This window comes from Typopeltis vanoorti, chromosome 21, assembly GCF_054136105.1.
Source record: "Typopeltis vanoorti isolate ZY-2024b chromosome 21, IOZ_Tvanoo_1.0, whole genome shotgun sequence".
In the NCBI taxonomy this organism is placed as follows: Eukaryota; Metazoa; Arthropoda; class Arachnida; order Uropygi; family Thelyphonidae; genus Typopeltis; species Typopeltis vanoorti.
The window spans coordinates 22,832-94,920 of NC_143569.1; the positions used below are offsets into that span (position 1 = coordinate 22,832).

At 35.3% G+C, this 72,089-nt stretch overlaps 1 protein-coding gene across 1 annotated transcript; it reads right to left on the bottom strand.

The window, feature by feature from the left end:
• Window positions 1–22,523: 22,523 nt before the first annotated feature.
• LOC150094594 (BTB/POZ domain-containing protein 6-like) lies at window positions 22,524–58,326 on the bottom strand. Its single transcript, XM_090411596.1, has 4 exons — window positions 58,106–58,326; window positions 52,989–53,041; window positions 38,528–38,753; window positions 22,524–23,133 (listed from the first exon to the last, which is right to left on the bottom strand). The coding sequence occupies exons 1-4, from the start codon at window positions 58,324–58,326 to the stop codon at window positions 22,524–22,526; spliced, it is 1,110 nt and encodes a 369-aa protein (XP_090267722.1).
• Window positions 58,327–72,089: the final 13,763 nt, after the last annotated feature.

The window sequence follows — 72,089 nt, forward strand, 5'->3', positions numbered from 1 at the left end:
TCTCTTTTTGCATTATTTTTTTATTATTAATGTGTATGATGGATCCAGTACAGTCCACAAGTTCTATTGTTACACGTTTCAGTAGCTCTTGCAAAAGAATATTGAATAATGTGCTGACATTCTGCGAAAAAGAATCGTCAGAAGGCCGTCTTCTTGTTCCCCTTTCTCAAGTCATAAAACGTGCAAGTGCTGGCGTATCGGGGTCGACTGTTAAAAGAATTCGTAGGGAATCAAAAGGTGAAGGTAAGCCAAAATTTAAATCTCCTAAAAAAAAAAAAGCGCCAGAGAAAGAAAACCATCGAAACCGTAACTTTGAATGATTTTGATGTAGACAGAAGAACTCTTCACGAATTTTACGTAGTGGAGAAAAGAGTGCCAACTGTTCCGAAATTGATTCCTGTGCTTAAAGAAAAAATTAATTTTCCTTGGAAAAGAGAAACTTTAAGGAAAATACTTCATGAAATCGGATTTTGTTTTAAAAAGTCACAGAATAAAAGGAAACTTATCATGGAGCGAAGTGACATTGTTTTATGTAGAACGCAGTATTTGCACGTATTAACACTCTACGTACATTTTTCCAACCGTTATACAAGCAAAATAGTTACACTTTAAAAACAGCAATGTTCGTAAAAGAAAAACTAAATTTTCCGACATGTAATAATAAACAAACTCAGTTTGTTTATTATTACATCCCAGAAGACAGACTGATTACCCTATTATCGGAATGAATTCTCCTTTTTCTGACATGCGCAGAAGTGTCGAGGGACCTCAAATCGGTGGGCGAACTATACCCATCCATTTAAGTCACATAGCATTCCATTGTTAATGACTGACTGACGTGAATGCAGCTTTTCTGCACCGATGTTTTTGTCTGAACTGTCCTGTAATTGACCTGAGAAATGAAGTCGTCAGTAAGGTTTGATTATGTCACTCATGAACCTTCTCATGTTTTCCTCACCAACCAAAACTTGTGGCTCTCTCTCTCTCTCTCTCTCTCTCTCTATGGTCATTGTTTTCATATCTCTGAGACTCGGACTCGATTTTGCAAAAAATTCCAGGTTCATCAGTCTGAATATCTGATTAGGTTTAATGAATCGTTCAAAGCAAGCGGGAATTTCTACAGGCATACGCTCTCCACTTTGACATTGTGACTGTTAATGAAGAGGCGTATGGAGATAGAAAAACAGAGTATATTCAATGTAGGATATCAAATCCAACTGCTAATAATAACCTATGTATGGCACGTTAAGTTGTTGTTCGGCTGTCTTCCTACTGTGATGATATTAAAACTTATTGTCCGGTCCACGAGAACGTAAAAACCAAGCAAACTAAGTGGGCTCTTAATTTACATGGATTAGCTGGAATTTCCTAGACCAGTGTTGTCTTGCTGAGGCAGAAGCTTTCAGAGAATAATGCCCTCTGATTATCAGCTCATTATCTTTTCTGCTGAAATGGATTTCAGAGTGATATCTCAGAGTGATTTCAGAGTGAAGGAAAATATGTTTGCTGCACAGAAATGATCACTATGGTTTCTTTCGCACAGTCACTGCTTTGTATTCAAATTGTTACTTTTGTGCACATTGATTTCATACATTTTTCAATACTTCTAAACATTACTTCATACTGTCCATTTTGCTGCTCCTGCTGTCACTCCACTGCCAATTATAATAGGCGAAATTGTCTTTTATGTAAAGAATGCAGTAGGTACTTTCCTGACATCGAATGTTTCAGGCACATAGAAAACAAAGTTGTGTGCATTACCACCATTGCAGGCACTGTTTTTGCTCACTTATCACACTAAACAAGAGCACAGTTGCCATCCCCCAAATTACTACCAGTATTGCAAAATTGTTCATCCAATTGAGAAATCTTCTGTTTTGTACCAAAATCTTTATTTTAACAAGTGAAAAATAATTTTCAATGGTTTACATCACCCATCACCAAGGGAAAGTGCCCATGCATAATATTGATAATATTGATAAATCAGAAAAAAGGCTTCTTCCTAGTCGAACTGAATGGATCTTAGGGTTGTTTTTTGTTTATCTGAAGAACATGTGTTATGGATACAAATTGCATCGATTTTCTTAATGAACTGTTTCCTTCTGAAGAAACTTATTGGCTATCATCAGAAGGGTGCAAAATTCCACCCAAATACATGGAGTTGAGGGTGACTGCTCATAACTTTAAACGTTTTTATGGCTACCTCATCCCTGAGTAATTGTTTGCTCATCATTTTCAACCTTCTGTTGTTTGTGATTTGGTTGGCCTGGCTGGACTAGTGGTTAGCATATGCACTCTCCAGCCAAAAGGCTACAAGTTCGAATCCGGATGTGGGCATGGATGTTTTTGATCATCTGTAAAAAATACTAGTGCTGGTGGACTGTGGATGATGTTTGTGTAGTTGTGGTTCATTGTAGTTGGTGGAGACAGAGAGCTGTAGAGTACAAGCCCTCCCTCCATGAGGCTTTTGGGCTCCCTGGAGGTGTCATGTAATAATAATAATAATAGTTATTATGATGGGTCCGAAATTTTGATCATATTTCACAATAGCCTGAACATAATATTTCTTGACAGCTGCAGTTATCTTGCATTTCTGTTAAGGAAACTTTGATGTTTATTTGGACTAGAAGATGTAAAAAGATTTAATTTCCTTATAAATTTATGACTTAAGAGACTTTAGATTATCAGAGCTTAATCCCTAAAGAGTCATATTTTCAGCCAGAAGATTTTGGAGAAAATAATTTTATATAATTCTGTTCTTGGTATGATGAGCGCCATCATTCAGAATACTGTGTGAGATTGGAACTTATGGAATACACTAAAGATGATGTTAAGGTATTGCAACAAGCTTGCAATACATTTCCTACTCTATTTCAAGAAATTTCTAGAATAGACCCTCTTAACCAAAATATTACAACAGTGGATGTGTTTAGCCATGCTTGCCTTACAAACCTTCTACCTGAAAATTCAAAGGCTATGTTACCAAATGTGTGATACATGGAGCAAACACGCAAAGTAGAAAAACCACAGCCTGCCTTGGTTGGAACACAAGAACAAGGTTACTGTCAGGCATGTTTGCTTGATCGGGTTAAAATTTAGAATACATCCTTATTTTGTATATGGTGTAGTTGAAAACACTATCTATGAATTTTAAGGGCAGTTTTACCATGGCTGTCAAAAATGTTACAGACCAACACATATGAGCCTTGGAAAGATATGACTGATTCCCCTCTTCGAAGTTACAAAAGACCATGAATTGTGTCTTAGAGTGCAAGGCTACAGTGTAATCTCGATATGGTAATGTCAATATAATCTTACTGGAAAGCGATCCAATCACAAATTCCTTCATTTTTGCAATGGATTTCGTACCAGCCAAGTGAACTGGAGGGGAGAAGAATAGATTGTATGAAGCTAGCACCCAGGAAGGAGGAATAATAAAAATATTTGGACTTTTGTGAGTTGGTACCCCACAGTATGCAAAAGAGAAAATCGAGCCCTTCATACTGTGATTTTATAAGATTTTTTGGAGTATAAACCTAACCTGTCATGCTGTTGTGGAAGCAACTTTTGGCATGTATGTATACGTCTACCATTAACGCTCCATGATAAATTAGTGTTCCCCCCTCTGTGGTGCATGTGCCGTTGAAACATATAACCCTCTCCCCATGTTCACATGCTGACAGATAATTCCTGGGATGTGGTATGCACTAACTCAATCAAACTGTACTGAAAGGTTATAAGATTTCTAAAGATTTTCAAGGTATGTCATGTCGTGGACAAATTTAAAGGATCAGATAAACTGGGTGATATGTTAGAAAAAAGAAGGTATTCAGTTAGATCCAAGCCAAATACAATAGAATGCAGCAAAATGTTGTCTGGATAAACTATGTTAAATCTACTATAATTTCTAATAATCAAGAGGATATTAAATCCAGCATTATATCAAAGCCGAATACAGAAACTATAAAAGTTTCACATGAAATTTGACTGGAGAGCTTGCTGGAATACATTCGACAGCGTTTGCAAGTTGCCCTAGCCGGACCTAATAGGTGACGACGACCGCTATCAAGAATCCGTATATTTGCCTCCGATTGGTCCATTTTTATAAGGTTTCAGTGAAAATTACTATGATAAAGAGCCAAGAAGCTATTTTTCCAGCAGCGTAAATTAAGTTAAGGGGGATAATAAATCCCTTATTATTTTAAAGCCAGATACGAAACTCGGAGATCGAAATCTAAGAGTTGTATAAAAATAGCAGTCGTCGTTACCTATTATGTCCGGCTAGGGCAACTTGTTAAGGTCGACGAATGTATTCTCGTAAGCTCTGTTGTCAAATTTCATAAGAAACTTTTATAGTTTCTATATTCAGCTATATTTTGTATATTGAAATAATGCTGAATTTAATATCCACTTAATTTTTATAAATCTTGCATCGTTGGCTCTTTATTTTTAGTTAAAACTATAATTTTTTCCTATGAACATCTAATAGAATTATTTTTTGATAATTCTAAAATTATCCAATATGCCCGTTCTGTAAGTGAGAAGCATTTAATGGCGCCTTTCCTACCAGAAATCGGTACAGAGCGCGATTATAGATTGGGAAATGCTACGGGTGATTACAGTTATATCAATTGTTAGACAACTTGGGGAAAGTGTGATTTTTACATGTAAACCCTGGATTTTTAGCTAGCACCTCATCTGATGAGGCATTACTCATCTCTCACTTTGCAGAAATGCAGCTCCATGAGAGTCTTCCCGTTGCGGAATTAAAACAATTGCCTACTGTCAGGTTAGATTTCAATTCATTCATATGTTCACTGGACATCCAGATATGTCGTATGGTCACTCTGATGTTCAGTGATGTGTCACACCAGGCCTTGCCATGTAGTGCCTTCATGAACACTAATCTTCCTGTTGTAGGCTTTTTTGGATGCTTGAACTCTCTGAAGATCATCACTCCACACATACCATCCATCCATCCATCTTACTGACAGTATACCCCTTCCTCTTTTTACAGGAACTTCAAAAGGTAACCTTTATTCTTCATTACTTTAAAAAGTAACTTCTATTCTTCTTCTATTCCTGTTCTGAGAAAAGTAATCGGAGGTTCAGATTTCAATACCTACACTTCACTTCTATAGAGTGTGACAGTGTAGTGTTTCTTGCTAATCTGATCAAATCTAACATCTGACCGAGTCTGAAGTTCTTTTTAGCGAAAACTAAGAAGTCGTTTTTGGGATCTCGACAGTCACAGAGTGTACTGGATTTTACTTGCTTTATTCAAGGAGCATCCTTTATGCATAGTCTCTGGAAGTGAATACAAGGAATTATAATGTTCGTGTACTTTTTCCGCGATTTCACGATTTCGCGATTTCATATAAGAAATGTTGTATCCATCATTACGAAGTTTGGTGCACACAATTTCAGTAACACGAGAAAACAAAATTAAACCATCATGAGTTTCTATGACAACCAAAGAGCATTATCTAAAGTTTGTGCTAAATATACTTTACTCACACCCTCAATTTTTAGAGAAAACTTACATTTAACACCCTCTTAAGATACATAAAATACTATTGTAGAATGTATTTGTTTTAATTTTTCAAAACTTGTCTAGGTAATCCTAATAATTTCTCTGAATCAAATTCACTAGCAAAACTGCACGACTCCTCGATTGTAGTAATTCTTTGATTTTTCCACATATTGGTTTCTTTCTCTCTCTATCTCACAGGTGATGAAATTGTAGAAGACGATGAATCATCACATGTTGTAAAATTATGCTTTATAGGGTTTGGGCTTATAATTAGCGAAATAATAATTAAAATACCAGATGTAATGGGAGTATCACACAATTACAAAGTTGGGCAGATCTCCCAACAGCTGTGAGCTTTTGTTACCCATCATCCCATCACATGTAAAATGGTAAATGAGATATCTGAAATGAAAGTGATTAAAACAATATTGGTTTTCTTTAATAAAAATAAAAACATTTCATTCAAATTCAGAAAACTGAAAAATTTACGAAACTAAATGATACACCAAAACATGTACAAACGACACGATTTCCGTCTGCAATAAAATATCTGCCCTAAATTACAACATAAAAACGAAAGCACGACTTTCTCTATGATGTGATCTGCATGGGTAAAAATATACAATAAAAGAGATGTGTGGAGGCGGTAGGCATGTTCTCTTCCTCGGTACAGTTGCAGTTAGCTTGGAAAGAAACTTTAACCAGACAATATTGGATAAAACATCTTCCTTCCCTCTCAACAAAAACATGCCGAAACATAAACAAACGTGAGAGGGTTCGTGAGTGATATTTCTAAGGTCTATTACTGATCAGTTCAGACAAAAACAGTAGTGCAAGAAGGTCGTGTTATATCAGCCATTAGAGAAAGTTTACGGAAATCATCTTCTGAGTAGTGATTTTTGATGAAGAAGAAAAACTCTAAAGTATGCATTCTTTTGAGGATTTGTGCAAACGAAAACCCTATATGTGGCTTTAAAACACTGGATGCCAGATGTTATCCTCCAACAAAGTTTAACAGAAGTTACCTTGTCTCGTGAATATTAGAATATTATTTGCCAAAAATGGATAGATATATATATATATATATAACTACTTACAACCTGGAATTGCTCACAAACATTATGTGGATGAAACTTTGGTTGGGAAATGTAACAAAAGTATCTTCTCCATTGAAGCGGCACAACGTAAGGATTCAAAAATCTTTACCATGAGCAATGATGAAATAACTCAATTTTCTTTAAAGTTGCAGCTCATAACTTATCTATGTACTTCTAGGAAGTGAAAAGACTTAAGCATTCATTCAGTTTCACAAAGAAAAAGCCTTTTTGCTGATTTATTGGTATCATACCCAGTCAGTTTATTTCACATAGCTGTTGGAAAAGAATACAGCAATAACATATTCAAAAATATAGTGTAGTAAGGTCCATTAATTCTGATAGATGGCGCTGGAATATGATTAACTGATGACGAACATCGCGCAAGTTTTATTAATTTGATTATCACTCTACTAACTCTCATTTTCCTCATTATGATATTAGAACAGCCAAAGCTATATAACATTGTGATAGATTGTGCTGTTGTTCAGTAACATGAGAAAACAAAAACCATCATGAGTTTCTATGACAACCAAAGAGCATCGACTAAAGTTTGTGCTAAAGATACTTTACTCACACCCTCAATTTTTAGAGGAAAACTTACATTTAACACCCTCTTGAGATACAGAAAACCCTATTGTAGGATGTATTTGTTTTAATTTTTCAAAACTTGTCTAGTTAATCCTAATAATTTCTCTGAATCAAATTCACTAACAAAACTGCACGACTACTCGATTGTAGTAATTCTTTGATTTTTCCATCGGGTAGCATTGTGAACTAAATATGTGAAAGTTTTGTATGCATTGTGTAAAACTAGCCCTCGTTGCGACAAAGTGTCGTTTTTTTTTTCAGTTAACATGAAATAACGACCAAATCTGGGAAATAGGGTGGATGTTCCAACAATTCACATTAAGTAGGTTGTAAATTTTAGTTATTTTCGACTTTTCACAAAAAAAGAGCACATCATGGGTATTCAAGCATTTTTATTAGATAGCTCAACTTTTCATGTAGCAGTTGAAACAGATTATGGCGGTACAATATATATATATATATATATATATATATATATATACAGGGTGTTCGGGATAAATTTGACAGTTTCGTAAGGAAAAAGAAAATCTTCTTTGTATCTATTAAATTTAATGAATTGACAAAAAAACATTACAGGCAGAGTTAATTACAATACTATCAACAAGATTTACTCAAAATAACCACCATTAGCATCGATCACAGCTTCAATTCTGCTTCGGAACCTCGAACAAGCTGATGCTACAGTCTCCCTGGGAAGGGCCGCAAAAACTGTTTTAATTTTATCCATTAACTGGGCTTTTGTATTACTGGAAGTGCGATTGGTGTCTTTTTCAACTGCGCCCCATACAAAATAATCCATGGGGTTAAGGTCTGGGGAGTTTGGAGGCCAAACATTTGGACTGGTGAAGTCGTAGAAATTTTCAGACAACCATTTTTGACTTTTCCCAGAGGTGTGGCAAGGGGCCGAATCCTGCTGCCATACATACGGCCTACCATTGGCTACCCTTGTTATCCAGGGCTTGACTACAGTTAGCAACTCCACGAACAAAGCCCGAATTCCAATGCCAGGGTTCTTCAACACCTGTTCCTGCAGATTTGCGAGGAATTCTGCTGTACGAACGCAATCAGATCGTCTGCTAGGGATCTTTCTTCTTGCTACATCCTCGTAGTCACCATTGCAAGTCTCTAGTTCATGCCTGATTGTTTTTACTGTATTCAGGGAGCATTAGGCAGCAGTCGTAATATCCTTATTTTGATGGCGGGCACGAATCATCATGATACAAGTTATTCTCTTCCATGATTCAGGTGGGTTCCAGCTATCCATCCTTTCTGACATCTTGTATATGAATGAAGAAGGGTCCAAACTTTTAAATGAAGAGAAGTGTGTGTTAATACATGTAACTTACGGAAAAATATAATTAATTATAAATATGTCAAATTTATCCCGAACACCCTGTATATATATATATACGAGGGTGGTCTGAAAAGTTCTCGGCCTAACATTGAAAAAACGAATTTATAATTTCGAAATTATTTTTATTTTTCAACATGATCTCCCTTAAAACTAATACATTTATTACAGCTACAAGGACTGGATAATGGATGCTCCAGCGCCATTATCCAGTCCTTGTAGTGGTTCTCAGTAAGATCTGCAAAGTACCCCTCTACAGTACAATCACCTCTTTATTCGAAGAAAAACGCTTACCAACGCGGAAGAGTTTTAGTTTTGGAAAGAGATAAAAGTCAGAGGGAGCCAAATCAGGGGAATAGGGTGGATGTTCCAACAATTCATGTTGCAGATCTAGTGGCGTAGCTAGAGCTGTTGCCGCCCGGTGCGGTCCTTGAGTTTGCAGCCCCTCTCAATACACACCAAAAATACTACAAATCAAAACGACATATAGGGAAATAAATTAAAACTTTAATTTCAACATTCTAAAATATTGGTTTTCTTGCTTTTCTGTTAGCAAAATAGTAGATGACATTGGCGAAGTCTATTTCGTAATAATGTAGGTAATTCTTAATCAATTTTAAATTAGAAAAACTCCTCTCACAACTAGCAACACTTACAGTAATTGTGAGGAAAATTCTCAGTTGTGGTACAATATTTGGGAATGAGTTCTCGAGACTGTATTTTAGAATTAACTGCAAAAGTTCAAAAATATACAAAGTGCCTCCCGGGACATACTGCCCACTCCGAACCCCCTAGCTCCGCTACTGTGCGGATCCCTTCATTTTCCAATTGCCAAAACACCTTTGTGGGCTGGTACATTGTCCTGAAGAAAGATGATTTGTTTCTTCCGCAAACCTGGTCTTTTCTCACGAATTTTTTCGTCTAGTCTGGTGAAAAGATCGGAGTAATGTTCCCCGGTTATTGTTTTAGCCTTTTCAAGATAATTAATAAACGAAATCCCTTTAGCATCCCAAAACACCAATGCCATGACCTTTCCTAGTGATGGAATCGACTTTGTCTTCTTTGGCGCTGAACAACCAGCTTCAAAGAAGACAACGTTTTGACTGCTGTTTGAATTCTGGTGTGTAATGATGAATCCAAGGCTCATCCATAGTAAAACATCGACGCACAAAATCAGTTTTATTCTTGTTAAAACGCTCCAAGCAGTGTTCAGAGATTTTCATGCGAGTGCGTTTTTGATCGGCTGTGAGCAAGGGCGGGAACCAAATTGCGCAAAGCTTTTCATTTGGAATTCTTCATGCAAGATATATCCTACACGTTCTTTTGAAATGCCTACAGTCTCAGCAATTTCACGCAATTTGACTTGCCTGTCATCCAATACCGTATCATCCAATACACTAGAAATCATTGCACTTGAGCAATGATTTCTAGTGTTGTTACACTTTCTGAACGTCCATTACGTGGATCATCTTCAAGGCGGTACGGACACATTTAAACTCGTCAGCTCATTTCTTAATTGTTGCGAACGAAGGAAAAGCGTGCTCGTAAACTTATATGAACTTCGAATGAATTTCTATTGGTGTTAAACTTTCTTTTACAAAGAATTTTATAACCGCACGATTCTCAATTTGATGCATTTCAAGGGATAAAGACAACATGTTTGCTTCAGGCAGCTGTATAAAACAAACTACTTGACAGAATGACTTACAATTTCACATGAATGCTTATGACAGATGTACCAACTTAGAAAAAAAATCTTGCCGATACTGTTGCCGTCTATGTTCGAGGCTGAGAACTTTTCAAACTACCCTCTTATATTCGTGATTTTAATCTTGTAACATTAATGCACGTAGATGGCTCTGATTTATGATTAATTGAGGAACATCTTCCATTACAAAACATTAGTAAAGCACTCCTCATATAAAGCACTCCGCAGTTCCCATTATAGAAAAAACCACTGCGCAGACGACAAGTATTTCTGCAGTTACGTCGAGTCTGAGTAGTATTGTAAGACATATTTTGAATAATTCTCTGGATGAATACAAAGAATGCCTTGTTTGATTTGCTTCGAAAGGAACAGAAACTTCTCCCTTGTTTTGTCTTATTGACGAGTATGACTGTCTATTGTCATCCAGGTCTTACCTAAGTAAGTCTCTACTGTATTGAAAACGAAGACGATCTTTCAGCAATACAGTTAACCATTTAGAAAAAAGCATCTAAAGATAATTTCTAATCTAATGTACTCATTTAAGTTAAGGGATATTGCATCCCATATTGTTTCTTAGCCGAATAAAAAACTCAAAGAGTTTCATGCCGAATATAGAAACTACAGGGTGGCCATAAATTAACTTTCCCTCTTTGGAGGTACCTGTAGCTAAAACTAATACACGGAATTTGACATTTTATATTGAGACTTTCGAAGGCATGGGGAGATGAATTCCGCGAAAAAAGATTTAGTACCAAAAGTCGCCGATAGGGGAAATTTTGACGCTGACGGAGCCGAAAGCAGTAAAATATTTGCAATAAACGGAGATAAAAAGGATTATGCAAATTTTACTGTGCGTACGTGAGAGCATCTCCACCAATTCCACTTAAAAAGGGATTGGGAACGTTCAGGCAGTTATTCGAATAACTGACAAACTGTGCTCAATATGCCTCCTACCTTGCCTCAGCATTGCTTCATGTATGTGTAAATTTGTAAATGTGTAAAAATCGTGTATGTGGTCCAGGGGACCCTTATTCTAATGAAAGAAAAGATTAATTCCTCTGAGTTTAATCACTACATTCATTTTAGTGTCTCTTCAAGTTGTTGTTTTAGTTTAATTATTATTATTATTATTATCATTGTAACGCTCCACATATCCAGCTGGAATGAATGATGCGGTTGTCGCTTACACAGTTGAAATGTTATTATTCCATTTTATCTGCCTTTAATGTAATTATCCGCTTGTTTTCGGCTCCGTCAGTGTCAACATTTCCCCTATCGGCGACTTTTGGTACTAAATCTTTTTTTCCGCGGAAATCATCTCCCCATGTCTTCAAAAGTCTCAATATAAAATTTGGTCTCATTCCGTTTATTGGTTTTAGCTACAGATGCCTCCAAAGAGGGGAAGTTATTTTATGGCCACCCTGTATATAAAGTTCGGCGATTCCAAGCGTAATCAAATACCTGGAAAGCAGCACCTGATCCATTTAGGTAGTGTAAACTGAGGCAACTCATACAAAGGGTGGGGCAAGCTCCAATCACTATTCTTGGTATTTACCCATAATGTGAACTTAGCTCCTAGGAGCTGTATTACTGTTCTACATTATGAGAGGTCACTCACCACCCAGACCGGTTTCAACCTTTTTTGAGGCCTCATCAGTGAGTAGGTAGACCTAGTTAATACCAAGTTTGTAGCTAACACAACTTACATCCCTTCTAAGAGAATTGCCAAGAAAGTGTCTTAATAATTTATTAATTATATAAAGAGCCAAAGGCTTCAATTCGGCGACATGAACTTATATAAGTTAAGCTTGACTTAAATAAGTTCATGTCGCCGAATTGAAGCCTTTGGCTCTTCATATAATTAATAATGTACTCATATTTTTTACACCGAGTAATCAAAAATAATCTTGTGTTGGTTGGTGATCTCCAATAAACATAACAGTTATAATCCATAGAGGATTATAACTGTTATGTTCTGAGGAAGTGTCGTGTAAAATATTATACTCAAAGAATGATTACAGTCATGGACACGCACGGAGGCATCTGTTTTCGAGATGAAAGCATAAGAAGTCGAAATCAGAATTGTGAAAGCAGTATGGATTCTCGCAGTTCCCATTAAACATAGCAGAATTGATTAATCTTCACACTATTATTATAGGAATTTTTCCCATAAATAATCGTCGCGAGTAGCATTCGTTGGTCCTTTGCTTATTGAAAATATTTTCACTTCTGAACCTACCAAAGGATGTTCGGCTGTTTGCTTTTTAGCAAAACATCAGCATGTGCCAAGATAATGCCTCTACAACGACGATTTTGTAGTTTGGATTAGCTTCAGAAGAAATTAAGGCAATTTCTGTTTTTGCTCTTATAAGTTGCAACTTTTGTAAACTTGATTATTTAAATATCTTGCTTTGCTAAACAAGTTTGAGATGAAAACGCCCAATCATTTCTATTGTGGAAATTTTTTCCCCGAGTTTTTCTCTTTGTTGCAATCCAGACGTCATAGTTTTTGTGCCACTCTGTTGAAAAGTTACATCAGATGGGTCGTCATCTTTGCTTCAGATCCATAGTTCAATAAAGTTTCCAAAAAGGCACGATATCCATAACAATTATTACTGGAATAATTAGGAATTAGGAACTAATTTCTAATAAAAATAAACCCCATTCCGAAAATAGAGTGAAGAAATAAGTTGACAGTAGCAAATTTGGTCTTCTTGGTCAGAGACGACCCATCAGCATTCATAATCAACACACAAACGCAAAAGTGATTTCGACAAATCCAGGTAATATTTTCCACTACTTACAAAATTTCTAACGGCCCAGTTTCGAGATTCGAAAGAGGATGATATACCGCATCAAACTTTTCTCTTGTGAAGAGTCAGCTGGAGTACATACAAATTATCAAGCTATGAATCCACATATCCTAAATAGATTTTCTAATATACTATATTAAGGAACATTTTGCTGTTTTCTTCGAATAATGTCTCTTCTTTTTGTAAGGTCACTTTATGACAGATCCCATTTGTTTTCCCAAATATTCATTCTATTGGTTTAGTAAATCTACACGGGCCTCCAGCGAATCCATCAACAACGTTGTCTATTATTTGACTCCCTGTTTTTATTGTTTGATTTGAAAGAACACGTGCAGCAAATCTTAAGAAAGCAGTTATTAACCTTCTTTTCCTCCTCCATTCTTGAAATTGAAACCTCTGAAAACATTCTGATTTAATCCTAATCCTACTTGATTCCTACAGCATTCTAAGTGGTTCATTCTCTTTTATTGAAGTTACCATTTTCCAGAACGAAATTAGAGCGGCTCCCAAAATCTGATACTAAAATTTCTACAATCTGAAAATTTTTCATAGACCCCAGCAAGTAATTTACTGTATCTTGTTCTATATTTTAGAAATGATACCACTTCCGTCACAAGTAGAAGGAATTATTCTAAGTAGAGGTGTGTACACATCCCCTATGACATTCTTGGAAAACAAATTGCAATAACAATAAATTCTTAAACTCCCTTCCCAATGGCAGTGATGTACATTTCTTTGACTTCTCTAGAAAGCTATAGGCCAATTTTTTGATTACAGTATCCTGGCAATGCCGGAACCACTTTGAAAACGAAAACTGGTTTTTTATGAGGAATATACATTTTATCCATTTCATCTACTCCCTTTATAAACCTAACTGGAGCTTTTCCAAAATATTCAACAAACCGATGGGAGTGGGATAATTTCCTGGTGAAACGGAAAGCATTTCTGTGCCAATGCCTGCATTTTTCGTTATATTACATATCTAAAAACGTGTACTGTATGCACTTTTAAGTTCAGATATAGCATTTTGCATTGTGATTGTTCCTGGTTCTTCCAAGTTGATATAAGATGTTCCAAAAGGGGACGTTGGGCTTTCCAACAATTATGAAAGTTCAGGTGAAACTTTTATTTGATAGCCAGCTTTTGTATCCATGATTTCATTTCCTCTTCACTTTCTTTTTTTTATCATAGGGCAAACAACACGTAGGCTTTATCATCATTACGAAACACGTTGTTGTTTTGGTGCCTTGGCAGTTGTTAGCTTTAGTTATAGTAGTAAACCTATCAAATAAACAGTCGATAATCTCGTCTTAATCTAAACTGAAACAAAATTTCAAGTTTATTGAGAGACTCATCTATATTTCCGAAAACAGCAAGGACTTAAATTTCAGCTAAACCTAATTCCCATTCACTTGAACCAACATCGACAGCATGCTGTAGTCTTCCAGAATAATTCCATATTTTGTTCTCTGGGAACATATCCATAAAAGCTGTACGAAACCAGATTAGATACTCCATCCAGCAGAATATTCGGATATCAAAACGTTTTTCAGCAGAAGAATGTTCCTACACTCTGTTACCATGCTTTAATGAACTGTAGAGTTTTTCACCATGCATTTTCATCCTCTTCTATAAACTCACTGACATGGTTGCTCCAAATTTCCAACACTTCAACAAGATGTAACATGATAGAGGCAACAGCTAAATGGATAATTGCATCTCCATCACCACAATGAGCGGATCTCTCTCTCTCTCTCTCTGTATGTGTGTGTGTGTGTGTTGCTTAAAATAGGGATAAATAACATAACGTTGAACTTCCAGTAAAGCTTCTTTTACGGATCCTGTATTTAGAGATATCATTTCTAAATGATATCTCTAAATACGTTCACCTGAAGAAGCCCTCCTCGGACGTCGAGGTCGGGTACCCCTGTCGGTATGGTTTCATCACCAGTGCTACATCTCTGTTTTTCCAAGTACTTCACATCTGAAGTCAAATATACCACTAGACGATATTCTCAACAGTTTGTCAAGACCAGATACGCGTCTCCGAAAGTTCTCAGCACAAATGACCAGCAGCCATGTCTATCCTCATTAGATAAAGTGAATATTTCAGGGGGTCACACGATTTAACATTCTTGAGCACCTACGTTTCGTTTAGGAGAGGATCGATCAATTATCGTGTGCTGCACACACTTCTCTATACTAATCCGATTTGAAAATGAACAGTTATTACCATCAGGGAAACGACCTCATTTTCCGGAGACAAAACGCAAATAATCATAATATAGTTCGCCCACCGTTTGTAGGTCCCTGCTTCGCGTCTTTCCAAGAATAGTCGATTCATGCTGAAGGGGAGAAAGAAATGAAGGACGTATGAATTGGTCGCCAACTACCGAAATCACGTGCTTTATAGGTAAAATTTTCCAACTGTTATACAAGCAACATAGTTAACTACAATAATCATAAAAGAGAAGTTAATTTTCCTACCGGTAATAATAAACAATCATCCCACAATACGGACTGATTACCCTGTTATCGGAATGGATTCTCCTTTTTCTAAGATGCGCAGAAGTGTCGAAGGATCTCTAATAGGTGGGCGAACTACAATTCCACCCACTAACGCCTGCACGTACCCAACTCGGTTCTGGATAAGATCGCTATTTCACTAATAGATCCAGAATACCACTTCGAACTCTTCGTTTTAGTACTTTGTCAATATCGTAAAATTCTGGTCTGACAATCGTTTGCATTTCATCAGCATAAAATCATCCAGAATTTCTTTTCTACTAGTGTCTCGGAGCCGATAGTTCACAGGAGTGGTAAGTAACACGTTCTTCTTAACAGATATTTTCTCGGTCCATGAAAATGTTGCTTCCTTATGAATTTTTTATTTTATTTATTTATATTTTTTTTTGTTTGGAGATACGCACAATTAAACAGTACCCGACGCAGTTCTTATTTCTGTCCATTTAACCATTCGTATATTTTATCCTCGTCCCCGTGATTCACTTTTTCAGGAGCCATCCTGATAGATCTTGGTTTAGATAAATTACACTGTATCTTTATATAAATTATACATTAAGCTCAGGTAGCACATCAGCATATCGACAGGTATTTTTATAAGTGAAATAAAGCCACATGCGGCCTCGTAAAGTGCAGTGAAATCATTTTACTATGGATGCTTCGGTGTCACATTTATTCCCCGTTTTTCAAGTAAAGCATGCACATGTTTATTTCAACATTCTTTTCCTCTATCCACCTGCATCTGTATAGTATCATCTGCAGCCTGTACGATCTTGGGGATAGCCTGTAATACTTAAAAACCCCGTTGGTTTTGAGAGGATGGGGGTTCATCCTTTATGGAAAAATAAATCAATCTTAGTTAATGAATATTTAAAACGATTATATATCTAGCAATAGCACTTAACTCCAGCAAATCACATTGATATTGGTGAGAAATTCCAATTACATTTTGGTTTCCACGTCTAAACCGACGTTTCATAGGTTTATGAAATATATAGAGAGAGTGACCTTCCAAGCAACGTTTATATCTCTGATATTATGCTGAGAAGCTCCTCGTAAAGATGTTATGCTTCGATACCCTGATGGGTTCGACAAATAGAAATATATTTTTCTTAAATCATCAACCACTGACATCTTAACATCAAATAAACATAGATAAACACTGATTAAGACTAAATACATTTTATTAGACAACCATTTACATGAATGACAATGACGAACGCAAACAGCTCCGCTGAGAAATCATCATCACCACTTGGTGTGAAGTCCTATATAAATATCCTATATAAAAAACATTATATATCTGCAACGTGCATTCAGTACCATCTTTACTAAATAGCAATTCACATTCCACTATCACTGAAACGTAGAATATCTTTTCATAAATGATGATGATAATACTTCCAAGAACTGACCATCCGTCAGAGAACAAGATTTCAAAACCGTCTTTACAGAAACATTATTGTAACTGTACGCAAGAACCTTTGACATGAGACAAAACATATTAGCATTTGCTTCCAAAACATAAAGATGTCGGGAAATACTACTTGACCGCTCGATGATCGAAAAAAAAATACATCTGAATCTCACTGTATCACTCTGTCACCTCTAAAAAAAATGACCAAGATTTCCATCCACTCTCACGGTGAAGGGGAACAGAGAAAATTCTCATCTTCCTTTTTTTACTGCAGATATCACTTGATTTCTGGAAGTGATATCTAGTCCCAGGTCGACCTACATATTAAAAACACTCGGTCACGTGCCGTTCTTCCAACTGGTGGAATAGCTGATGTAACAACCAACTAAGGAACTTCCTCCCAACCTTAAAACATACGCAGCACCGTGACGTAATACATAGCTAACCGACCACCACGTAGCACAGAAGGCGTCTTCATCAAAAGTCCATTGGAAATTAATTTTTGATAAGGAGAAAATGACTTTCCTCTCATCAAAAGTGTCTTGGAAACCAAATCATGATGGGATGTGAAATCCAAAATCGTGACATCAACTACATGCGACCTCAAAATCTACACAGCTGGACAACGTGTCTGTGCAACTTGAGGTTGTCGAATTAAAACTCCCATTAAAAGTTACTTTTGAGGTGTATATATCTACTACAGCTTTTGTTAATTTTGACTGCTTGTGATCTAGAAGTTAAATTACTTTTAAACTAGGCATAAGCACAAACCTTATTCCCATGGTCTCCAATTTTTAATAAAATATCACAGGATACTGTGGCAAAAGCTTTCTGAAAGTCTAGAAAAAGGGATAAAGTTAGTTTGTATTAGTTTTCTGATGAGTAAATCAATTTTGTCAAATTCAGCAGCACGTATTGAGTAATTAATTTTGTTTTAAATCCATTCCTGTTCTGTAACATTTTTTAGTAAACCAACTAAAGAGATTGGTCTAATATTTTAAGATCATTTTCCATCCTTTTTTTATAAATTGGTATTACGACAGCTTTCGTGAATTCTGTTGTAAATACCCCAGTCATCACTGATAAATTGAAGAGAGTCACCAAAGCTTTGTTATTGAACGTCGAATCACGCTACATCGTCTACCGAGCAGACAGACGCGTGTGGGTGTGACGGATGCTCGATGAACGTCTCTTACCAGAGTGAGTAATCCCAACTATGAAATTCAGGGATGGCGATTTGAATGTATAGTCCTGTTTTTCCTGATTTTGCCTCGCACTTCTGTTTCTAGCGCCACGAATATTGAACTTGGAGAATTATTTGAACATTCTGGGCTTTTTAATGCTTCCTACTTTGTGACGTGTCTACAGAACTAACTCTTTCATTGTCTCTTATAGCAAGTTAACTGACGTTCGTGACCAGAAACAATTCATTCGATTTCAATCCTGTTAAAAGTCTATGGGATGTACTGGAGCGTCGGGTGAGGTCAAGAGACATCCCCCACAATCCAGGAGCTCATTACATTCCTATTGGAAGAATGGTCCAAAATTCCCTATCGTACGCTTGTGGAAAATATGCCCCATAGGACCGCTGTAGTCATTGCAGCCATCCTTCAATTTATTAAGGTGGCTGTTTGTTCCTCGCATTATGGTGTGGGTTTGTAAACAACTGTTTGCTGCGCCATTGTAAACATCTCTGCGCCTTTGTAATATTTGTCTGTTATTCTCTTATTATATTATCTTTCCTTTGCCTATATGTTTTCTGGCTGCCCCCTTTGAGATATTTTACTATTGCCCTTTCTCTCGGGTTATCCACTATCTATGTATCGTAATTCACTCTTTCATACAAAACTTATTCTACCTTCCGTACTTACTATCGTATGCCTAAGAGTACTGGAAATTTATTTGTTTAGACTGCGCCACTGGAATCCTTTTTCTCGGCATAAGATTTGGTAATAAGTCCGGCAGTTTTCTCTCACATAACTTCCTTCCAATCAATTAACATATACAGTCGTGGTCCACATGCACATATTATCGTCTCTATTACCTTGTTTGTTTCTCGCTTACAGGCCCAAGTTACTGGGCTACTGGCATCAGAATATCTGGCACCAGCAATCATATCAAAGTGAATGTCACTTAAGTCACGCCTTTTACTCCATTCTAATTTATCAAACACATGAAAAACAACCGCTTGATACCTGTTGACCTGATGAATTAAGCAAATTGCAGCCACGTGACTCAAAATGTTCAGGAACAGTTCAGTTTCCTAAAAATTAGTGAGTTGTAAACATTCGCTTGTTTAGAATAAAAAATGCATTCATCGAAATTGGTTCTTATATTATTACTATAGGAATATGTTATTGCCATAATAAATTGTTATAGGGAAGAAAAACATTTCTTATATATAAAAAATATGATGTCGTGTTATGTACTTTATATATATATATAAATATATATATATATATATATACTTTTTTTTTCAACTGATAATGAGTTAGCCAGTCTCATACGGTAGTGTTAGGGTTTTTCTGAAGGAAATGTATACATTCTGCAAGATAAAAAACTAGATAATACAATTTGAATACTTGTCCAGAGAATACTCGCAATTGTAAAGCGCACTACGCAGAACGGATTTTCAGAGCATTAATGAGGCTTTTTTCTCTGAAGCAAGTTACTTGGCTGTGTTACTCCTCTTACCTTATAAAGGGAAAAGGAGATCATTATTGTTGTGCCGGCTTCGTTAGATAAGTCGATAGGGCCTCAGTACTCCAGCCAACAGGCTGTGTATTCCAGTCTTATTGTAATAAGGATGTCTATGAATGTCTTTATGTAATATTCTGTGAATGTCTTTATGTAATATTCATCGCTCATGCAAAACCACCATCCTGCTTATTATTATTATTATTATAAAACTCTCCATGGAGTCAAAGAATCATCATGGGAGGTCCACTGTTATACACACAGTTTATCATACTGTGCCTTAAATATATTCACTGTCTCTGCACACACCACGCTCTCGGGCAAAGTATTCCAATCACTCACCACTCTCCATACAAAAATCCTGCTCCTCACTCCCTTGCTCACACCCTCCTTATACAGCTTCCAGGAATGACCTCTTGTTCTCCTGCTATCCTCACCCATTCTGTGCAAAACCTCCCCGACGTTAATCTGGTAATAACCACTCAACAGCTTATATGTCTCAATCATATCCCCCCTCCTCCTTCTATCCACCAATTTCTGCAAATTGCACTTTGTCAATCTGTCTTCATACTCTACATTCCAGAGACCAGAAACTACCTTAGTCAATCGCCTCTGAACTTTTTGCAATGCAATTTCATCTTTTTGAAAACCAGGTGACCAGATCTGTGCACAGTAATCCATATGTGGCCTGATCAAAGCCTTATACAAAGGAACCATAACATCCTTACTTCTACAAGTCAATGTCCTCCGCATCAGTCCCATTATCCGCTGTGTTGTCTTCACTATTTTAGTAACATGTCCCCGAAATTTTAGGTCCTTGTCTACAACTAAAACTAAAAGGTAGAGGAAATGAGAGATCTGGGAGTGATCCCAGATCTCTCATTTCCTCTACCTCTTACAATATATTTGCACCGATTGTGTACTTTACATCCCATCTCTGCTTCCCAAATTTCAAAACCTTACACTTTGAGACATTGAATTGACATCCCCACTTATTTACCCATTCAGACAGTGTATTCAAGTCCTCTTGCAAAGCTACAGCATCCACACTACTCCTGATAGCTCTGCCCAACTTTGCATCATCCGCAAACAACTGCACATCACCATTCAGACCTCTCCAGATATCATTTACATACAAATTAAACAGCAATAGACCCAAAACAGACCCTTGAGGTACACCACTAGTAACTTTCCTCTTCTGGGATATCGCTCCTCCATAGACAACTCGCTGATACCTATCAGACAACCGATCTCCAATTCAGTGAACCAATCTACTGTTCAGCCCCGTCCTTTCCAATTTAATAACCAGCTTGTCATGTGGAAATTTATCAAACGCCTTTGCAAAATCTAAATATACCATACCACTGTATATGCAATACCCTTATCCAACGCATTTGTCACTTTATTATAAAAAGTAAGCGTTGCTAAAGCATGATTTTCCTTTAGTAAATCCATGCTGGCCACCAAAGAGTATTTTTCTGTTGGCAACCCAATTCTGAACTTTATTCCTAACTAACTTCTCTAATACCTTGACCACAACTCCAGACACACAGACTGGTCTATAATTCAAAGCCTTACTCTTATCACCTCCCTTATGAATTGGAACAATTTTACCTTCTTTCCACTCTTTTGGAACTTGAACCAGTGAGAGACTCATGTTGAAAAGATATACAAAAGCTGTTGTTAACTCTCTGGCACATTCCCTCAAGACACGTGGTGAAATAGCATCAAGTCCCACAGCCTTATTTACATCAAGTCTATTCAATTCCTCATATACCTCTTGTTCACTTACTAACAGTTCCTCCTCCTCCTTTTCTCCCACTACTTTCAAGTTCTGCATGATGTCACATTCGCAAGAGTGTGACATCATGCACTTTATGAAATATAAAGTGATTTGAAATGTTCTATGAAATGTTTGAAATGAAACACTCCATATCTCCACCTTTATCTGGTCTCGTTGAGACCAGATAAAGGTTCCTCACGTCATAGACAGGAATCGAACCGAGGTCTTTTCGATCAAAGGGCTTCGTCTATATCGACTGAGATATGGAGACTCTCGCTATCATACCTGGTATTCACGTAAATAATATTAGCTCTTGGGTGTAATAATATTCGGATGCAATGTCATGCGCATATTTTCCCATAGATATGTGCAACTAAGGCCAGCCGGTAGTTCCACTCCAGGTGGCAAAGCTGATGTCGTGTTATGTGCTTTTTGGTTTTCATTACGGTTTAAGTGTATGAAAATTAAAAAGACAACATAGATTAACAGTGAGTTAAAAAACCAGATGGAAAGAATAAATAAGAGAAATTAGGGGAAGCTAAAGTGGAAAAGAATGTTATAAAATAAAGAAATACATAACAGTTTTAATAAAATGTTCACTTATTATTAATAATGCCCCCAAAAGATACAAATTAGTTTCTTGGGGGAAAAAAATATTCCGCTTTCTCAGAGAGTGATTTGTTATTCGATGGAACAGTGATCTCTCTATTCAGTCATACATCCAGCGTTCACTTCACACACACATATATATTTACATAGGTGTGTTAAGAACTTATGTTATAAATATATAAATTGTAGAACAAATATGCATAAACTGTATAAAGTTATATAAAAGTATAAGCGATAAATTTATAAACTTTATTTATTGCTTCCCTCCTTCCTCTTGAGGAGAAAAATGCATACTGCTGAGCACAGAACAATCATCAAAAATAATGACTTATTTTTCTTTTTAAATCTTATTAAAAAAAAACAGTTTAAATAAGAGAACAATAGGAATCAAAAATTCCTCATTGTTATTCGTTTGGTAAACAATAAGTATAAATTCTGTTTTGGTTTGCACTATTAAAAAACAGGGGCATAGGAGTCGAGCCTCTGAGGATTATATTCATCAAAACAGCAAGTGCTTCATTCGTACATAATATTCTGTGCTTCATCAAGAACTTAACAAATTGCAGAGGGTTCAGACTTAGGAATCGTACAGTAGGAAGGAATGGATTAATAATAGTACGTAGGCCGCCAACTCTATGGGGCAATTTTCGATTCCATTCTGCTTTTGTCCAGCGCATGATGGAATCTAAAAGGACCGCTTCAGATGGAATATGAAGCACGGACATTTTAAGAATCATTTTCACAGTTGAGGCATGAGCACTAATAAAAAAAGGGGAAGAAATCACAATGTTAGTATCTCTAGAAAACACAAATAGACAACGTTTTCTTAGCTTCCTTATATGCAGTGAACTTGAGAATTCATATAGCTGGCATACATTGTCGGGAGTAATGTTATCGTATAGATATTTGATGCATCGTTTGCGCAGGTCAAGTACCATATATCTGTCGGCTATAACTGTAACATCCATTGCATGTTTCACGTCCAGAAGTACGAAGTGTTCCGTGTATATATACCTACACAAATAAAAAATTAAAAAAATTAACAAATAAATAAATAATGAAATAAGAATAGGAAACAGACATTTAAAGACAAACATGAAAATTGCGAAATAAAGAAAGTCGCTGTTTCATTAGTTCATTCTAGTTCCAAACTTGTAAAGAGAAGCTTGCTTCCTGTTAGAGTTGCTTTCGAGCATGCTTTTGCATCCTGTAAGAAGATGCCAAGTAAAGATTCAATTCCATTTTAAATTAAGAGTTATAAATGGATTCATCTTTAATTTTTTATTATGTGAATGATGTTATAAATGTAAGAAAAGAGAATTTGTTTTTTTCATTCCCTTCCCCTCTACCACAACCAGGAATTCATATCATCACCACCGCAACAGGTTGCTTCGACTTGCAGATATTCGCAAAGAACTTAAACTTTATTACAAAATGGAGAGGAGTTAAAAAAAAAACTTATGTTCCCAGTCACTTTGGTTTAATAACAGATGGTAATGCTTTACTGTAGTGTGAGTGTGTATGATTTTACACTGGATTTATATATAATAAATAAATCCAGTGTAAAAATCCAGAGTAATAATAAATACGTTTTTATGAAAAAAGCTGCAATGCAGCTTTTTTTATTAAAACGTATTTATTATTACTGATAGAATGAAATAACTACTGACTACCTTTCATTTTGTGCAGGAACAGTCTATCATGCGTAGTTGCTTTACCACTTATAAATCTGCTGCTATATATATTTCCAAATAGTGTATATATATATATATATATATATATATACTATGTGGAAAGAAGTCAACGTAAGTCATAGTGTGAGGAACAAACACCAATAACGCCCACTTTAATAAGATGAAGTGATCTCCTTTCGCTGCGATGACTGCAGAAATCCTAAGGAGCATGCTTTCCACAAGTGTGTGCGATTGGAATCGATGGAACTTTTGGAACATTCTTCTTGTGGGCATGTAATGAGGTCCTGGACTGTTCTGAGGTGGACGTCGCTTGGCCTAACCCGACGCTTCAATTCATTTTCATCCTGCAGATATATAATAGGGTGCAAATCAAGGCTCTGTAGAGGCCAATCCAGTGTGCTGGCGTTCTTGACCATAAACCACGCAGTTCCACACAAAGTAGGAAGCATTGCATTGTCCAGAATGTTGAAATAACTCTTCAAGTTAAATGTTCGCGGGACCAGAAACAGAGCTCCGAGACACAATCAAGAAAAACAGGACTATACATTCTCACCGCCACCTCCGAATTTCTTAGTTGGGGATTACGCACTGTGCACGCTATTTTCACCACTGAAGGCGACACTACATGTTGGTTGGGGTAATGTTACTTGCATATTGCGATCCTACCCATGTTGTAAGCCTCGGTTCTGAATGTTTTGTGCATATCTAGTCGATGCGCAAAAAACGCCGCATTCATTGTGTCGACGTAAGAATGGTTTTTAAATATTATCCTTCGTATTAACCTACGGTCAAGTTGGGTTAGTGTGATTGGTCATGCACTACGGGTAGTACTTGCAGTAGACTCCCTGCGCTCTCATCTCAGTATGGTACACTGACTGTTGACCTGGAATGGCCAAATGTTTCATCAATTTGCCGAACAGATAGGCTTGTAATATGGAATCCTATTACAACGTCACTTTCAAACTCCATTAGTTCCCTTCTCGCAGTTTCACCCGTACACTGTTGCACTGACTTGGGAGCATCATATTCCTTCAGTTTATACCAGCTGCAAGCACGTGATTCTTTAAATGCACGATACACTGTGCATCTGTTGGGGATGTCCGTAGACTTCTTTTTAAGCAGCGTAGATGTGTTTATGGCTTATTTAAATTAACATGTATTGGAAGCGTTATTTCTAAGTCGCTCTGAAGATTTTTGTTACTATATTTTTACTAAAAATAAATATTTTTATCATTATTAAGATTAAATCGCTATTAAGATTCAATTAACTTCAAATGGTGTAATTACAAATATGCTCGGAAGTGCAAATAGAGTGGTTGGTCATGGAATGGGCTGTTTCTAAATTTTATTGATTGATTACTTTTCTTTCATTTTGTTTATTTATTATTATTATTATTATTATTATTATTATTATTATTATTATTATTATTATCCCCCAGAAGGAACACTGCCTTGTCGTGACGGTGGGGCTTGCGTGCTTAAGTGATGTGGAGAGCTATTCTGGCGGTAGCATAGAATAGCTCTCAGCAGGACCACCCTAGTCAGACAGGTCTCAACTGATAAGTCAGACTAATAGTGTTCCATCCCCATCTTTATATGGGGAAAAGTAAGAAGAAATCCATACCGGATCAGTTAACACCCGGGTCATTAACTACTGTGGCAAATGATGGGGATCCTGGATTTCAGGCGACAGGGGGTGGGGGCGATAGGAACCAGCTCTTCAGGGCAGGAAGCTGAATAGCGACTGGAAGAAACCAAACGTAAAAATTGGACTACAGAAGAAAACAGAAGTATGAAAGGGTTTTATAGATCAACACCAGAAAAACGTTTTAGAGAGCGTATGCATTTAATTTGGAAACAAAAATGTCCAGAATCTGCAATAATAGAACAAAGGCTTACTAAGAGAATTTCATTTTCCGTAACAAAATATTTACTGAACTTGAGCTGCAAGAGTTACGAAATAAACCAACAACTCAAGTAACAGCAATTTATTATATATATATATATATATATACTTGTCCGAACACCTAACGTCTTATTATCAGAAACTATTCTAACAAACAAGGAAAGTAAAAACAGAAAACATTTACCAGTTTATATGGATAAGAGACAGCAAAATATTCCTTAAAAAGACACAAGACGCAAAAACCAATCCAAATAAAATCCGTAGACGACCTCAACAGGCTGTCATATTAAAAGGAATATTGACAACTCGTAAAGTAGGGAACAGCATATCAACCTACATGAATACAGACCATCAAGCAGACGTAATCACCCCGGAACATAATAATTGCCACTTTCTGAAATCAATAACAGAATGGAAACAAGTGACTATCTCCAAAAAAGGACTATCTATTCTCCACATCAGCATTAGAAGAATTCAAAAATACTGGCTGACCCTGCAAGCTTATCTAAAGGAAGATATAGACAACATAGACATTTTAATACTGACTGAAGTATCTACGACAAACAAAGAGGCAACCATTTACCAAATGCCAAACTTCAAACAAACAACACAAACACTGCAGACAAAATAAACGAGGCGGCGGTATAATAATATTTACCAAACATAAACTAGAAGTAATAAAAATAAACTATAAACTCGAATACGCATAAAACATATGCATCGAAATTAAAATCATCAAACAATAAAACTCCTTGATATTAAACGCAATATACAGACCACCCAACTTAAGCACCACAAATTTTGTAGAAGAACTAAACAGATGGCTTTCAGCCACGAATGAAGGCGCCTCAGAATACTTGATAATAATAGGAGACATTAATATAAACATTAGGAACATAAATAACAACACACAGAACAATACCTAGACCTCTTATCAGCAAATACCATAACCCCATCCATACAGACGTATACACGAGAGGAGATAGTCGGAAACACAACAACCTCATCCTGCATTGATCATATAAATATAAGAGCCCCTCCAAACAGTCACACAGCAGCCGTCATAACATGCAAACTGGCAGACCATTATTTCACAGCATTACGGTTACACACTGAACCAGAACCCATAAAACTCACTGAGACTACAAAACAGTATTATAGCATTCTAAACGAAACAACAGAAACGACGAAATCAAAAAAAAGAAAAACAGACTGATGCAGATAGCATCTTTAGACTCTTCTTAAGCTGTATATTATAATCTTAAACTTGCCTTTAATAAAATATAAAACATAGCATTAACAAAAAAAAAAAAAAATACGCACCGAAACAAAACAGAATTCATGGATAACAGACAACATATTAACAGACATACAAAGAAATTATGACCCATGGAAACAACTTAAAAAGTCGCCAAACAATATTGCTTTACAAGATGAATACAAGAGAAAACAGAATCTCCTAACAACACAGATTAGAACGGCAAAAAGAAACTGCTACATCAACAAATTCACAACAGCTCAGAATGACATAAAGGAAACCTGGGACCTGATTAATGAAATGCTGGACAATATGCACAGAACCACTACCTCAGAAACAATAAAACACAGCTTTGCTTGCGACCCCAAATCCCTCAAACAGTTGGCAAACAACTTTCATCAGCACTTCGTGAACTCTGTCTAAGAACTACAAGAAACAATCTTTGCTCACACAAACGAACATTCTCCACCAGGTCCTCGAGCAACCCAGTCGATGTGGTTCCCCACAGTAACAAAAGAAGAACTATCACTGGCAATTCAACAAATTAACCCTAACAAAGGACCGGGGATAGACGGAATCAGACCAAAAGACATCAAGTAACACTCAACCAACCTACTTCCAGTTATACAAAAACTGTTAAATAAAATCTTCGAAATGGGACACATACCTGAAACACTAAAGACCGCATTAATCACACCCATACACAAACATGGAAAAAGCAACATTATAAGTAATTACAGACCCATCGCCACGTTGTCTGTAATCAGCCAAATCATGGAGCGCATCAGAAACTCTCCACATACGTTGAAAAATTTCAAATCATACCCAAAACACAATATGGCTTTCAAAAGAATAAAGGAACAGCAACACTCCTTGAAGATTTCATAGACCTAATAAACACTGCATTGTATAAAAACAGAATAACATTAGTCGTATTCATTGACCTAACAAAAGCATTTGACACACTAACACACAAAACCTTATTAACGAAACTAACGCATAACGGAATTGGGGGTCGTCTACTCCAGTGGTTTAAAGCATACATGACAAACAGGAAGCACATCACACGTATGGTCTCAGCATTCAGCAAAGCGGTACCAGTAATAACCTGCGGAGTACTGCAAGGAGCTGTACTATTTCCCATTCTATTTAACATATACATACACGACATAAGCCACCTTCCCCTAAAAATTAAAATCTTCCGACACGGCCATAGTATCCATTCACAAGAACAACAATTCAAATAACGCTTACACGAATATGCAACACTACATCAATCAAATCATAACTGGTTAACCGAAAATGGCATATTAAACCCTGGGAAAACAAAGCTAATGATATTCAAAAACCCCCAAACCCTGCCCATAGAAACTAACTATCTCACTATCTGGCATTCACCTTCCAATACACAAAGCGCTGAACCTTAAACCACAAACATCATACAGGTGAAAACAACACGCTATCTCAGACTTTTCTTCGATGCTGATCAAAGTGGGAATAGCCATATAAACTACCTACACACCAAGCTTAGAATAATAGCAAGCAAACTATACTGATTGAAAGACATAACCCCGACACACATAAAAATACTAATCTACAAAGCATCGGGTGAAAACATTTTAAGATACGCATTCACATCATATGTATTCTGCGCAGACTACAGACTCAACAGGTTACAATGGTTGCAAGATAAAATGGTAAAACTGATATTCTGGGAACAACCCACACTTATGCAGGCAGCACGGACAGAACACAAAATATTTAAGGTGAAATACCTATGCCACTTGAGAGTCATGTTAAAACATTACTACAGCCTAATCTATAGTGTAACCAGAACAACATACCAGATAACAAGACCACAGTTAACAAACTACATAACATACAAGTACAACAATCAGAATGGCAAAGCCACCCGAAACTTCTACATACCTGACATGACAAACAAACTGCCGTTCGATGACAGAAACCTTGGATCATACAGAGAACTTAAACACACGCTATATAAATATTATAGCGAGAATGAAAATTAGAGAAATTCCTGTTTCTCTCTCTCACTCCCTCACATACACACACACACAAAACCTATGACAAACCCCTTCTCAAAAAACACCACTACAAGGACACGAACAAACACACCATGTCCAAATCCATCTACTTGCAAAAAAAAAAAAAAATTTAACTGCGTAATAGCAGATGAAGCCTTCCAAGCACGTACCAACAAACAATACACTCAACATCTGGCTTGTGCATAGTATAGAAACATAACCATGAAACCACTGCCATCTATTATCTTCCTCAGATATCCTGTGTAAAGCTTCGAAGAAGAAATCAGAAATGCCTCCCAAAATTATTATTATTCTATTATTATTCACTAAAAAAAATTCTGTATAATCATCACTGTTAATATTAGAACTGTGTTGTAAATGCATAATACAGAGTCAAAGAGTGTTATTAAAATTATTAACTGAAATCCAATGTAGAAATATTTTGTAAAATTATACTCAAGATAATTATTGTATATATATGTGTAATTTTGCAATGAACAAAAATATTATTTATTAAAAAAATTATTATTTGAAAATATTAATTACCTGCAAGTATCTGTTATTCACAATTATAATGTATTATAAATATTATATATATATATACAGGGTGTTCGGGATAAATTTGACATATTTATAATTAATTATATTTTTCCGTAAGTTACATGTATTAACACACACTTCTCTTCATTTAAAAGTTTGGACCCTTCTTCATTCATATACAAGATGTCAGAAAGGATGGATAGCTGGAACCCACCTGAATCATGGAAGAGAATAACTTGTATCATGATGATTCGTGCCCGCCATCAAAATAAGGATATTACGACTGCTGCCCAATGCTCCCTGAATACAGTAAAAACAATCAGGCATGAACTAGAGACTTGCAATGGTGACTACGAGGATGTAGCAAGAAGAAAGATCCCTAGCAGACGATCTGATTGCGTTCGTACAGCAGAATTCCTCGCAAATCTGCAGGAACAGGTGTTGAAGAACCCTGGCATTGGAATTCGGGCTTTGTTCGTGGAGTTGCTAACTGTAGTCAAGCCCTGGATAACAAGGGTAGCCAATGGTAGGCCGTATGTATGGCAGCAGGATTCGGCCCCTTGCCACACCTCTGGGAAAAGTCAAAAATGGTTGTCTGAAAATTTCTACGACTTCACCAGTCCAAATGTTTGGCCTCCAAACTCCCCAGACCTTAACCCCATGGATTATTTTGTATGGGGCGCAGTTGAAAAAGACACCAATCGCACTTCCAGTAATACAAAAGCCCAGTTAATGGATAAAATTAAAACAGTTTTTGCGGCCCTTCCCAGGGAGACTGTAGCATCAGCTTGTTCGAGGTTCCGAAGCAGAATTGAAGCTGTGATCGATGCTAATGGTGGTTATTTTGAGTAAATCTTGTTGATAGTATTGTAATTAACTCTGCCTGTAATGTTTTTTTGTCAATTCATTAAATATAATAGATACAAAGAAGATTTTCTTTTTCCTTACGAAACTGTCAAATTTATCCCGAACACCCTGTATATATATATATATATATATATATATATATATATACACACACACATACACATGTATATATAATTATTATTCTATCTATGTATGTAATTTATCTAAGATATAATAATAAAATGTTTAAAAAATATTATTAATCACTTGATTACAAATATATAACCATCCAACATCCATCCAACATAAAAACACACAGATTAGTGAAACAATACATTCACTCAGGTTGAAACAATAGAATAACTTGGAATTTACTTCGATGCAGATATGAACTGGAATAATCACATAAACCATCTACCAAACAAACTGCGAACAATAACTGATAAACTCTACAGGTTAAAAAGACAGTTCCCACATACCTAAAAACACTAATATACAAAGCACTATGCCAAAATATGCTAAGATACGCTATAACAACTTATGCTTTCTGTGCACCCAACAAACTAAATAGATTAATGTTGCTACAGTACAGAATGATAAAACTGATCTTTTGGGAACAAAGAAACAATACCGACTATATACAATGCAATGTCAGAACACAAAATACTAACAGCAAAATACTTGTCACTATGCAGCTTTGCTAAAACATTATTTCGATGCCAACTACAGGACAGTCAGAAATACATACCGTATAACAAGACCTCAGACAACTAATTATATCACATATAAATACAATAATCACTACAGAAAGGCCACACGAAGCTTCCACATCCCAGTCATGCTAAATAAACTATGGTTTGAATACTGGAACCTTACAAACTGCAATAGCCTGAAAAGAGCCCTAAGGACATACTATAAACAAGAAACACGCATCCTGCTGCATGCCTTATAAATTTAATGAAACACAATATATTCATGCTTTCCAGTTCAGTGCTGCATTAAGACATTCCAAATTACCTCGTGTGCATGCACACATTGTGCGTGTGTGTGTGTTCAACCTATGTCTGTAGTCGATACCAGACCTATTAAATATCAGCCTATTTCCCAACACAGCAATCGAACCAATAAATAATAAATAACCGATGTCATCCTCAGATAAGCTTGATAAATAAGCTTCAAAAATGAAAGCTGAGAAACTACATCTCAACTAGGATAAGCAAAAAAGAAAAAATATATATCCATATATTACAATTAAGTGCCATAGTTAGTGCTTAAATACATTGAATCAAAAATGGTAAATATGTACATATATATATATATATATATATATATATATATATATATAGTAACTCATTGTTATTGTATAAATGCTGTCAAAATGTTATTCAATCGCATCTATAAATTACCAAGTACAGTAACTATTATTAATACATTATATAGAAAAAAAAAGGAAAATTTGTATTAATTTCATTGTTACAAAAAAAAAAAAAAACAGAGCTATATCTATTCAAGGTATACATTTTTGGTCGTTTTTATAGACAAATACACTTTTATTAATACAGACCAGTATTTTACAAATAAACATTTATTAAAACCTACCAGTTTGCTGGCGAAACTGGTAGGTTTTAATAAATGTTTATTTGTAAAATACTGGTCTGTATTAATAAAAGTGTATTTTTCTTTTAGAGCTATATCTGTTGTAAATATGTAATCATACATAAATCATGTGTTGTATATATGTAATCGCAATACGTAATCATAATTTTAATAATAAAAAATTATTGAATTTTAAAAATATATTATAAACGAGAAGGCGTTGTGTAGGCACACGGCGATATCGCTGATCCCGTTTTTATAGTTTTAAAGTGGTTCTAACCACTGTTTTTAATCTGAAAGTGTTCCAAGTAATTCCTCTCATGACGTCGATGACAGTGGTTTAAAATTCATCGAAATCGGCTAATAAGAATCCATAATTTTGAGTGCAGAAAATTAAACACAGTAGACCATAGTCAACAACGAGAGAAGAACAAAGGACGTCGCCATCTTTACAGTCACGCTACAGTTGCTCAAGGGAAAAAAAAGGTGAGTCATGAAGTGTATCAAATGCCTGAAGGATTTATCGTCGGACGGAAATCATATAACCTGTAGGAAATCTTCACTTTACATGTTCTAGCCTTTCAGAAACAACCTGACAGCATAAATCCAACACAAAGCATGAGGAATGGAAGTGCTTATTCTGCAGGGAGAACAAATAAACGCTGCCACACACACATCGTAGCCGATTATATCAGACAAGGAACTGAACAGACAAAAAATATAGGTGAGTCCTATAATTTGAATTCTTTAAATATACTAATAGAAAAAGGTTTAGAGACTATAAAAGTCAGTTTAGTAGATCTTTTCCAAGAACTCTTTGATAAACTGAATGAACAAATAACAAAAAAAATCTAGCGAATATTAGGATTTTGTTAAACATTATAATTTAGCAGTGAAAGAAGTCTTGCAAAGAATACGGTAAAAAATATCAAAATTAGTGTTAACGTCTAACTTGAAGGCAACATAATTTGATGAAAGAGACATCCGAACTCCGTCAAGAACTTAATTCCTTTAAACTGCAATACGAACTTTTAAATCAGCAACAATATAAAGAAAATCTTGTCATAAACGGTCTTCTTGAAACTGCACCTACAGAAACCCTCAGAGACGTAGTTTTAAAATTAACCATGCAATTGAGATCCCCCTACAGCATAGCGACATTCAGACCGCAAATCGAATTCCAAGGAAGAACAAAAAAACAAGGCTTGCCATGCACCACTCATAGTTACAAGCAAGTCCACAAGTGACAACCTCATAAAAGCCAGCAGACTGAAAAAAAACAGTTGCCAAGGGATTGAACACATTGCAAGACAAAATACCAATTTTCCTTTCTGAATATTTAACATCATTCAACGAGAATCTGTTGTACAAAAGCTCAGAAGACATAGATAGGCTGCCACAGTGAAAGAAAATAATAAAACGACTCCTAATTAGATCAAAAGAAGACCACAACAAAAAATGAATGTGAACCATCCGTCTGGTGTTATTTCAGTTTGATCAGACCTCTCAAACATCAACCTTCTTCCAACACAGCAATCAAACCAATAAACAATAACTAACCGGTGTCATCCTCAGGTAAGCTTAGAGCTTCGAGGGTGCAAGCTGAGACATTACATCTAAACCGAGATCAACACAAATAAAAAAAAAAAATCGTTTGTTACAATGAAGTGCTGTTGTTGCAGCTCTTAAAAATACATTAAAAGCAAAATTGTAAAATATATACAATTTATTATTATTCTATAAATACTGTTAAAAATGTAATCTTATTCAACCTCTAATATAAATTACCATCTACAGTAACTATTATTAATACGTTATACAAAAAAAAAGGAAAATTCGTATGAAATTCATTGTTGAAAAAATATTATTATTTACTTTATCTGAGAAATAATAAAGTGTTAAAAATTAATATGTAATACATATATATGATGAAAATATAATAATAAATATAATATAATAAATATATATATGGATATATATATTTACAGGTATGAATGTACTTGTATGCAAAAAATAATATTATTATTAAAAAAAATCTGTAATTGTAAATTTTTGCAGCATGCAGATTTGTGTGCAGTATATTTTGTAAATACAGTATTATGTGTGAATAAGAATAAAGTTTGATGTTTGAAAAAAAAATTATTATTATTATTATTATTATTAATTGATAAATGTTGACTAGTTTTGTGAGAGGGATGCAAGAACATTCTGGATTGTTCGTGCCTGCCTTTGATGCCAGATTTAACGACATGAGTCAGGATTAAAATCCGATTTAACTATAGTGGAAGAAGGCAACTCTTTTTTTTTTTTTTTTTACATTGTAGGTGACACCAACGAACTCTATCCACTGACCTGTTTTGCTAATATTTTGCTGACCTGGTTTCCAGATACTATATCTTGAATATCAAAATAATAAAATCATTCTGTATATTATTATTTTAGTATTCTAATCCATAAGTGTCAGAATTCTGGACGTAGAGATGGCCCAGTTGTCTGCTGAACTTATCTCCCCGGATTAAAATCACTGATAATTTTAGTCCAACTGTTAGTGATTGGCTGAAGGTGGGGAATGGCTAACCATCAGCATTTAAAAGTTGATTAAGGCTTAACAGTCTCTATTACTACCACCTCAGAGGTATAAAATGCGTTAGTGGATTTCTTTATTTATTTTATTTATATCCTCTTTCTCCGGTTGAATTAATTCAGCTCATATGCATTTATTCTCACTAAATGATATTACAGAAACTTCGTATGTCTACTAGAACAGCGCTTCTTAAACTTTTTCCATCTCGACCCTTTTTAACCCGTAAATTTTTACGCCATCCCATTTCGCCCTCGAAATTTTTACGCAACCTCGGGTATATAGGTATATAAAATAGGTATACAAATCATACATTTACTGATAATAAATCATAAACAAACTTATTTCAAAACAATTCTTTGGTATACATATAATTTTACCATTTACATAAAGAATTACAAACAATAGCCTCGAATCTGAATTAATTTTTAGTCGTTGCGCCTTCAGAAACCTTTTACTGTTGCCAAATTTTCGGAACATTCGGTTACGCGACCCCATTTGGGGTCGCGACCCACAGTTTAAGAAGCTGTGTACTAGAATAACTGTGATCCTGACAACTTTCCAGATATCTCTATGATTCTGTATATTACTATTTTGGTGTTCCAAAGAAAAGGTATCACTGAAGAAACTTATTAATTTTTGGAAATAATCATTCCCATTCCACTATAAATTCTGTTTCTTATCTAAGGCTCACTAGTGAATCTTCTAACTACCGTGAATATTGTTTGTGTAGAAAGTAGAATCACATTCGATATTGATAAACAGGAATATTTTTAGTTATGCCAAGCATCTTTGGATAAATGCCATTGAAAAAACATAGGGTCCCTCGGGTACTTGCTGTTGATATCCCCCAAGGATTTGATCGGTTTGTCACCAAGGTGTATTACTCGTGAATAAATTATCATCATATTATCTGTCTCCTGACTTCACAACTATGTTGCCATCTTCCTTTCTGATCACACATTATGTCTGCTGGTAAATAGGACATTATGCCTAAATTCTGAAACTAATGCTAGAATTAAAAGGCTACTTTCTTTCATGCTCATTTTTTTTCTCTGTTTCCATCTTCAAATAACTACAAATCCAGTCGATAACTTCACTGATGACAGCATTCTTTTTTTATTCAATAGATAAGCCATGCCTTCAAGTAAATCAACCTAGATAACAATGAATTATGGTATTCAAATAGCTATGCATCATCGTTTTCATAACAATCATTAAAGAGTTTTGTGATTTTGATAGGACTAAACGTAGACAACTCACCAATGGTACCAATGTGAGTCGCGCTTTCAGGTCCCTTGCAAAAATCATTGGATGTAACTTTTTTCATGTTTCCACCTCTTTCTCATGGAAATGGTAACAGTATAACATCGCGCAAAGATAAGGCTGATCTGGTGCATCATTCTTCTCATGTAGCCTTCAGTCAAAATCGCATCAGAAGAACTGTGAACAAACCGTAAGCCAAAAATACTTCCACTCTGATGGCATCCTACCAGATGTACTTACGATAAGTGTGTCTGAACTAATACCTCTTCTTTATCATCTATACATTATATTGTAATCAACTGGTATCCACTTTATAGCTTGGAGGCAAAGCTACATACAACGTCTTGTTCAGTGGAGAAGGTCATCAACAATCAACTTCTGGAGAACGGTAATCTAACCAATTACGATCAATATGGATTTTGTCAGTCAAGATCTGATTGGCGAAATCCAAAACAGTCTCCTGACCTACTTCACAGCCATTGGAAATATACCATGGAAAAACAAGTTTTGTTGATGATTGCACTCTCCAGTCATGTTGCTCATACCATAAACCTTGCTGTACTCAATCATCTCAAGCTTGAAGATCATCTATATCATAAGTGATCGAAACACTTAGCTTCGCCACAACCTGCAATGGTACAATGACCTAATGATCTTCATTGCTTCCAAAACAGTTTTGTGTATTTTCTCGCAAAAAATAACTAAGTTATTTTCCACTTACTTTTGATAATGCTAAACGTAACCATCTCTCTCTCTCTCTCTCTCTCTCTCTCTCTCTACATAACTTTTCATATTTCAGATCAGCTCTCTCTCTCTCTCTTTCATTGACTCTTTCCTTTAATAATGACATTAATTCTATAGGATCTTCATCTTTCTCTTACTCAGTTGTTTACACTGTGCTTACACTGCCCGACCTTGGAATACTGCTTTCATATTTCGGGAGTTCACCTAAGGCTACTCTAAAAATTCTTGATACTGCCCATCCTCCACACAGTTCAGCTTTTATTTAATTTTTATTATTTTATTTCTCCTACACACGAAAGGTAATTCGTGTGTAGGAGAAATAAAATAGCACAAAAAACAACCTATAGCACAAATGCGTCGTTAATTGATGATCTCTCTCTCTCTGACAGCCTCTCTTCAGCTGCTGTTTCACAGACGGTCAGTTTCCGCATTGTGCCTCTTCAGTTATTTCAAACAGTCACTGTCCATTATACTCTTAATTTCTGCTAAACCTACAGGGTCAAAGTAGAAACTACCCAGCATTCGTTTATAGTTGAACTGCTGCAGATTCAGCAGTTACCCATAGTCATTTTTCCTTCCGGAAATCCACCTTATTTCTGTAGAACAGCCTTTTACAGACGGTTGTTCTACAGAAATCAGGTGTAACAGCTTTTTCACATGAAGTGTTCCTACGTACTATAACCTCCAGCTCTTTGAAGAATTTTAACCGATTACTTTGTTCTTGACCAAAGACCACACACGGGATTTATTTACTGTAGGCTTTGTTGCCTTTAATGTGTTCTATTCTTACTTTTGACAACATTCAAATTTCTGTTCATGTTGAGATTACTCTTCCTGGTATAATTATCTTCCAGCGAGTCTTTCTTGGCATAAACACATTACGAATTTTGCTCTTTTACCATCGAAAAAAATTAAGTTTTCATTTTTTGAAAATGTTACTCCGCCTCTAAATTGCTGTTAACATATATAAATCACAAATCCGTCCAACCATAGGATACTGTTCGCACATTTACTGGAGTGCATCACCACTCACCAATTTACACTCATCGCTTTTAAGCGGTCCAGTTTCTTCTGCTTATTTATTTATTTATTTTTTCCTGCAAATATATTTAGATGTTTAGAGTTAAGCATAAATTGGCGTCTGTGAGTTCTCTACTCTTTTCTAATTCTGGTAAAACGTTTTTCTGAATCTATTCAACACGCCACATTTAAACATCATATTCTTAGGAGTCGAAACAATTTTCTTTCTGTTCTCTCTCTCTCTCTCTCTCTCTCTACTGCAATCGTTGCACAACCTTCCATCTCATTTATTTATATATGTGACTCCCGCCGACGAACGTTTACAAATAATTGGTACATTATTTATAATATGTGTAGTGTGTGTAGGCTCGCGAGTTCTTTTATTATTTTTTTATCATTTTATTTATTTGTTTTCACACAATCTGCAACCCTGCTCTAGAGACCAAATAAATACGGAATTTTTCAAGTCACGTCAAGGTTTTAGTAAGTGGGATGTGATCTCCGGTGATGAAATTCATCTCCCAACTAAAAGCAATCACAAACTACTCATGCCCACTGTTGGCTCTGAACTCGCAGCCTCGTGACTGGAGAGAGTATACATGCTTGATGATCACTCGGACAAACCATGCCAGATCATTTCCGAATTGTTACCATCCGCAGGATCACTAATGTACTACATATACCAATAATTAATAATAAAGTGCAATTTGGTCTTGTCTCATATTAATTAGAAATTTTCATAGGTTCGGTTTTGCGCGTTTTTTTTTTTTAATTGTTTCACATAACAAATAACGGAGTTTATTTAAACATGGACCACGACTACACAGGCTCATACTGCCTAAATTGTAATTTGCTAATCATATTTAATGATAAGAAGATTGAACTATTCATTGCTATTAAGAAAATGCTTACCTTAGCAAAGCTTCAAACGCTTGCGATTTAACATCTGGTATATAAATATTGTTTCTACCTGATAGCTCATTACAGATCATTGCTTCAAAAACAACACTTGCGGGAGCAACGATAACTTTATGCACAGGAAACGTTGTCCTGTCTTCGCCTACATCAACAGTGAATTTAATATCAGAATATTTTCCCGATATTAATAGTGAGGCCATTCTCTCCGTTAAAGATTTTACTGTAATAAGAAAATATAAAATAAAATAAATACATATAAAATTATAACATATGCAACATGAAGGTGAGCTATATTTTATCTTCAAATATATGTTAAGATTCAGGAAATGTTAATTGACATCGCAGAGATGTACATTATTTTCCAAATGCAAATATTAATTTACATTAACAAGCAAACCAGAACACCGTGGTTCCTAACCATAATACAAGTGTACCGGTTCGCTTTAGTTGGGTAGAGAATAAGCTCTCTCTCTCTCTCTCTCTCTCTCTCTCTCTCTCAAAGTATAGAAAGAAATGTCGACGTATCGATAGTGAGGTATTAAACAGCATTGAAAATAGCTTAGTTTCGCTGATACTAAAATTAATAGAGAAAGCCATTGAAATTGCAACATGCTCAACTCGTTAAAGATCACATTAATCGAATCTAAAGAAACAGGGTAAAAGAAATTCTGTAAGCAACTGCAGACCTATAGCTACACTACCAATCATCAACCAAACTATGGAGTGGGTAGATCTTAGCAAATTCGCAGCATATACAGAAATGTTCATATCATCCCAAAGTACGAAAACCGCTGTTTTTATATTTTCACCATAAGAAGTATCAACGAAAAATTAGAAATGATAATATATATATATATATATATATGTATAAATTCACACAAAGAAGGTATAAACAGCTGAACTTCTACCAATTAACTCCGAAATGTTATATTATTCGAAGTAATCACAGAGATAATCTTGAATGGCAAGCAATTTCAAATATAATGTTGGGGAGAAATATCAGAACGGGGGATATGATAATGAGACTTATTTTCTGCTGTAGTCCAAAAGAAGTCCTGCTAACAAACAAACAGAGGAATTTGTCGAATCATTAGAGAAGTCAGCTGACCTAAAGAAAGAATAAACGTTGGTACTTTTTGATTTAAACAACATACAAAATAATTACTAGAAGTATAGAAATGTGTTGTCAAAATTTGTAGAAAAGAGCATGGGTAATGATATTGGTAAGAACTTGATAGATTTCTTTTCACTCGCCTTGAAAGAAGAAGCGAGAATAATATCCCATTGGGAATGCTATTCGATAACATCATAGTTATCTTGACGCTGATTGAGGACGCAAGAGTACCAAGGGGATTTCAAATAGGAAGTGATGAAAGTTATGTTTCTTTTAGAGGCGAACTCCAGGTTCAAGTGTATAAATATTGAAGGAGAAAACAAAGAGTTTGAAAGAAATAATGAAACCTTATAGACTCACTGGAAGACTTCCAAGAAAGTCAGAGAGGAATGTGATGAAACTGTCTACCAGGGGGAAACAATGAAAACTCCATTGTAAACTACTCAGAACGTTATTGAGGCAATCGTGGAAAAGAAGTAAATTTATATGGACTGATAGAGAATTTGTTCACAAAACACTAGGCTAATGACATTGTTAGCATGCAGGAATACACTATTTGGCAATAATTGTCCGGACACTTCAGCAATTTACAATTGATACCACCAGATAACACTGCTTAAACCAATATTAACTTATATATCTGAGAAACGGGTTAAAAGAAAAACAGCTGATCAAAAATTGGATACCTCAGATATGAGAGTTCTGAGAGAAAAATAGGGAATGAACACAAGGCAGAATCATATTAATATGAATAATTTCGGTAGGAACTTGACATTGTTAGCATTCAGGAATACACTACCTAGCAATAATTGTCCGAACACTTTAGCAATATACAATTGATACCACCAGGCGAACCATAATATTGGGTATGTCAACATTGGCTTCATACCATTCCATAACAGCTGCAACTTGGTGGCATAGGAAATTGTCCTCTTGATAGTAAAACCATCCGTTTCATAAAAACTCCACAATGTAGGCAGCACCTTATTATTCAAAATATCAAGGTACTGAGCTCCCTTCATAGAGCCACGGACAACGACCAGTGGTCCCACTCCAAACTAGCTGAATACATCCCACATCATTACTCCTCCACAATCAAACTTTACAGTGGGAACAACACACTGTGGTAACAAGCGTCACCAGGCTGCCTCCATGCCCACACGCTGCCATCAGAATGGAAACGGTGAACCTCGATTCATCTCTCCAGAGTACCGTTTCCTACTTACTGGTCAATTGTTCACTTCACACACTCTTTGCACCAAGCCAGATGAGCAGCCTTGTTAGTTATTATGATGTTCCGTTTGTGTGCCGCTTCTCTTCCGTGGAAACCTAGTAAATGAAGTACTTTCCGTACAGTATTAGTGTCACTGTGGTGTTACTGGAGCTCTGGAACTCATGAGGGATGATTTGTGCCGATTTTAGCAGGTTTTGCGTACAACCCATTTTAATATCCTCCTGTCCCTGTTAGTCATTTTCGGCTGCCTCCTGGATGTTCTCTTGCACTAGTGATACCAGAACGTCTCCATTTGTTAATACATCGCCTTAGGTTGATTTTAAATGCTCCAGTTGAGCACCAATAGCCCATATGGACATGAGACTAATGTGAACAGCTCACGATGACACCTCTCTCGACGTCAGTGGGTTCACGTCGTGTTTCCAACTGCTTCCATCATTACACTGTTTTTATATTATTTTCACAAACCTGGAATGTTCCATAACTTCAAATAACAGGAGTGTCCGGACAATTACTGGTAGATAGTGTATCTACCAGTGTGTAGAGCTAATCTGAGATTGTATGATAGCTTAAGCAAAATAGGAGAACAAAGTTCAGCAAAGCAATAGGATGGCAATTAAAAACCAGTAAATGATCTTAGTATATTAATTACGGTAGAAGTGCCTGAAATGCTAAAAATAGAATATCTGACGATGCTGAAGTCCTTACAGGTAAGAGACTAATTTCGAGGCAATTTTTGAGTAAGATAGTATTTAAACTTTTCATTAGTACTATCACAGTATCCTTTACACACTGGACTTATAACTTTATTGCTTTGGGGATAATTTCAAATGACTAGCTGTTGTCATCTGTTCCAAATGTGTTTATTTTCAATCTCTAGAATTTATATTCCCATATAATTTCATTTCTCATTTCTGATATTGCCATAAGAAATCAAACGTATGGTTGTTTGACTACATGAGAGTATTGCTTATTGTGTTCCAAATGTTTATATCTGAATTTTAGTACTATATCTTCATTTTTTTACTTTCAATGACTTTTTCGACAATATGTTCTTATGTGGTTTTGCAAATTTGGAAACCGAATTTCATATCCAAGTTTCAGGCATGCATTTTTCAGCCCTATTTTACTTATGTTTATAGGTCTGTGTTAATCGATCTTGTTGCAAGAATTTTAGATATGGTATGCTGTTTCCGCATAATCTTCGCGCAGTCCGCTTTTGCAATAATTTCAGTGTTTTCCATTATATTCTTTTATAATGTATGTTCTTGAACAGCAGTTATCACACTTTCCGTTTCTCTCTTGACAGTGGCCTGTAGAGGCCCTTACAAAAAAACAAAAAAAAGGGGGTGGGCCTGTCAACTTTCCATTCAATGTTCTGCAAATATACTGCAGAATTTATTCAATATTCTGATCAAAACGATCAGACGTTTTTTGTTATTTATCTCTTCTTATTTCTCCTTCTTTTGCCTCTACTATATTCATTACTTTTTGTTTCCTTGAGTTACTGTATGTGAAGGCAAAGCCTTCACATACAGTAAAATACATAGAAAAATCTCAAGAAAACTCGCAAAAGATTCTTATTTCCCAAACGTCGCTTACGCCTAGCAAGCATGGCTTATGTGTCGTAAGTAGAAATCATATAAAACATCATTCAATGCTATATTTCTATTTGGTTTGCTTTTTCTTTGCTTGACTTGTAAAAGTCTGCGTGCTTCTTTATTTTTTATTAAGGACAGATATAATTCTATTTACATGTCTCCTTGTATGCAAGGCATAGATAATTGCCATGCTTTATAAAGACTTGCAATAAAACTCATATTTTCCCTGTCAGTTATACCTACTGTGCGTCTGATTATAGCTACGTACCGACTGTTAATTATTAAAGTAGCTTCCTCCATCAAATTTAAAACGTATCTCTTTTCGAATATTCAGAGTTGTTTTATTTGATTTCTGGTTGAAAAATATCGTCTTATTTAAGATTTCTAGGTATTTGTAAGATTCTTCTTGTGCTAAGTTTTAATTATACTTCCATATGAAAGTATTGTTTTGCTATGACCTAAAACCAGAGATATGGTTTCGTATTTATAAAATCTAAATTCCATGCAGTTGTCCTTACTGAACTTTTGAACTGTATTGAGTAGAGAATCAGGATTTCTGAGTGATTTCCATATAGGTTTTGATCACCCATATGCACTAAATACGTTACTTTCATGCCTGCTTTAAATTTTTATATAGTCAAATTTTCCTTAGAATTAGCGTTAGATAAATCAGTGCTTGGTAAACAATAGAAATGAAAATGAATCCATTTTGAAAATTTTTCACACACGCGCGCGCACACAAACACAACCCAAATTGTCTACCTTGATTTATAGTTCGGTTTTCATGTAGATATAACTGCTGCCAGAAATTTTCAGTTTTCATTAAAAGTCAACATTTTTAAAGTTTTTGACCTGTTTCTTTTTAGTGTACGTATTGGAAAGAAGTGAAAGGCTTCATTCTTATCAAGTGCAATACATAAAGTTGATTTTGTTCTTTATAACTTTCACAATTAATTTAACATATGGTTCTTTGATTCGATTCCGTCTCTGCAACAACTGCTTTATTTAACAGCCAGTGACTAATGCTTAAATGTTGATGACAGCAAGTAAATAGACGGTAATAACTTGCAAGAGCTTCTTTATCTTTCAAAATCAGAAATGTCTTTTTGGTAGTCATCTTTAACTTTTAACAACTGTAACTGATTTTGTTTGCAACTTCTGTTACAATGTTGTGCCAATGAATCATGAGTGCTGGTCATGTATTTAACCCAAACGCCATTCAGTTTATCTTTGCCAGTGCACTTCTGTTCATGATATTCTTGGTTTTACTTTTAACCTTGTTATTTTTATGGCATCGTCATCTATCTGTTGCTTGTTCAAATGAACAACGTTATCATAATATCATGTTCTTTGGATATCACCATATTTGCTATGTTATTTTGGATTTTTGTCATTGTTATTTTATTTTATTTGGGGGGGGGATTATTCCACATATGCTTCCAAAAATTATAGTTTATTATGTATTTAAGCGTTCAAATCTGGATGTATTCCATCAATATTTGTTGAAATTGATGTCGAGTTGTCTTGCCCTGAATATTTTGTCTCTGAGCTATCATTGCGAATGGTCATTTTTCTGTCACAACAATTCTGTTTTAATCCATGTGATACTTCACAATCCGATTTGTATCAAGGTGGTTGTATTATCTCCTTAAAAGAATGCATGTGATCTTTTTTCTGTTTAAATTTCCCTGTTCATTAAACTGGTGACATCTACTCGATGCTTGATTTTATTTGATTTCAAACGCAATTTCCACTTTGGGTACCTCATTTTGGTTTGTTCACCTTTCTATGAAATACCCAAGATCTTTCGTATCTACTTCTAATTTCTTTTGAATCTTCAAGTTGCAGTAGTGGAAATTATTTCTACTACCAAATTCTTGTTTCAGCTTTGTTTCGGTGTCAGTAGCCACTGTTTTGATTTGATGTTTAGCATCAGTTCTATAATGATGTCTCGGTTATTGCCGTCTAGCCTTTAAGTGATATTCTTGGTAATCCTTTGAACCACATGTATTCAACAAGTATATAGTAACTGTTCCTTTTATTGGACTTTTAGATGCTTCAAATTCTTGGTTGTATTTAGCAGTAATCTTTACATTTCTTCAATTAATAATAATAATAATAATAATAATAATAATAATAAATTATGGCTGGATATCACAATGTCCACCCATAATTTAGCAGAGAAGGTAAACTACGTGCACACTATTTTAAAACATAGTACATGTTTTAAAATAGTGAATAGGATAAACAAATTATCTATACTGAAATTTTTTTCTATACTGAAATTATCTATACTGAGTGTTTTGTCAAGAACAGGGTTTGGCGCTGTAGCTCATGAACAACAGGCAATAAATGGACTACATAATTTAGTCTTCTTCTCTGGGCAAGTAGGAAAAGAGAAACTGAAAAGCCACTAGAAAACAATCAAATACAGAGAGTAAAAAATGAACTTCATCTGAAAAAATGATGCAAGCTTATTATGAATTAAATCCACTATTAAGACTATAACAAAAAAAAAAAAAAATATATATATATATATATGACATTTGCAAACAGAAATTCCTGAGAAGGAACAATTAAAATTTATTGTAAGTTTCCAGTGATATCATGAAGAACTGAAAAGGCAGTTGTCCCTAAAGCCTACTAACATGAATCAAATAAAGTTATACATTTGAGAATATTTCCTGAATGCAGATAATCCAGAAATGACCAACAAAATCAATTCAATGATAAACATGAACTGAGATGTGTGACTATAGAACAAATACGGAGCACCAAAGACAAAACAGCGACCACCGAATCTGAAACAATAGCTGACTACAAGATTTAAATGCAGTATTGAGTAATACCAAATTGGACTTAAAAATAGTACATATAAAAACCGTTGGATACTATACATACAATCTGCTGTATAATGTTGCAGTTGTGGTCACAAAAGAAGCATACATAAAAGATGGATACTGAAGATGCTCCAAAAGAAATTAGGTCTATATTCAAAAATAAACACTTCTAAGTTTTATAGAATTTAAACGAACACTTTATCAAATAGAGATCAAGAGCAGCTTTATAAAGCGATTCGAGGCCAAAAGTATCAGTAGAATTAAATTTAAAACCACGAAAACGTAAGCAACAATAGTTCAAGAGCTGTCTTATAAAGTGATATAATCTTGATCAAAATTGATTTCTGAAGAGTCAATATAAGAAATAATTATTATTTTGACAGTAAAAAGGATCATTCACTATGAAAGCACACATACACTATGGAAGTAAATACAAAACGTTAAGTGCAATACATATCAACATCAATGTTTATCAAAATATTAATTTGAAATTCTTATCCAATGATGAACACCCAAACTCAGAAGAAGCAAACATGTTTTGTAAATTAATAATAATAATAATATATATATATATATAAAAAAAAAAAAAAAAAAAATATATATATATATATATATATATATATATTTTTTATTTTTATTTTTTAATTATCACACAACATATATATATATAACCCCCCCCCCTGGCGCCTACGGCACCCGACTGTTCCGAACTGATAGGCCGGTTCTCCTTGAATTCCGATGACTCGAATTTTGAAGACTCAAAAGGGGGTTCCTCCCCCTGGCGCCTACGGCGCCCAACCCCCAAGTTCCGGACTGGTAGTCCGGTTCTCCTTGAATTCTGATCACTGGAATTTTGAAGACTAGAAAGGGGAGTTCACCCAACCCCCCGAGTTCCAGACTGGTAGGCAGGTTCTCCTTGATTTCTGATGACTCGAAAGGGGGGGTTCTGCCCCCATCCCTGGCGCCTAGAGTTTCCCCTGAGAGTCGAGTCTTCAAAAGGGGGGATACGCTTCCCTGGCACCTACAGCGTCCAAACATCCCGAGTTCCGGACTGGTAGGCCGGTTCTCCTGAATTCTGATGATTCGAATTTTGAAGACTCGAAAGGGGGGTTTCGTCCCCCTGGCGCCTACGGTGCCCAAACCCCCCACCCCCGAGTTCCGGACTGGTAAGCCGGTTCTCCTTGAATTCTGATGACTCGAATTTTGAAGGAAGGGGGTCCTCCTCCTCCTCGTGCCTAAGGCGCCCCCCACGAGTTTCGAACTGGTGGGCTGGTTCTGCTTGAATTCTGATGACTCGAATTTTGGAGACTCGACACTCAGGGTAGCCCGTGAGTTTCAAATCGTTTCAAAAAACGTGACATAAAAAGACTTATCATTATATATATATATAATATAAATAATACTGGGTGTCCCAAAATTCACGCAAGAAGTAATTTTGATAGAAAACACAGGTTTTTAATTAAAAATTGTAATTTCTTCTTGATTCATAAAGTACACTGTATAGGGTTATGCATGGAATAGCATATCGGGTAAATGGCCTCCACGGCTTTGCTGGCACATACGCACTCTTTTGTCGAAAATTTCCATGACCGTTTTGCATAAATGTGGCTGAATTTCGTTGATACAGCGCTCAATTTCCTCCTTCAAGGCGTAGGTGGTCGTGGACTTGTTGGTATAAACCTTAGACTTCAAAAATCCCCAAAGAAAAAATGTCCAACGGTGTTAAGTCACATGATCTGGGCGGCCAATTCTGATCACCAAAACGGGAAATTACACGACCAGGAAATGGCTCGTGCAGTAATTGAATTGTTTCTCGGGCTGTATGGCATGTGCACTGTCTTATTGAAACCACATGTCGTTCACATCCATATCTTGCAAGTTAGGCACAAAAAAACTGGATTATCATGTCGCGATAGCGAGCACCATTAACTGTTATTGCCTTACTAGCCGCATTTTCGAAGAAGAATGGACCGATGATGCCTCCAGCCCAAAATCCGCACCAAACAGTGACACGTTGTGGATGCAATTGTTTCTCAACAATCACTCGTGGATTTTCTGAACCCCAAATGCGACAATTTTGTCGATTAACGAAGCCATCAAGATGAAAATGAGCCTCATCGCTGAAGATGATTTTGTTCGAAAAATAAGCATCCACTTGTTGTTGTTCCTTAATCCATTCAACGAACTCTCTTCGGTGTGTGTGGTCAGTAGGCTTCAGTTCTTGAGTCAATTGAACTTTGTAAGCATAAAGATGCAAATCTTTCGTGAGAATACGCTGTAGAGAGCTTCTCGAAATGCCCAATTCAAGACCACGGTGCCGAATTGATGTTCCTGGACTCAGCAACACTCTCACGAACTGCTTCGATGTTTTCTGTTGAACGACTTGTTGAAGGACGGCTAGAGTGTATAAGATCACTAATTGATCCAGTTTCCTTGAATTTTTTAATTAATCTTTTCACAGTTGATGAAGTTAAATCACAGTTCCGACCATATTTTGTACGAAAATTGCGAACTGTAGCTGCCAAACCTTCATTATTTTTAAAATATTGCTCAACAATGAAAATGCGTTGTTCTTTCGTGTAGCGCTCCATTTTAATAACCCAGAACTGTCAGCTCTCACGCTGTCTTTTTTTCCTCGTTGGCAACACTTTACCGCACAAATGGCGCTAAATTTAAATCTTGCGTGAATTTTGGGACACCCTATATAAATGCTAACTGGATAGAAGATGTTGTAAAGCAATCGAACAAGATTCAGATAAGGAAAATCTTTCTTAATTGAAATGGTTCGAATTTAAGGAAAGAAAGATAAGAAGCGCGGCCCCAAATCATGTGAAGTGCATGGCTTTTGGCTGAAATAACTGATCAGCCTTCACGCACAACCAAATGAACAGTTTTAAAACCTACAGAAAACAGGATCAGCTAAAAGGTGTATGAAAACCAGAAAGATGTGCCGTATTTTGAAAGATAAAGCAGCTATTTCTAATAATTATCGACGAAAAAATTGCTCGCGAGACTCCGTAGGCCAGTTAGTATAGCCGAGCTGTTTGGTTGCAAAGTCCCGGATTCGAAACCCGTCTAAGATGGGCGGAATCTTTTTCAGGTCTTTTCAATAAATGGTGAGTAAGCCGGTCTTATACGGGGTAGAGGGTTTTCTTCTCAAAAAATCGGGTTTTTTGGTCCCTCAGAACAGACAAACTGATCCCGTGAAGTCACAGTTCTATAGCCACAAAATACTTACCTGTAGAAGGATGCAGCAGAGGATTGACAAGCCAGCTGCATTAAAATGCTTGAAGTTCCTAATCAGGGACCTCCACCAGACTTGGATGGAAAAGAAGAGGATGTTTGGGAAATAGCTTGCCAACAATATTTAAATAATTCACTGGACCACTATCAAGTCCGATTAATTAGCATTTATAAGGTTATAAGCATCTTCAGATTGAACGAAAAGAACTTCAAAGGAACACGAAACCAATTTTTAATTGGCAAAGTGATTTTTGATAAATTTGAAAAGGTGGAAATAAACTTGTATTTTTCATGGATTGATTTCAAGAAAGCTTTTGTCTCTTTGCTACATATAGGAATTTTTGGAGCAGGGAAAAAAAAGATCAGATAGTTTCCAGCAGCAGCGGTTTCCAACTTATAATCTTACTGTTATAAATAGCAGCTTTTCTCTTAGCACATTATCATAACTCTTTTCCCTAACTCCAATCTTAAATGTAGATCATTGTTGAATTCTGGTGGTTTCTCAGCTATCTATCTGACAGAAAAAATCTCATCCTCTCTGTTTGGCCTGAAAGAACTTTATTTATCCTAAGTTTTTCTTCAGCAATTTGTGTTAACCACTTCTGAAGTATGCTTAGCAAAAAATCTTAATTGAGAAAGTCAATGTAGAAATTTCTTTGTAAATCTCACATTCAGTTACATTTCTCATACGTACGTCATCCTGAAAATGCGTACATCATCATCCATCATCTCAGATTTTAAGCTATGGGATCGCTTAAAGATCTAAGCTATTTAAATGGGAAAAGACGTTCAAACTGCTTCTGAACTAGCGTCGAATACTTTCATTCTCGTAGTGTATTTTTCTGGACGGTATCTCGCTGGATACTGCAAGAACGAGGATAGAGTGAAATTTGTTAACAACTCAAGTGACCAAATTTTATTCTGTTTTAGCTTAAACCAAAAAAAAAAAAAAGATTTGATGGTCAGCATGAAAAAATTGACATTCAGGCTGAAGCTTTGAAGCCTCTCGCATTAAACAAGGACCCCTGCTCTTTCCCTCAAGGATCCGGGGAAGAACAGGGCAAACTCACTAATGGAAGCTCAAACGCCAGCAGAAATAAAGATAGCATCATCAACAAAAGAAGTACTGTATGAATTAAAATAAGTGGAATTGGCCTAATGGTATTGCCAAGGCGAAGAAAGCGAAAACAGGCGAGATTATTAGCATAATCTCGCCTGCTTTCGCTAGTTAGTAATAATAATTACTAAATTATTAATAATTACTAAATAGTAATTAAATAATAATTACTATTTAGTAATAATAATTACTAAAATTTTACATTTAGGCAAGTAGTGATCAGTGAAAGAAAGATATAACTGTAGCATTGAGCACTAAGTCAAAAATAAACTTATTGATTATTAGAAAATTTCAAGAACAAGGTGAAGATACTGACAATTTTCAAAATAAGAAATTGTACAAAAGACATTTATTTTTGCATATTCTCCAGGAAATATTAAAGATTTTTTTGAGATAGCGGCAGAGTAGTAAATGAATAATAAGCATATAGAAATATGAGAATATTTGGATAAAAGAACGGTGCAGTCAATAACGGTAAATATCTTCTAGCTTTCTGCCCAGAAATATTCAGAAGGCGTATACCATTAAAATATTCGTAATTTCTAATACCATGTGTGAACCTAAAGCTGTGCACAAATGCATAAGACGCGAGGAATAAGAAAAGTTTTATTAACTACCTTATTTTACATTGTGATAACTTCACGGATATGAAGCAGGAGGTGATCACTATTTGATTTTGAACAGCACAAAATTGAGTATCACACTGAAAAGAAAATATATAAATGTATATGAAAGGATGCAGCCAAAGAGCTTTCAGGTGTAAACTGTTGATTCAAGCAATTCAATAAAAAAGGAAATCGCTTAAAAACAAAAACCAGATCTTGGGCCTTGAGACTTGGAAGAAATCATTGGTTGATTCACTCGGGTAGGTGATAATAATGTTTCAAAGATAGAAAAATCTAAAATTTATGGCGATCTCAAAAAGCAAAAGTGGCAGTGATGAGAAAGGAGAAAACAGATGAAATGTTACAGGCATTTAAGTTAGCAGGTGTTCGAGAAGGAAGGTCTTAGTAAGAACACAGTGAAAAATATCAAGAAAGTGGAAAAGGTTTTCGTGCCTCTTGATTACTATAAAAATTAATAAATAAAAATTATAACAGAAAACTAAAATGATAAAAACGAGCCATAAAAACTGTAAATATATTCCTGGTATAATTGTTTTGAAAGATTATTAAATTAGATGCAGTGACAGAAACAGTTGTAGAAAATATCAAAGAGGATTACTGAAGGATTACGAAGTGAAGCCTTGTAGCTCTTTATTTCAGTAATTCTTGGTACCTTTTAAGATGTGACACCTTTTGGCAACTCGTATGGCTTGTGCATCACTTCAACCTGGGTATTTTACATCTGGGTATGAATCCCACTGATGAGACCTCAACAAAGGTCGAAACCGGTCTGGGTAGTGACCTCTTCCCATAATGCATAGCATCATACATGTCCACAAGATGTGCTTTGCATTCTGGAAAATACTAAGGAAAGTGATCAGAACGTACTTCACCTTTGCTACGAGTTGCCCCTGTCCTGAAAGGTTGCAGGTTGCTTACGCTTGGATCTCCCGAAACTTTATAGTTTCTGTATTCGGCACGAAATTCTTGTAGTTTCTATAATATCCACTTAATTTGTATAATATCAAAGACAACATTCAAATGTAAGTATATATCGATTCTGGTAGTGCTGATATATATTCCAGCTTCCTTAAGTCGTTTTAAGCATAAAGAAGCTGTAGTAGATGATATTCGATCAAAAGTGTTCGAATGTGAAGGTATAAAACGTTTTACAGTGGTTGCACAGCATAATTCATAAGGGCTGGTCAGAAGGATGAATGCCGGACCACTATAACACAGGTAGCATAATATCCATCTATAAAAATGGATATCCCAATGATTATGAAAATTACTGAGTGTTCTAAGAAAGATTTTGCTATCGTACGTTTGAAGTGGCTAAGAAAAATACTGTAAAATCAACATGAGGTTACTATATATGAATGAAGAACATAAAGTGATAAATAATTTTTATTGCTCGGTGTGAGATTGTCAACACGGTTATTACAAGAAATCCTGCTTGTACCCATAAATGACATGAAAATGTTTCTGGTTTGGTTTGGAGAGAACGGTTTCCGGATTATTTCTTTAACGAACGAACAGTGGTATTAATGTACTATAGGCTTACAAGCGAGTAGAAATGCGATAAAGAATAAAATAGTATAATAAAATATGCACGCACACACACACATGCTTATGACGTGCGGGATGCTCGAATATTCCGAGACAGAGCTCACTATCTCGGTTAGTGTGTGTGTGTGTGTGTGTGTGTGTCGGTGGCCTTCCAGGGCATTTTCCTCATACGGTAGCATCTTCAACTTTCCATCTACGAATCACATAAGCAACGGTAGATTTCGGTATGCTGAGACAGGAGCAATGGCACGGACAAATGACCACTGACACCCAACTACCATCCCACGTTATGCAGAGACTATGGATGTGTACAATGCAAAATATGCACACATCCACCTTTCATTACTAGACTTACGCAGACACTCCCTGAATATTTACATCACGTATGGCAGGATCCGAAATTTGCATCACAATTAAGGTGTTCAAATACTTTTGTCACATAGGTGTATAATCGCCAGGGCCAGCTAGAGGTTTTACGGGGCCTCTGGAAAAATTTATTAGTGCGGTCCCAAAATATTTGCAAAACATAATTTATAAATATTAAATACATACTAAAATATTTCCCACATCAATACAACTCTGAAACATCAAAAATTCTATTATAAAATCTTCTTAGAAATTTGGAAGTGCGGGGCTCCTCTGAGAATGGGGCCTCACCGAGTCATGATAATCGCAAGGCTGGGCACTGTAGTATCTTATGTAAGCAACTATTAGACTTTAGCAATGAGTACTACATATGAAAATTTATCTTAACTTTCATTATATACTGTTTACAGCATTTATTTTTCATTTGTATTTCAGTCTACTGAAATGTAAGATAAATTTCAGTTCAAAGCATTCGTTTCATTTTAAGGTGTTTACAAGAAATAAATAAACATCTTAAAATAGCGGTTGTTCAGTTAGAATAATTGCTATTGCATTTTGTGTAGACAATAGCAATTTTATTCTTCCTGCACCTTCTGTGCCACTTCTGGCATGACAGTGTATGAAGAGAAAATCTTTCGTTTTTTTTTTTTTTTTTTTTGTTATTTATTATGATACTATTATTAAAAATGTCATTTGTTATGCTAGCAGTAGGTTTTTTCCATTAAATTTTAAATATTAACCTAATAAAATAATATTAACAACCCACCTCTCTTTCTGGCTGCGTTCACAATGTTCGTTTCTGTTGTTCCAGACATCATTCTGCGAAAATATAAAAATAAGTAAATAAAAAGATGTGTATTCAGAGCAAATTAACAACTAGCATTCTGATTTTTTTTGATACATATCGATTTTATATTTGCTGATTAATGCATATCATGGTAGCAAAACAAAGTAGTTAACGTTCATTGCCAATCACGCGATATCGCGGGATGCGAGTTCTCACCAAACGGCCGATCACGCATTATTGCGTGGACGTCGCTAACTAAATAAAAAAATAAAAACAATTTGGCCACCACACGAAATTCCAATTTTCAGCTTGGCAATGAAAGCGTTAAACCGAGATCTTCTCTTATCAACTGCTGTAGAACAATTAAATTTCTCATGAATAAGAAACAAGCTATAGCTACAGAAGAAATCCTAAACAAGGAATATCGTATAAGCAAATTTTATGATCATGGTCGAAATAATTATTTTTCATGTATAAATGTTAATGATGACAATATGGACGATGAAATATGCAGTGCGGCAACTAACATCTCATTTCAACAATGCATTGTGCGATATTCTACTCAAGAAAATTAACAGAAGCGTTCAGAGTTTATCGTTTAACTAATGTCATTATATGTAAATAATTAGTATTAGCAGAAATATTTATTAAAAATTATAAAAAATGTATTCCCTGATTATGTGTTCCGTTTTTGAAACTAGATTTAGAATCTCGTGTTGATATACTTAACCACATGAATAGCAAAGATTGTACTAGTTAGCTGGCTAGCTGTTTTGGTAGCTTTTTAATCATTCAGTATAACATTTTCCATGTATAAAGCATTTCTGCTCTTCAAACAAGAGGCTGTGACCTTCCACTTGGATATGAATGTCTTGAAGTGGTCAGTTATTTTCATCGTCCTTATTATTATTATTATTATTATTATGTGACAGGAAGTCCAAAGACTCATCGAGGGAGAATGTGCCACCACCATCGAATGATTAACCCCTTCTAACTACTGACTGCGCTCAAACCTACTTAACTTTTTGTGAGCTATTAGTAGCAAATGCTCTACCAATCGACCAAACTCGCTGACATCACAACCTTTGTTACCGGTTACTGAAAATGTTTACTGGATTTATTTACAGAGCAAATTTTTCGAATTATACAACTAAAGTTTCCTATAATAATTTATCATACTCGTACTTTACAGCATTCAATTCATAAGCCGGATTTTCATGATTAATAATATTTCGGTAATAATAATAATAATTTTCTATTGATCTTTGAAATATTTACAGGTGCACAATAATCTTGGTAGTTCCAATATGTTCTTTTACAAATTTCAGCCTTGAAAAAATGGAAACGTTTCGACTGCCAGTCACATTTTTTTAAACTTTTATCATGTACAAATGTTTGAAAAGAAAAGAAAAATGCACCTTCTTTTCTGACACCAAGCTGTTTAAGTTTGGTAACGTGATGGGTTAAAATATCTACCGTCTCTCTGTAAAATAACCAAATTCTAACAGTCGCACTTAAAACATGACTGTTTTTTTCTAGGCTGGTGGAGGTATCTACAGATATAGTAATAAAATTATGACTTTTCAGGTGAAATCTTCTCCACTAAATATTCTGGGTGTTAATTTAATACCTGATTCCTTTTGCTTCCAAAAGTTGACACAGTTTCTTGAAATATTTGAGGGCTTGCATGAACAAATAAGACTATTAATTCGTTGAGTGGATTTTCAAAAAAAAATGTCTCTGGATAGTTTGCGGCAGCAAATTTCACAAGAAAAAATAATAATAATTTAAGTAAGACCATATATATATATCGTCTTACTTAAATTGCAAAAACATCAACGATATCCATTTATTCATTTAAATTTATACATTTATTTGAGTAAAATATTATTTACAAATTGTATTTACTGAATCTAACATACAGAAAATAAATAAAGTGAAAAATACAATCTATTTTTTGTTCCTTAATATTCTTATTGTTAAATTTGCACTGTTGTTCAAAGGTTCTTTCATGCTTGTGAAATTGCCATCATGTGGTTTTTGACAATGTGACTCTCATCTGAATGTTTGTTTATTCATTTGTGACCATTGGAAATTTGTTACTGTAGTAAAATTAACAGTTACATTTTTTTTTTTTTTGACAACACATGCTATTCCATTAGGAGAACTTTAAAAAAAGGTGATTTGATAGCTAATAATGTAATTGCATCTTTTGAAATTAATAAAGTAGAAATGATTTTTTTTCTTGTGAAATTTCTTGCCACAAACTAACCAGACTTTTTTTTTTTTTTTTTGAAAATCCACTCAATTAATTAAAAGTTTTATTTGTTCATGCAAGTCCTCAAATATTTCAAGTAACTCTTTCAACTCTTGGAAGCAAAAGGAATCGGGTATTAAATTAATAGCCAGTATTTTTCGTGGAGAAGATTTCACCTGAAAAGTGACAATTTTGTTACTATATCTGTAGATACCTCCACCAAACTAGAAAAAAAAAAGTTCGGAAACTGATATCCTGTAATTAATTAATTAATTTAGAAAGTTGTCTAATGCTACCTACTGACGTTTTCTGAGTTATCTGAAAACATTTCGTTCACATACTCAAAAACTCCAAAGTGATAATCTCTAATATCGAATAGAATGTTGGTGTCATAAAAACATAGAAGGACCGCACAAAACATCAAAAGGGAAGATATGAGTCATGAAATGACAACACGTTGGAACTTGGTAACATGGAAATTTAACTAATTACAAAGTATAATATAGAGCTAATATTTATATGAAATATAAGAAAACGCGTAACGAAGAAGTCCAACCCAAACACACGATTTCTCACCTAGGTACCGCAAAATAGCGACCGGTAATGAAACACATCTTTAAGGTAAGATAAATGCCACACACACACAATTTATTTATTTATTTCTCAGTTATTCTGTTAGAATATGTAGTTAACTGTATTTTAAAAGTAAAATAGAGAAAAATAACCAATCAATTTGAAAGAAGAAAAAAAAAAAATATATATATATATATATATATATATATATATGAGAGAGAGAGAGAGAGAGAGCCATATCAAAAACTCCGCATCAAGAGATGTAAAGTTACCTGTCGCTGGTGGATAACTGTATTTTAAAAGTAAAATAGAGAAAAATAACCAATCAATTTGAAAGAAGAAGAAAAAAAAAATATATATATATATATATGAGAGAGAGAGCCATATCACAAACTCCGCATCAAGAGATGCAAAGTTACCTGTCGCTGGTGGATATTACTACAGGAAGTAACATGTAGCCTCAACAAAACGGCTCTTAGACTTCAACTCTATTATGTTATTTTGGACAGAACCGTGGGAAAACATAGTATGAGACAAAATGCGAAAGAAATTAACGAAACATAGAGTAACTATAAGGAAAAAAGACTCAACTGCATTTTCAGAACTTTTTTTTTTTGATGGCTATACAAGGATAGCCTTATATATATATATATATATATATATATATATATATATATATATATATATATATATATATATATATCGTACTCTGCAAAATTACAAAAATTGCAAAATCTGATACAGTGCAAAATTAATTTCTAGATAAATAGTTATAAAGGTATAAAGAAAAATGATACATGTAGACTAAGATAAAAATATTATTATGATAGGCATCCAGGGATGAAACTCACTGTCGTAGGAGTAATTAATATCTTTAAGGGTTAAGAACAGGGGCAATGTTCTGTTCATGATATCGGTTAAGGTAACGTGACCTGGAAAGTTAATTGTTGTAATAGGATTATAGTAGGGCTTATAATCCAACCGTCTTCAAAAATAGATTAGGTTTCGTGAAGGCAGTGGGATTATTGTTTATTTACTGTTGGTGTTTCGGTGTGTATGCACATGTGTTTTCTCTTTAGACTACTAGATAACTAATTCTATGTAGCCTTTCAGTTCTACGGATATGTTGTGCTAATTGTGCTTGTACAACCTCCGTAGTTCTAGTGGTCGATAACTGGTTGGTTGTATGCAAGATTATTGATCAGACTAGTTTACAGTAATCATTATTGAAGTAGTTTTTAAGTTGTTATTATCTGTCATTATTAGTTTTTACCTTTAATGGCCTCACATAAAATTTGATAAAGTTAAAATTTTATGTAGGCCATTAAAGGAATTGTATCTCCATAGAGCAGTGGAAATTATTCTTTTGGAACGCTTCTAATTTGGACAGGTGACTGCTTGCAGTGTTCATATAGGCTGTTATTATTTTATTAGTAAACAGCATTGTTTCACAGATGCTATGATAAATAATTTTCTTAGTGTTGATTAGTGTCATATCCTTTATTTGAAACAATTTGGCTTCAAAAATGCGATCTTTCTTTTGAAGGATTTTGATGTGTTTGGCCCATTTAACGTAACTGTCGATGTGAAGTCCTAAGTATTTAGTACAGGGTATCCCATGAATTTGTAAATATTTCAATAATTCATAAAAATCGGAAAAATTGGTATATTAGAGTGCGGTTTGCAAGAAAGTAAACTGCAAGTAGGGGAGGGGGCATTTTTGATGGGCAAAAAATTTTAGTTTACACCTTTACCGATAGAGGGCGACTCTACTGATGACTGTCAGAATGGCTTTGAAAACTTATTTAGTCATATGTAGGTAAGCCGTTACATATTACTACAGTAATTGTTTGTTTAACGTGTCCACTGGCACAAACAATTGCATGCTGCAAGCTGGTGAGAATGCATTTGCAGAAACGTGGAGCATATCCGGGTGGATGCAAGCAGGCTTTGCAGCGAATGGCATCTTTTTAAATCCACTAAGGCAGATAGGCTGTTCAGGTACGCTCGGGACTTTTAATAACCTCACAGCCAAAAGTCTACTGGTATCAAGTTCACAGACCGAGGGGGGGGGGGGCTATGCGGAATTGCAATTATGGCTAATGAGTCGTTCTTCACCAAATGTTCTTGACCAACTGCTTCAAGGGAGATGCAATATGAGGTTGTGCCCTGTACTGCATGAACATGACTGCGTGAAGAACATTTTTTCCCCCAAGCATGGTAGCACGTTATCGCGTACCAGTTACAAGTAGCACTGTGCATTTACTGATCACGTCTTCCAGCTCCTTGTTGCATATGGCTCTTCAAAGAAAAAGGGACCAACAATGATGGATGCAATGAAGCCGCACGAAACAGTGAATCGTGATGAATGCAACTGCTCCTGTGTGTAGGTGACTGGATTGTCCTGTGTCCATATTTGATAGTATTTGTACAAAATATGTTGTCCAGCCATTGTGGATCTTCTGCAGCTTTTGTCAAAGCCGACATTGCGAATTCCTCCTGCTTAGAGGTATCACTTGGCAACAGCTGGTGAAGAGATTGCAGCTTCAGCTTGTATTGATACGTTTAACACACCATGAAGATGCGGAATATGGACGTTTTCGCTATGCCCGTGATTCTTATAGCTTCCCATGCACTGATCATCGCCGCTCATCGATTCTGTGGCTAGGGCGTTCATTTGACATACCACAACGCTGATACGGCTTCGGATAGCACTAGGCTTCCAGTGCGAAGGCAATCTGACAAACTTCCAGTTTCCTCAAAATGCCGTATTAGAGATTCTAATAGCATTTTGCAGTGACAGGACCTCGACCTTTCTTCATTCTTTTCTGTGTTCGAAACTTTTCAGCTGACGATTCTCTTCTTACGTAAAACAACTTCACTAGCAATGAGTTATCCACCAATGTCAGCATCACAACAACAAATCTTTCTTTTCACAAAAACATTTCTGTTTGTACCAACGACTGGGAATTTTCACGAATTCATTAGGAGCTGCCAGCAGTACACCCTGTGTTTTATGGGATTCCAATTTGCATGTATCTCACAAATGACATATGTGGTACAACACCCTCTATTGCTGAAAATTTGAACTAAAATGTTTTCCCTGCCAAAAAATTCATTCCCCCACCTTACGGTTCACTTTCGTGCAAATCGTACTGTTGTGTCACCTTTTCTTAATAACTTTGATATAGTTCGCCCACCATTTCTAGATTCCTTCTTGGCTTTGTGCCAAGAATAGTCGATTCATGCTGAAGGGGAGAAAGAAATTAAGGATGTACGAATTGGTCGCCAACATGCGAAATCACGTGCTTTCTTGTCTGTCGCTGTACTAGTACTAGCTTGATATTTGTTGTTCTCTTTTTGCATTATTTTTTTATTATTAATTTGTATGATGCATCCAGTACAGTCAATAAGTTTTATTGTTACACGTTTCAGTAGCTCTTGCAAAAGAATATTGAATAATGTGCTGACATTCTGCGAAAAAAGAATCGTCAGAAGGCCGTCTTCTTGTTCCCCTTTCTCAAGTCATAAAACGTGCAAGTGCAATTGCTGGTGTATTGGGGTCGACTGTTAAAAGAATTCGTAGGGAATCAAAAGGTGAAGGTAAGCCAAAATTTAAATCTCCTAAAAAAAAGCGCCAGAAAAAGAAAACCATCGAAACCATAGCTTTGAATGATTTTGATGTAGACGTTATAAGAAGAGCTATTCACGAATTTTACGTGGTCGAGAAAAGAGTGCCAACTGTTCCGAAATTGATTCCTGTGCTTAAAAAAAAAATTAATTTTCCTGGGAAAAGATAAACTTTGAGGAAAATACTTCATGAAATTGGATTTTGTTTTAAAAAGTCCCAGCATAAAAGGAAACTTATCATGGAGCGAAGTGACACTGTTTTATGTAGAACGCAGTATTTGCACGTATTAACACTCTACGTACATTTTTTCCAACTGTTATACAAGCAAAATAGTTACACTTTAAAAACAGCAATGTTCGTAAAAGAAAAACTAAATTTTCCGACCTGTAATAATAAACAAACTCAGTTTGTTTATTATTACATCCCAGAAGACAGACTGATTACCCTATTATCGGAATGGATTCTCCTTTTTCTGACATGCGCAGAAGTGTCGAGGGACCTCAAATCGGTGGGCGAACTATATCTATGTTCTTTACGTTTATTCGCCTCTTGGTGTCACGTGGTACTATCTGAGGGATTTGCCCTGGGGTAGAGCCAAAATCCAAATGTAACAAAGCTTCTGAGGTTCTTCTCATAAAATCCTAAGACATTTATTTGTTTTCGCTGCGCCACTTAGGACAATTAGTTTAAAGGAAAAAATCTTAAACAAGAAGCGAACACCGAGCTATACCTCAGTGACTAACAACCGTGCAATCGCGACTGTAGACACGCTACTCAAATCTCTCCCTTAGGTTCGCATATTTAGCAAGTGGTGCATCGGATAATACTAACAAACAACTGAATCAGAGTAAGCAAAAGATTTATTTAACATTCTAACATATATACAGTTCATGGAAGTCTCGGAAAGATCATTTCTAAACTACAAATTTATGTGCTATCATAGTTATCAAATACGAACAGTAAATTCTCATAACTCACATAGCATTAACAATAGAGCTGTTCTATATCACTTCACACATAAGATCCTAATTTCTCTCTTAATTAAAATCTAGTGAATATACATTATCACCTTGTATTCACATCCTAAGGTTATCACTCTTTAAATTACACTTGTCTACTTTCGCAACTTATAATTTGTTTTATTTGTTTTGTCCTAAGTTTTATCTTTGTTAAGTCCTTAGATCTTGATTCACATATCATTCATTTACACTATCTAACAATAAATTTCACGATACCGTATTATAGATATCTCCTGTGCTTGTTCCTCTCTTTACTCATCCTTTGACCCTCAAATTGATTTCTTTGTGCTGGGATTGGCACCTGAAATTCCTCGATTATATGCTGGCCCATTCGTTTCAGTCGGTTATGCCTTCCTTTCCCTAGGATTCTTGGGGAAAAGTCATTCTTACGCACGTGTTGCCTTTTTACCTAGATTCTGAGGCCTCATCGCAGACCACCCTTTTCTTCTTGAGTAATGTGATTCACCTCGGACCTCTCAACGCATAACCTTGCCGGTAGATACGCGGCATCTACCGTTTCCGTCTACCGGGCATCAGGGCAGAGATTTCCCCTCACGCTCTCGAACCGTCCCTCCACTCGCGAAGTCCACACACCAAAACCAAAACCACCAGGAAAAATTAAGTATAATTTCTGGGAAATTCCCATGCTGCTCCTCTTAAACACTATTAATATAATTAGCGGCTATTTTAGCCTGTTTTTGTTTAGGAGTGTCCCTTATATGTAATACATTGGCTAACTCAAAAGGGGTATATATATATTTTAGGGCATTATGGGCGAGTGTAGAAGGCAATTATGGCAGAATAAAAAATGTGGAAAAATTATGTGCATACCTTGATTTTGGTTTAAAGATGCCTTCTAAATCCAAGCTCTTGTTGAAAGGGGGGGGAAGGAACATGGGGATGTACTTGAGACATGGGAAATAAGTTTGGGAACCTGGGTTACTATTAATAATATATATATTATTTTGTTGTGGGGAGAGGGGGGGGAAAGAAGGATATCCTTATGTGGAAACTTGGGCAAGGGTTTACGGGGTGTGGACCGTTTCGGTCATCGTCGGAACTTTGTGGGAATGACTGTAGGGCTATGTTAAGGCTGCAAGATGTATCTGCCAAATTTGGGCATTTGTTGTCGCTAAATGGCCGGAGGCGTGGCTTAATTTGTAAATTTTGGAACGTCCAACATTCGGAAATTAGGTAGGGGCGGTGGACGTTGATTGAATTACCATCGCATTTTATGGCAATAGTTTCGGATATTCTAAGCATCGTTTCGTTTTCTTGTTTATCAATGATTGTCAATGTTTGTCAAACTAAAACACATTCCCCAAATTGACAAAGCCATAATCATTGACAAACAAGAAAACGAAACGATGCTTAGAATATCCGAAACTACTGCCTTAAAATGCGATGGTAATTCAATCAACGTCCACCGCCCCTACCTAATTTCCGAATGTTGGACGTTCCAAAACTTACAAATTAAGCCACGCCTCCGGCCATTTAGCGACAACAAATGCCCAAATTTGGCAGATACATCTTGCAGCCTTAACATAGCCCTACAGTCATTCCCACAAAGTTCCGACGATGACCGAAACGGTCCACACCCCGTAAACCCTTGCCCCAGTTTCCACATAAGGATATCCTTCTTTCCCCCCCCCTCTCCCCACAACAAAATAATATATATATATTATTAATAGTAACCCAGGTTCCCAAACTTATTTCCCATGTCTCAAGTACATCCCCATGTTCCTTCCCCCCCTTTCAACAAGAGCTTGGATTTAGAAGGCATCTTTAAACAAAATCAAGGTATGCACATAATTTTTCCACATTTTTTATTCTGCCATAATTGCCTTCTACACTCGCCCATAATGCCCTAAAATATATATGTATATACCCCTTTTGAGTTAGCCAATGTATTACATATAAGGGACACTCCTAAACAAAAACAGGCTAAAATAGCCGTTAATTATATTAACCAGGAAAAAAGCCCTGTGTGTGTGGGCGGGGGGGGGTTCCTAACTCTTTTATATCTCCGCATCCTATCGGCACCTTCCGTAATCTTCCTTTCCTCCTCTCGACTCATCGATAGAGCTCAACGCGATATCTCTCGGTAGAGGACTTGTTTTCTGCCTACTTATCATGAGCCGTGTGCACACTAGTACGCTTGCGGCAACTTCCTTTAATCCTGTGCTCTTGGCGTTGGATTACGCTACAATTATCGTTAAAAATTGTGAGTTATTAATCTAAGCTTTGTCTATCTAATTCCTAGGAATGGTATACTGCTTTAATCATACTTTAACGTTCTTTTTCTCTAGAATTTTACTGCCAATATTTAACTAGCTTAAGTAATCCTTCTACATAATGGAATAACACTTCTTTATTATGCATTTTCACAATTATTTTCCTTTTGTTTAATATATCCAATTTTGTTCACATATATGCAGTTTACACTCTTAGATGCAAGCAAATTTTCTAATATAGGTTCTTTACTTGTTAAATTATGAAAGAATGAATTCTCTTAGGAATTTTTTCAATCACAATTTAACAGTACTCAATTACACTAATTTTTCCGACTTTTATGAATTATTCAAATATTTACAAATTTATGGGACACCGTGTATATGTTACGGATGTAATTTCAGGGCAAATTAAATTGTTCGAATCAGTGGCGCACTCAGGATTTAATCCTGGAAGTGGCCGAGCGCTCAAGATTTAACCTGGGGGGGGGGGGGGGGGGGGTGAGTAGACGATTTGCGAATACACACTACGCATCTCATACGATCTGTGACTGAGCATCTGCAGTGATCGCTATTTCATAAGTAGTATAGAAATAGAAGACACCACACATCATAAATAAAAAGAGAATTTTAATTAGAAAAAGATTTTTGGAAAATTTTCTAGTGTTTTTTCCTTTTCTTTGGGGGGTACCTCTCCCCCCTGGGTGCACCACTGGTTCGAATTGATAATACCATGATGTCTGTCACCGTGCAGCGTAATTTGCACTGGATATGGGATTCTTAGGTTATTAATAATTAAAATTTCGGTTTTGGCATTGTTTACTATGATTGAATTGCTACGAAAATATCTCGTTAATTCATACAGATCATATTATGCTTTGGAGAGGACTAGTCTATTGTTAGCAGCCCAATGTAATTTATGTACTGATATATCTAACTCTGTATAGGAAGACTGTGGATATCATTATGTATGGTTCCATGAAAATTCATCGAAAGAGAGTTTATCGAATGCAATTCATCGAAAAACAATTAATCGAAAGAGAGTTTATCGAATGCAATTCATCGAATAAACAATATCGAATAAACGATTCATCGGAAAAAGCAATATCCATCGAATAAACAATTAAACGAAAATGCAATTCATCAAAAGAAATAATTCAGCGATGATTTTTCAATGAATTTTTTCATAATTCATCGAAAAGTAATTTTTCTCGCAAACTACTTTTTAAAAGTGTTCGGTAACAATACTTAACGTTACTCAAGATCAAAGCCGGCGCTAGGGTCTTTGCCGCCCGCATGCAATGTCTATCTAAGCGCCCCCTGTAACGATCCAGGCGTGTGTGGTTCTTTTACGATAATAAAAATTTAAATTATTTGAAATTTCTTAAATAAATTTTGACAGAACAGCCACACGTTGGTTCGCTAAATGTAACGAACCGGGGGTGTTGACTAGGCAGGATAATCGTTAAAAACCCGAATATTCAAAAAATTCTCAAAAGTTAAAGCAAATTTTGATAAAGCCACTTTAGTTTAATCGGTGAATATAATGATACAGGGATTATAGCCTTCTCACCGACCTGAAATGCTAACAAAATTAAAATGAATTTTAATTAAAATTAAAATTTATTTGAACTAAAGTTTAAAAAATTCTTGCATTTTACAAGAATTTACACGTTACTAAATTCTTAGTAACGTGTAAATTTTTTAATAATTTTTATAAGTGGAACTATCTTTTAGAAAAATAAAAGAAATTCAAGATAGATGAGAAAATAAAAAAGAATTCAGAAATAATTAGAACATTTAATATAAGTATTCAAAAAAAACATCTTTACAGAATAACAGAAAATAAATTAAGTTACATAAATATACTTGAAATATTTTTTAATTAAAATTTTAGGATTTTTGATTTCATATTCATAAAATTAGAAATAATGGTGTTAACGTCTAATTCCGCACATACATCATTTTCAATAGCTATTAACGCCAAACTAACAAGCCTTTTTTTGTGACATACTTGTTCTTAAGTAGGTTTTAAATTAAAACCTTCTTTTAATCAATTTAAACTTGGAAAAGGAACGTTCACCGCTCGCTACACTAACAGGTAAGGTTAATAGTATTCTTAAAGCAATTGAAAAGTTAGGGAAGGATAAATTATTGGACACAATGAAATTAAGAATATCGAAAAGGTTTTGAATATTTAAATTATCCTTCCGAAAAATATCCCGGAAAGCACATAACTCGTCATATAATTCTATTGCATTTACGTCTTTATTGTTGCCGTCCTTCAAGAGAATCTCTAAATCGTCAAAATTTTTTCGTAAATCTTCTTTATTAATTTGTAGTAATCTATGCAAGAAATTGAAAATTGAAATTATCATAATATGTTTTTAGTTGTTCAAAACGTTCTATTAACGAACACATTGCAACGTCTAGAAGTGTATAAAACACATTCACTCTAAATTTAGTTCTGGCGATTGTGGCGTTTCGTCATGAGCTCGTAGTCAAAATGTCGTGCCTTCTTTCGTCGTCGGACTTCAATACCAGTTTTAAATTCTTGTTCTCCGTCCATATCTTCACTCAGTTCTTGCCGTTTTAGAACCTTTTTAAAATTTGTATCTGATCGATACTCTTGTAAGAATATTTTTAAGTTTTCGATAGATTCTAAAGCAAGTGTAATGTTCATATTTTTGTCTGGAAGCATTTTACTCACAGGATTTATTCTGTTAAGTAAATCATGCCCAGTTATAAGAGAGCAAATAAATTTGTAGACCTTTATTTTAGCAAATAATGTTTGTGCTTCATGCTGAGTTTCTTTATTAAAATTTTCATTATTTAGAATTTCATAAAGTACATCGTAAATTTCTCGTAACTGATATCGTAGAGGGCGGATTGCATTAATTTTACTTTCCCATCGCGTATCTGATGGCTGTTTCAATGTTAATTTTTTTTACAAACTTTAAAAGGATTGCCCAACGTTTGTAAGAGAATGAAAACAATTGTATATTTCTTGAATAATTGCAAAGAAACTAATTGTATCTGCATTCACTTTGGCTGCATCGTTAATGATTAAATTTAGAGTATGAGCAGCACATGGCACGTAAAAAGCTAGAAGATTTTTGTTCAAAAGCAAATTTTGGAGCCCATATTTGCCCCATTGTTCAAAACCTTGACCTCGCATATCTTCAATGGGAATGTTCCATTTTTCCAGTTGTTCCATTATTGTTGCACATAAACCACGTCCTGGGGAATCTGATATATCTGCAAAACCTAAAACGTTTTCCCTGATCTTGACAATTCCATTGTCACAGGAAACAAAGTGAATAATAATTGTCATTTGTTCTGTTTTACTTACATCAGGTGTGCAGTCTAAAATTATGGAATAATATTTAGATTTTCGAATTGAAAATCAATATTATTATCACTACTACTGATAATAATAATGCACGTACTAGTACTAATAATAACATACTGTTAATAATAATAATATTATTATTATTATTTATTATTTGATATGAAGGGTTTCTCGGATAATTAATCTTTGATATAAAGGATTTCTCAGAATATAATAATAAAATATATACGAATTCAGAGTAAAAATTTGGAAAAAAAATCATCATTCCTAAAGATTTTTCAATCATGTTTCACCTATTTAATCCTGTTTCTGTTATTCCTGAAGGGAAAGAAGTGTCATATTTCATTATTTCCCGAAATCCCTAGAAGGCAGGTAATTGGAGTTAATAAAGGGAGGATTAAGCTAAACATACTGAATATACGAGTGGGTACATTTCTGATGTTTGAGGCGATTGGCGCAGAAAAAAATTTTAACATGTTATCTCGGAAAATAATAAAATAGGAATGATGAATAAAGAATTAGAAAAATTAAAAAAAAAACACTTACAAAGTTTTTTGAAGCATGTTTATCTGTCGTTAGATTTAGATGAGCAGCGGTTGGAAGTCGCATGCAAACTCCTGAAGGATGTCAATCGTCGGCGGATAACAGCTAGAAAAGACAGCGCTAAAGGAAAATGGGATTAAGGTGAGTAGTTCTGAATTAAGACCAAATCAACTGGCCTTAAATTATTGCGTGTGTTTTTCTATCCGGTTCAGTTGTCTTTCAGCAAGAAAAACTCTAGTTTTTCTGGGAGGAAAAAACATTTCCATCCTCGCATGAGAAAGGTTAACTCGCTTTCAGGTGAAATGCCCTGATCAAAGCTCCAGGCAGCCTTGATGAAATGATAACATGCTGAAGCGCTTTTCAGCAGTTTCATTAAATAGTGTGTACTTTTTTCTTCTCGGTTTCTGTATTTTGTAGAAAATAAGTTTAGAATAGAGGAGTGTTTTTTTTTTTTATGTATACCTTCACACCCAAGTTTTTTGCAGTTTTCTATTATCTAGATGGCATGCTTCTTAAAAACTGATTTTTCTTTATGAGTTTTCGAGTTGATAATGTGGTTTTATATCATTTGACGAGAAGTTCAATGTCTTTCTATAAATATATGCCGCGTAAATATGCTTCGAGCGAATTAACCTTTTAATCTTTCATACTTTCCTTTTGAACAATATCAATTTGGTTTCAAATTTCCACAATTCGATTAATAAATCATGCTTACGTATTTAGTATAAATGAAGGAAGTGAATGGTTCATTGCTAATAACTAAAATAACACCTGATGTGAAATGTAATGAGGGAAAAAATCATGAGTTTGCGGATAAAGATTTCAAAAACTGCATTTTCCGTACTTCTGAATAACATCAATTAGGTGCTGGCATATGGCAATCAACACTAATAAATTTTCACAAAGGCGGTCGCCTTTTGTAAAACTGACGTAGATTTACTTCTCGATGCAGTAAAAATGTACTGTATTTGTTTAAATACAAGTGGAAGCACCGTGAATTTTGGCAAATGAAATTATTAAGTGCAAAATGCAAGCCTTCAGAAATGTATCCGTGGCAAGTGATGTAATTTTCCTACAAGCTGTGCCAATATTAATTACAGTCAGCTTATATCAAATCAAATTCAGACTTTTAGAAGAAAACATTGTCCATTCCATCAAACAGTGATATTTTAAAAATCGTAATATTGGAATTGTTTTACACGTTCAATGTTTTGAAATGCGTACTCTTACACTTTCAGCCAAGAGACAAATTATACATTATGTAAGAGATTTGTTTGGCACGCATTTACTTCACTGTTACCTCCTCCCGTGGTTCGCCCACTACAAAAATGTACATGTCTTGTAAACACCCGCACTTCTAATTCATTTCTGAGCTGCAACCGTCCTTGAAGAAAAATAAACAACGTGCACTGCCCTTTGATTTCATGCACCTCCAAACTGGGGATAAAAGGCTTATTCCCATGCCGGTAGCTGTAGTGTTATACTGGGGTGTTTATGCTGTTTACTTTTAAGGTCATAAACGGTACATGTGACTCTATAACCAACTTTAAAGTTGTTTTATTAAATAATCCCGGTAACGTAAGCTTAATGTACGTGTTCGATTTATTTATCTGTATCGCAGTGTTTGTTCTTGATTTTTTTTTTTTTAATTCCTGATGAGATTACTTTTAAGTCAAATTAATTTATAAAGAAAAATTCTTTCTGAGAATTTCCAACACCTGTGGTTTCAATTTTATTTAGAAAATTGATGCCAAGCAGTTCGAAAATACTGCAGCTTGAGCGAATACCAACACATCAAGACTGGTGTTCCTCAAGACTCAGTTTTAGATAAAATTAAGGAATCTTCTGACTTTTTTCATTATCTATATAAACGACCTCTGTTCGATGGAACTGAAAGGGAACCTAATCATCTATGCTGATAAGACGGTAATAGTTTTCTCAAGAAGCGACATGTCAAGCCTAAAACCTAACTGGGAATCTTATTTATCAAACCTGCATACATGATTCAGTGAAAAAAAAAAATCAAAATGAGTATTCAGAAAACTAAATTAATTCTCATTTAAATTAAGGGGATATTAAATCTCACATTGTTTTAAAACCGAATAAGAAACTCAAAGATTGGAATCAGAGAGTTTCATGCCGAATATAGTAAACTATAAAATAAAAGTATCGGCGATTACTAGCGTGAGCTAATGCAAGTAGTCCTAGTACGTAGTACAATACCAGGCAACTCGCAGCAAAGGTGGTTAAGTTCTGATCGCTATTCTTGGTATTTTCCATAATGTAAAAACACATTTCCTAGGAAATGTATGCTGTTATTACATTATGGTGGGACGTCACTACCCAGACCGGTTTCAGCCTTTTTTGAGGCTTCATCAGCGAGTAGCTAGACCAAATTAATACCAAATTAATAACAAATGAATACCTATTGGCTCTTTATATTTAAGTAAATTAATGGGTGCACCTGTTTGACAACTCGTATTAGAAGAGTATATAAGTTCTTTTCTCTATACCCTTTGGTATCTATTTGGTCTAGCTACTCATTGATGAAGCATCAAAAAAGGCTTAAACCGGTCTGGGTAGTGACCTCCCGCCATAATGTAATAACAGCATACATTTCCTAGGAAATGTGTTTTTACGTTATGGAAAATACCAAGAATAGCGATCAGAACTTAACCACCTTTGCTGCGAGTTGCCTGGTATTGTACTACGTACTAGGACTACTTGCATTAGCTCACGCTAGTAATCGCCGATACTTTTATAGTTTACTATATTCGGCATGAAACTCTCTGATTCCAATCTTTGAGTTTCGTATTCGGTTTTAAAACAGTGTGGAATTTAATATCCCCTTAATTTAAATGATGTTTATATCGCCGAAATGAAGCCGATTGGCTCTTTATATTTAAGTAAATTAATTATATTTGAACTGAAGGGTAGAGAAGTAGTCCTGTCAATTAAATATCATATCACTTCCTGTGACCCCAGAAATGACAGCTTTTGCGAAGCTACTCAACGGGTCTATAGCTACCAGCATCTGGGCATACACTTACCAGTAGATCATAATCAAAAATGAAAAACCCATATCCAAGATGTTACAAATTAAATTACACATTGGAGAACGTGTAACGTTAAATGCAAAGCATCTCATAAACTTTTACAGACTATATTATGCACTGGTATACTGAATAATTCGGTATCGTATTTGTAGCTTAGGCAGAGCATACTAAAATATCTTTGGCAAAATTGTACAATCTACACTAAAGAATATTAAAGAAAATCTTAATGTTTAATCACACTGCAATTAAAAACTGTAATTTAATTATCCCCAACGTCAGGTATATATACCTATACGGCATAAATTATCTTCTTACATAGAAACACACATTGGATTAGTTTCATCCACCAGCACTGAACCCTCAGGCACGATGTTCCAGATAGCTCAGTAAAAAAAGTATCATGGAGTGCCATTTCTCATACCACAACACCAGGAGAAGACAATATAAACATGGAACTGTTCAAAAATGCAAGTGAAATATTTAATTAAAGAATCTTAATATTCTTTAAGATGGTCTAGATTTCTGGAAACACCCTAAACTATTGGGGAAAAAAGCAATGATTATTCCAATTTATAAAGAAAGAAATGAACATGACTCAATAACTATAGGGGATGCGTCTCGTAAATGCGCGTACAAATATATGCTGGAATATTAAAAGCGAAAGTAAACAGTATTGCAGACGACAAACTATTAGAACAGAATGGACTCAGAACAGGCTGTTCTTGCATAGACCCAATTTTCACTCTAAAATAATTAATTGGAAAGAGAAGAATTTGGAAAAGAAACGTACTTGGCTTTCATTGATTAAGAAAAAATCCTTTGATAAAATTAAGAGACAAAACTCATTTAAAATATTAAATAATCTAAATACAGCAAACCAACTCTTACAGTCTATTGAAGAAATACATATACATAAGAAATAAAAAATAAAATAGTAGAGTCAAATTTAAACAAATATCAGGATGAAAAGGCATATCAAGAGGAGTACGGAAGGATGTACCCTATCACTTTTGCTGTATATATATATATTTATATATATATATATAAATAATTAATTGCCCTACTGTAGAAAATATTTTTACCTTGGGTATAATTATGTTAAAGATACCAAACAATTTTAAACCTGGTTTTACTCCATTTTTCCCAAGCAAGCAAACCGACAAAAATGTCAAGTTTGCGCCTGCAAGTGATGCAAGACTAGCTGATCCTACAGGTAGTGCAAGCCTAAGGCAACTCGTGGTAGAGGTGGAACAAGCTCCGATCACTAATCTTAATAATTACCCTTAATGCCAAAAGACATCTATATATATAAAACTAATCTATCTATCTATATATATATATATATATATATATATATATATATATATATATATATAGTAAGGCAATCTCTCCCCCCCCCCCGACGCCTACAGCGCTCAATTCCCCGAGTTCCGAGCTGATAAGCCGGTTCACCTACAATTCTAATAACTCGAGACATGAGACAACAATGTGTTTGTCTCATGAAGGCAAATATATATATATATGAATATATATGTATGAATATGAATATATATATGTATGAATATGAATATATATATATATGAATATGTATATATATGTATATGAATATATGAATATGAATATATATATATATGAATATATATACTGACTATAACCGAGACTAGAATAACAATTAAATTTATTCAAAACGCAACATGTTTCATCGGATTGTCCGACTTCTTCAGGCTTGGGAACATAGAAAACAAATAAACACTAAGAAACATCGTATTACTATAAAATGAATATTATAAAATTCAGTTAGCTTTGAACTGTAGCTACAGTCCGTGTTGAAGTTCTATTGTTAATTAGCTGTGTGCGTCTGATTTCACGCGTGTGCTAATATCGGATAGCAGAGCTGAAAGAGTCCGGTAGATTATAGCTGAGGTTATTATTTACGTGATAAGGGTCCATAACAATTTCCTTAGACTCGACTATGCGTCGCTCCACCTCGTCACGGCATATATGAAGGTTTGAGGTTGTGGTCCAGTTTATCTCATGTTGGATAAACATGAGATAACTATTTGGAGGCATCTGTAGCTAAAACCAATAAACGGAATGAGACCAAATTTTACATCGACACTTTTGAAGGCATGGAATTCTCCATGCTTGCTATGCTTGCTGCGCAAACTCATTACTTCAGAAAGAGTAATAATTATTTGTTAATAAATGCATGCATTTATAGGCTTTTATTTTTGTAGACAGAAGACGTCTTAAGCTTGTGCCGCAATAATTGAGCTTTCCGTTGTGTATCGAAGGCCGATGCTTGCTCATCTAGTCAAAGCTACCTTGGCTTGCTCGGTTGTAGGAGATTCCAGGTCCTCGCAGCAGCATTGTGATTTCATGCGCGTGCATAGCCATTTCACGTCGTTTCACTCTGTT

What these genes read in the sequence shown, in the direction of transcription:
- LOC150094594 (XM_090411596.1), bottom strand. Translation starts at nt 58,326, where the DNA reads ATGTCGGCTTTGACAAAAGCTGCAGAAGATCCACAATGGCTGGACAAC. An exon ending in GGAGCTGGAAGACGTGATCA is followed by an intron (nt 53,042 to 58,105) that starts GTAAATGCACAG and finishes ATATTTTCGCAG; the next exon opens with AATGATGTCTGGAACAACAG. An exon ending in GCGTTTGAAGCTTTGCTAAG is followed by an intron (nt 23,134 to 38,527) that starts GTAAGCATTTTC and finishes TTATTTGTGTAG; the next exon opens with GTATATATACACGGAACACT.